We start from the raw sequence: 72,089 nt of genomic DNA, 5'->3' as shown, positions 1-72,089 counted from the left end.
GTAAGCCTATTACCCAAACTGATATGAAATGAAAGATGATACCCAAACCTAAGTCAAGACTTTAAAAATAGACTTGAACCACACGAATATGATAACAATGGAAAAATACAATTAAGATACCAAACAAAATCACCAAAATTTGGTGTCACAGTATAAGAACTACTAATACAACTCAAAATCAAAATATACATAACATGTCCAAAAAAGAACAAATCTATCTCTAAATACAAGAAGGACATAGTTAGATAAGGAAAAGGTAGCAGTCAACACAGGATACATAGATCAAATTCTACCGTGAATAAACTCTAAGTACCACCTGAATAACCTATCGTGTAGTGTACTTGCACATGGATCTGCACCAATAAGGCATAGTAGGGTAAGGACTGTCCATTTTTACTCAATAGGTATCATAGGCCAACTGAGAAAAGTTAAAAATAAAGTATACAAAATACATACTAGGGGAAAATCACCTGTAGTTAAAAAATGTCACAAAAGTAGCCCACACCATCTCAACAGACAGTTCTACCATATTCATATATACCACTCACAAACATGAGAAATCAAATACAAGTATACAAATATAACACCTACAAATATTTTAAGATGTATACATACACAGATATCACATTAAAGATAATAATACTACACAGAATAAGTACTATATACAAATGAAATGCAAAGAAAATAATAATGATGATGACAATGATGATGTAAGATGATACACGAGGTTGTTGCACAACCTCCATATACACATATCGAGCTATGCTCCTAGGTAGGTGATGTACCATGGTTTCATGACACTTTAGATCCTTAAAATAAAAAAATATGTAAGTACTTAGGTTCATTTTGGTATATATGATGTGTTTTTGTTCTTTATTTTGCAGGAAACTAGGTTTAAAGCTTAAAATAAAGAAAATAAGTCAAGATTAAAGGAAAGACAACTTATGATATAACCTACAAGGCATAGGTTGCACTTATATGGCATAAGTAGCCTATCGTAGGCCTTAGATTTTGCAACTTCAGACGACCTGAATGTGAATTATTGATCCCTCTAGTTATGAGGGGTATCTTACAACTCATAGATACCATATATGTCATTGTAATTACCAATTTAAGTTGTAGAAAGTAAAGTTTAGAAAAGTTATAGGTTGATGGTTTCTTGGTACTTATGATGAGGCAACCTATGTGACGTAAGTACCACTTATGCCTTGTAGGTATCAGCGCAAGAGGAACAACTAAAGATTTAAGGAGACTATCACCTACGATGGCCACCTACATGGCATATGTGCTATATATAACACGTAAGTGGGTCAACAAGTGTCCACCGACTTAGTTTCCCTATATATTTGGTTTAGATTTATAGGTTTTTTATGTATTCTATAAATATTGTTTTAATGTATTTAGTCAATTTATGCTCTCATATAATTCATAAGCATATAGTGATTTCAAGATTGACTTTTGATCTTGCAATCTCTTTGCTCTTGGTTCTTGGTTAATTATTAATTTGAGATTTGGATTTTATTCCTCCACTTTTTTAAGATTATTTTTATACTTTATTTATTAACTTCCATGGGTTTTTTTTGCAACTATGAGAAGCTAAATTCTTTAGCTAGGGTTGTAGGAACCCTATCTGAATAACAAAATAGGGGAAGTGGTATATTCTTATAGATCACTATTTATGCATAAATTGTGATATTCTTTGGATTGTTTGCTTCCTTAAATACTGTAGAAGTTAAGGACTTGCCTGTATTCATGACCATCTTCACAGGAAATTTCATGATTGGGAAAAGAAAAGTTTAATCATAATTCAAGATTATAAATCGTCATCTAATTAACATGATATTCATAAGGTGATAGTTTATTGGGACTGAAGACAATGTTTGAAAGGTGACACTTTGAGACTCACAAGGTGAGGATTTAAATTTACCAAGGCATTCACAAGATGGTTGGTGAACCATATATTTTCTGGTTTTGCATGTGTGGCAGTGAGATAGGTGGATTGTACATGATAAATGTACAGTTTTAGGAAGATAGGACAAACACAATCCTAGTATTTATCTCATATTGACTAGAATCAAAAGAAATCAAGACTTATTACTCTTTATTATTTACCACAAACTACGCTCATTTACTTTTCTACAATTTTGGCTAGTTCAACAAGTTTGTGAGATAGATTCAACCTATCACCTGTGGGATCAACCCCAACTTAGTTGGGTTACTATAATTTGACAACAACTATATTACATCTTCTTGGAGGGTCTAATTTGGGTGTTATCAAATATTTTGGCACCATTTTCGGGGAATATAGTTATGGATTAATTGATTAAAGTTATTGAGGTTTTTGGGTTTCACTTTTCTATATTTCTTGGGGTGACACCGGTGTAAGCCCAGTACTAGGATTTAAGGTAGTCCCTTGATTCTATTTGATCTAGATCTCGAAAGAACCTTGTGATAGAATTATAGGATGGTGGAACATGGTTGTGAAGCTCATTGTGAGGATCTTTGAGATGATCTTATTGACTTTCCTCCCCTACCCCCTCTACATGCTTAGGAGATAAATGAGTAAACCACTGCGCGATTCCTAGTAGAGGGTAATGTGAGAAAGGATAATAAGGCTGCACTACATGCAACTTTATAAGTAAGAAAAATATAGAAAGTCGATTAGTGAGAAGGAATCAACTAAGGTAAAAGAGATAGGGTTCTATTACCACCATTATTTAAGTATTTGCCAGTATATAAATATCCAGATGTAGACATAGGTATGTAGAACCTATTGAGATAGAATCCATCATTCCTATTGAGTTTCCTTAGGGAGTGATGGTCTATATTACTAGTTATATGATCCAATTGTTGAATATAAAAGGTGAATTTACTAGCCTACCGGCTGATGACGCAAATATGCACCTCATTAATTTTGTTGGAATTTGTTCTTCATATAATATACCTGGGCTGGATCACGAAACTTTAAGACTCAAGTTATTCCCCTTTTCTCTAACTGGTGAAGTGATATTATGGTTAGGGGAGCTAACTCATGGGTCCATTACTACTTAGAGTAAGTTGAAGAAGTAGTTCTTAGACTATTTTTTCCCTACTTCCAGAATGCTATAACTGAAGGATGGGATTTATAATTTTAGGAAATTACATTCTGAACTAATGTATGATGCATGGTTTTGGTTTAAGAAGAAGTTGATGACGGTTCCTAATCATAGAATTTTAGAGAGAAATCTACTGGAGATTTTCTATTATGCCCTGAATTCATGTCCAAAGCTATGGTGGATACTATTATTGTTGGTGTATTCATGAACTTGCATTGGGATATAGAATCTGAAATATTAGTTTGAATCTCTCTTACCAATCGAGGGTGGCATACTCAGGAGGTAGAGAGAGGTGCTGGCAATTATGCTATTGGTGCTTTTGGTGAGTATAGAGTTGCAGATGATTGTTAGATCAAGAGGTTGAGCAGCTGAGAATGGAGATTAGGTTATAGATGAAGTAGTTTGCAACTATGAATTTTGAGAAGGTGAATTTATGGGTACACCAAGTAAAACTTTGAGGTCATATTATTATGATAAGGATGAACAGGCAAAATATCAAGATAGAGAGTTGGTGGGTTTTCAATCCATGGGCCAATCATCTACTCAAGAAAATTATAACTTGAGGAAAGGGAACCAAGGTTGGTACTATAAGGATAGATATAAATGTTAGAGTAGAGAGAGAGATGGTGATTGGAGATATAAGGATGATTATAAGGAGAAGAGTGTTGTATATGTTCCATCGATTAACTGTGACACTGATTCAAGGATGGAGGTATTGCTCAATAAGCTGGTTAAGGGTTTGGAAAGTCAAGAAAGTTGTCTTAAGGAGATTAAGGCATACATTTTAGATTTTACCCAAAAAATAGAATTGCATGCTTCTACAATAAAGCAACTTGAGCAGCAATTTGGTCAGATGTCAATGTCATTGAATAAGTGTCAGTCAGGCACCCATCTAAGTAATATTGTGTAGAATCCAAAGAATGATAGTCACTATTTTGCCATCGCCACTTGGAGTGGTAGTAAAATTATTGATCCTCCATTCCTACAATTGATAAATCGAGGGATGATGCTGTTGATGTAGATAAGGCACCCGAAGAGAATTTTGAAAAGTCAGTGACTAGTGGTGAGTCATCACAAAAATCAATAGGTGTTGATATAAGTGTTGAGAAGGATAAATGGAAGGGGATGAAAGTCGAGCCTATATTAAAGACCATTCCATAACCATCTCTACCTTTTCCTTAAAGATTGAATGAAAAACAAAAAGAGGGGAAGTATTAAAAGTTCTTATCGATGTTGAGGAAACAAATGTTAATATTTATCTTGTAGAAGCATTAGAGCATATGCCTTTGGTTACTAAGAATAAGACGGTGAGTTCCAAGACAAATGATAATGTTCACCATTATAGTGCAGCTGTTTCCCAATCGTTGGTTGAGAGAAAGAGGACCTTAGAGTATTTACTATTCTATGTACCATTGGGTCCTTCAACTTTTCTTGAGCTTTAAGTGATTTGGGATCTAGTATCAATATTATGCCATAGGTAATGAACTAGTAGTTGGGTTTTGGGGCACCTAAACCTACATCCATGAGATTATTGATGGCTGACCAGATTGTGAAGAAACTAGTTGTATATTGTGTAATATTTTGGTAAAGCTTGCATCCTTCAAATTTTTTATTAACTTTGTGATCTTTGACTGTGAGATGGACTTCGAAGTCCCTGTTATCTTGGGAAAGACATTCATAGCTATGGGTCAGATCTTAGTTGACATGGAGGTGGGGTAGATGAAGTTTAAACTTAATAAATAGCAAGTTACTTTTAATGTGTGTCTGTCTATGTAGCAGTCAAGGATATGATAGTAGTGTATGTGATTGATACTGTTAATGATGATATAGTAACTATGCCCATTGAAAAGAGACATAGGGTCAAGGAATTAGCAGTGGTTATCATAAACTTTGACAATGATGGCATAGATAAGTATGATGAGATGGTGAGTGTATTGTATGGTAGAGGTTCTTATACTTATGCTCGAAAAAAGCTAGATCTTAATCCAAAGAATTGAGCCACTCTTCCAGGTTGACCATCTATTGAGGAGTTACCAGTCATGGAATTGAAAGCCCTCTTATCACACTTGTGTTATGCATTTTTAGGGCCATCAATACCTTGCAGATCATTACTACTACTGATCTATTAGAGACAAAGGTTGAAACATCGATTTCAGTGTTCCAAGAAGGCCATCTGATGGATTATTGCAGACATTATAGAGATTCCACCTGGTATTTTCACTCATAAGATATACCTTGAATCGGATTGTTAACCCAACATCAAGCATTGGTATTAGTTAAATCCTCAAATGTAGGAGGTAGTAAAGAAGGAGATCATTATGTACTTATATTCTGGAGTGGTTTAACCCATTGCAAATAGGAAGTGGTTAGCCTGGTTTAATATGTACCTAAGAAGGGTGGGATCACTGTGGTCCCAAATGATAAGAATGAATTGGCACCCATGAGATTGGTTACTGGATGGATAGTATGTATCTATTATAGAAAGTTGAACACTAAAACTTAAAAGGACAATTTTCCTATGTCGTTCATGGATCAGATAGTAGACAAACTTGAAGGTAGGGGTTGGTACTATTTTATTGACGGGTACTCGGGATATAATCAGATTTCTATTATTCTCAAAAACTAGGAAAAGATACTTTACTTTTCTATATGGTACTTTTGACTTCAAGAGGATGCCATTCAGACTATGCAATGATCCTGCCACCTTTCAACGATGTATGATTTAAAATATTTTTGACATAGTGGAGGACACTATAGAGGTTTTCATGGATAACTTTTCGTAGTTGGGGACTTCTTTGATAATTGTTTAAACCATTTTGGCCAATGCACTCTAAGGATGTGAGTAGTGCAATCTGGTGCTGAATTGGGAGAAGTGTCATTTTATGGTAAAGGAAAGTGTTGTTCTTGGTCATAAAATTTCAAAGTGGGGAATTGAGGTGGAAATAGTGAAGATAGAGGTGAGTTAAAAATTACCTTCTCTAATCTTAGTTAAAGGTAGCTGAAGCTTTTTGGGTCATTTTTGCTTTTTAAGAGGTTCATCAAGGACTTCTCTAAAATTGCTAATCCTCTATGCAAGCTTTTAGAATAGGAGGTGAAATTTGTATTTGATAATGCATGCATCAAGGCCTTAAGTTCCTTAAGGAGAGGTTGATATCGACTCACATTATTGTGTCCCCTGATTAGTCCTTACCATTTGAGGTTATATGCGATTCTAGCAAAGTGGTCTTAGAAGCTGTCATAGGAAAAGATGTGAAAAAAATACTTCACCCGATCTATTATGCTAGTAAGGCATTAATCCCCGCACAGAAGAACTATACATGACTGAGCAGGAGTTCCTTGCAGTGGTTATTTTCTTTTCAAAATTTTGGTCCTATTTGATAAGGACCAAAGTCATAGTTCATACACATCATGTAATATTGATGTATCTTATGTCAAAAAAGCATGCTAAACTAAGATTGATACATTGGGTCCTCTTATTGCCAGAATTTGACTTGATGGTGAAAAATTTGAAGGGCACTGAGAACCATGTTATAGATCACTTATATCGCTTAGATAAGGAGGTAATTCAGAAGTTAGGGGATGAGCATGATATAGATGATAGTTTTCGAATTGAGCGGGTGTTGATAGTATCTTAAAACTTAATCCCCTGGTTTGCTAATTTTTGCAACTATTTTTCAAGTGATCTTATTTTGAAAAAAAATCATTCTAGCACCATAAGCGATTTATGCATAAGATGAGAAATTTTTTCATGGATAAGCTTTATCTCTTTCATATTTTTGGGGATAAGGATTCAGAGATATATACCTGAGGTGGACATAGTGAGCATTCTTGAGTCTTGTCAGTTATCGCCAGCTGGGGGTCATTATGGGGTACCCACACATCCAGCCCACAAAATTCTGTAGTGTGGGTATTATTGGCCAACTATCTACAAAGATGCTCATGATTTTTCTCAAGCCTATGATCTGTGTCTGTGGCAAGGTGATATTACACGGAATCATAAACTTTCTATTCTCAATTTGGCACTCCACGGGTAATTATTAGTGATGGTTAGTCTCACTTCTGCATTCGTGTTTTCAAGGCTCTACTAGAAAAATATGGTGTAAAGTATAAGGTGGAAACACCTTACCATCCCCAGATGGGGGAATAGGTTGAGGTCTCTAATAGAGAGATCAAGTCCATATTGGCAAAGACTATGAATGCCAACAGGATTGATTGGTCAAAGAAGTTAGATGATGCTTTGTGGGCCAACTGGATAGCTTTGAAGACTCCCATAGGTGCTTCTCCATATCAACTTGTGTACGACTGGCATGCCACTTCCTAGTTGAACTTGAGCATAAGGCACTATAGGCATAAAAAAATCTTAATTTTGAGTGGCATAATGCAGCTATATTGAGAATAAGAAAGGTAAATGAGTTGGATGAATTCTGACTCCATGCTTATAAGAGTTTTGCTTTATACAATGAAAAGATAAAGTTTTATCATGACAATAAGATTAAGAACAGAGTGTTTGAGCCTAGTGAAATGGTATTGATATATTCAAGACTTCACATGTTTGATGACAAGTTGAAGTCTAGGTGGTATGGACCATTCACTATGGTTAGGGTATTCCCATATAGTGCTGTTGAGATGAAGAGAGATGGTGAATCCCCATTCAAGGTGAATGGGTAACGTGTCAAGCACTAATTGGGTAATGGAGTTTAAAGTGGTTGTTGATGTAAGCCTTGGGGAAGTCTAAGTAGCCAAGGAAACCGAGTCATGCTGTGATGTTAAATCAGGCACTTTATGGGAGGAAACCCATAGACTTGTTGATGAAGTCTGAGTAACCAAGATAGCCACGTTGTGCCGCGACGTTAAATCAAGTGTTGGGCAGAACGCAACCCACTATTTTTATGGTCATATTGTTTTCTTTGTTGTAGATGTAAGTAACTACCTAGAACATGGTAAAACATTGAGAAATTCATAAAATTCTAGGTAAGGGGACTTGTCGACCCACTTATAGGGGTCATAAGTCCCACTTGAGCCAGTTAAGTGATGCTGTAGATGTCAGAGAGAAAATCTAGAATTTTTGGTCTCTGAACTTTCACTTATGAATCTACTTACTGGGGCCATAAGTACTACTTATGACCTCTAAAGTGGTGTCATATGAATTAGAAACAAAAGTTTGGAGGGGCAGAAATTTCTTTTCCACCTACAATAGGCAACTTACAGACCGTAAGGGGCAAAATATTTTAGGGTTAAATTTTAAAAATCTAGGTCGAGCGGGAGTGACCCAGCCTGAATAGACCCAACCACTCCCCTTATAAACCCAAAACCTAATTCCAATGCCCTACTACTCTCAGATTTCATAATTTTCTCTAAATTTCAAACTCTCCAACTCTCTCTAAACGATGTAAAAGGCAATAAATCTTACCATTCTCAGTATAATTAGTCCATTTTCACACACAAAGAATTCAAGTTAACGTTTCATCAGGCTTCTTTGATCTTCTACTCCATCACTGAAATTAAGGTAAATGTATTGGCTCCTACTAGCATTACATTGTGCTATTAACAAAGACAAGTGAATTGGTATTTGAATATTCTTGAAAATTGTTTAAAACACAAAAATGTTGTTTGTAGAATCCTAGAATAATCTAAAATTTTAAATTAGTCCATTGTTCTTGAATGAAAAACCTGTGATCATGCCCTCAATGGTATTAGATGTCAAAAAGATTGATAAAAATCCAAAACATTGTGTGCAATACTTTTGCTTGGGAACTTAATAAATATTTTTGTATGACATATTATACTAAAATAGGCTAAATATACTGTGTGGTGATTTAAAATTTAGAAAAATTTGAAGTACCCTATGAAAAGTACCTATGATGGTACCCATGAGCCACATAAGTGGCACTTATGGACCATCATGCCTTCGTTGGTATCAGACCTAAAGCCATGAAGATTTTTGTCTTTGTCTACCACTTATGAAGGGTACTTATAGTCGTAAGAGGCACTTACGACCCATAAGTGGCATTGTAAGTACACCCTAGAGATATTTTATTTTTTTTAAGAAAATTTTTATTTTTCTCTTTTGTTTCAAGCACTAACAATTGATTTTTTAGGTACTATGGCATTCAAGGCAACCCCAAATAAAGGAGTGCAATTAAAGTTTCAAGATGAGTCCCCTAAGCGCAGTGGATAAATGAAGGAGTACTCATTGCCCCGAATAGACCTGAGTCCCCACAAACCAGGAGTCAAAGACAAGCTGTAGATATAGCCATTGTTGTAGCCAATTTAGGAATTCAAGAAACCTAGCATTTACCCACATAGACCTATCCAAGAACCCATCCCATATATATACAAGTCAGGTCCCAAATGGCCATATCTAGACCAGTTCCTAGGACGAATATGAAAGTGGACAGGACTTCAACACCACACTCTCCTAGTCTGAGGAGGGATAGTATGTTTTTAATGATGAGTTTAATGAGGAGGAGTTAGGATATGGAGATGAGTTTGAGTCTGAATCTATTTTTAGTTTGGGTGAGCAAGAGGACACTTAGGGCCCCTAGTCTAAGAAGGGGTCATAGGATGAGTATGGTTCTGTGAGTGAGTTAGCAACAGTAGTACCCTAGTATAAGGATAGGGAAGCTCAGGAGCCATAATAGGTTTCATCATCTTTAGCACCAAAAACACAACCACTTGTATCAGATGCTCGACCTTTCATTCTACTTCCTGCTGACTTGACTTCTAACTCTACACGTCTCAACTGTGCCTATAGCTGAGATCAACTTGAGATGGTGTGTAGAAGGGATAAAGCATATTTACTAATAGGATAGCTTTATTACTGAGGTAGTTTAGCCTAAAAGGACTATTTCAATAGAGAGGAGGATTGAGTTGTCAATAATAATAGGGGCACCAACCTACCGGCCTCTTTTGAGCAATACCTATTAGGATGAATGACTAGGCCCTAGGGATCTTACAACCAGGCCTTAGTTAGTGAGTTCTGCGCATCTTATGTTGCCACAGTCTATTTGGTCACAACAAGAAGGGTTAGAGGCATAGAGCATCCCAAGTTAGAGCATACATTGGTGAAAGGAGTTTAGGATGACATTTCAGTGATGACCATCCACTGAGTTCTACTTGGTCCAAAGAATATAGATTTGACATTTATTGCAGAGTGTGACTTCAGGCTGAGATTTGCATAGGATATATGCAATATAAGAGATCGTGTGTATAGATGATAGAGGTTTGATTTAGTATGGTAGATCACCAAACAGATTTCAAATTTGGGAGATGATGCCCCTTGGAATGAGAGAAAGAGGGATATTAACAAGGCGATACTTTATTTTGCTGAAAGTTTTGGTGGAAAGTTGTGTGATCCAGATTATGTCCTACTATGTCAGACAACCTTTTGACATAGAATAGAGCTACACTAGTTTCTAGTTTGTTGGTAGGGTATTAGATCGACTTTGCAGTGCTAAACAGATAAAAGATGCATGGGCGGACATTTGGGGATACAATTGCTCTTTCCTCCCCTTTCCTTATCCAGAGACTATATGATGAGGTATATGTACCAAAGAATCTAGATATTGGTAGTAGGGTAAAGCTGATGAGCATCACACATACTAGTATGATCAAGGATCAAGCAAACTCGATCCTTGTACAATGAGCTCAACCACCTCCGAAAGTGATTCCAACCTATTTTAAGGGGCCATAAATTTTGGCAAATTATGTTTTTAGGTTGGAAATGGATGTTGGTATGGGCGAGCGTAGAAATGCACCTGATGTTTATACAGAGGGGAAGGGCCCTCTAGCTAGTTTTACTTTAGCATCGACCTATACTTCTAAGTTTGTTAGGGTATCTTCTGTGCCCCCTCATCCACTGCCAATACCATAGCTATAGCTATAATTTTTATTACACTATTGTAAAACTTCTTACAGTACCTAGTGTAGAGGCAGGATGAGTCTACCACCCGCTTGACTAATGTAGAGTCTGAGCTTGCTTCATTGTGTGGATAGATCTAACCTTAGGTCTAGACAATTATGAGTGGTGACTTTAACACTCATTCTCACTCATCATTCGTGCACATTACCTTGTTTTGAATGAATAAAAGAGACAAAATTCTGATCAAATACACTAATATCCACACTTTGAAAGTATAGAGTTGATAAGATTCAAAGATATAGATTGGAGCTGAAAATTATCAAAAGGGAGTAAAAAAGAGTAGTTGAAGACTTAGAGCAGGAATTAGCATCAATTATTGTGGTCGTGGTCTAGTAACCACGGTCATGACAGTCAAGTAATCCCAATCATAAAAGATAAATATGGTTGTATAGACGCGGTCGCGGCCCGACCCGCATGATCGTGAGTTAACAGAAGAATGTAGCCCAAGGGAAAATCTGGGAATGGACATGGCTGATCCCAACTTTTGGTAAAAAGACTCAAACCCTAAGTCATTCATAACATAGCATCTTTTCTAATAGTTAGGTTTTGGTTCTTGAGTTCATAGCCTTTATTCTTGGAGAAGACAATATTGTATAAATTTTGTGTAAAGAATACATTGGAGTAGCTTCTAAGTGGAGGAATTCTAACTTCCATTAGATATTTGTAAGAGCCCAAAGTTTGAAGTAACATTCACTTAAGCTACAATAAATCATTTTAGTAGAGATTATTGGTATATATTTTCTTACTTATCTTATGTGTAGCTAGATCTCCCTCTTGGGTTATGTGCGAATAGGGATTAAAGTGTCTATGGTTTTTAATTGCTAGCTTCTATTTGGTAGTTCATATTGATCAGTTTTATCATTACTTAACCAATTTGGTTGGGATTTATGGGTGAAAGTCCCAAAGACTCATATGGGTTTGATGGGTGAAAACTCCAAACTCTAGGAAGTTCAAACCATCTTCCAAAGAAGGGTTTTGGGTGAACTTTAGGAATCTATATCATCCTTGAAAGACAGATGTGGAGACCAAAGCAATGGTAGACAATTATGTAGGTATTTTTTTAATCTATCACTATCCTAGACATAAGGGTGGTTATGAGATTACTAGGACATGGGTATTATCCTAGAAATAGGGATGCCAAAATTGAATGTTGGTTACAAATTGTTGAGCACACCCATTAGTTATTCGAAAGAATCAATGGGTGAAAGTTTGGTGTTTTGTTGAAAGACTAGCATCAAAACCTATAACCAAACCTACCCACACTTGAACTACTAAAAAGAAGTTGATTATTAGAATCCACATATCACTTCCCTTAGTAATACATAATCCCAATATCCATGCTAAATTGATAAACTCTTATTATTCATAACCCCAATTTTATACTAGAAAAACCCAAAAAGAAACATTAGTGTAGATAGCTATCTCCCCTATTTTTATATTTTTGTAACATTGGTTTGAATTTAACTTGTATCTATTATTTAGAATTAACTTGATTGCCACTCACATTGTTCCTCGTGGATTTAACCCCAACTCCAAAGTTAGGTAAATATATTGATGACGACCTCCTTCCACATAAATTAACATGTTAGTTGAGCATTATAAAAAATTGTGCCATTGTCAGGGAACAATTTGGCATATTAAGTTAGTTTGGAATTTTATCTTACTTGCTTGAATTCAAGCTTGTAAATATTTGTTTGTAATTTTCTTTTGCTTCTTGTGTTTGGTAGACTTTTATTTTCTTTTACTTGTATCCATGACATCTTTCGACAAATATGATTTTGTTAGTTGGAAGTCATATCTTGATGACCTATGTCTATATTGTGATGGACCCCACTTTAGTAGATATTTTAACTAGTTTCCCCAGAGAGAGATGGAATCACCATCTCGATCCTATTAGTAGTATGGTTGTTCTTTATGTGGTGGTCGAGATGGACATTGGAGTGATTGCCCAATTGCCCCTCTTTTTTTTTATGCCAACCAAGTTTCTAGTTCGTCTTATGAGTTTTATTGGTCCTATGATGAGGAGAAGGAAGAGCAACATACCAGGTCCACTAGTCTTGAAGCAATGCTTCAAAATATTTTGGATTGGGTAACTACAATGGGGGAGAACGTACAAGACATACATCGATCCTATGATGCATTTGGAAGGGAAATTGTCAAGATAGAGGAAATGGGCAATGAAAAATATCTTGAAAACATCAATACCATGCCCATTTATGAAGAGGAGGTTTATCAAGAAGAGAAACCAAGATATGATGATGAGCTTGGTTGCGAAGACTCCTCAGTGATCTCCCAATCTACTGAATCAAATGTCGAAGAACATGCAAAAATAAAGAAAATGGTACTAGAGTCAAAAGAAGAATCAAGGCAATTCTCTTATGACGACTCTAGTTCATTTTGGGGTGAAAATGCTTTGGAGGAGGCAATCCTAGAGTTAGGGGTTTGACCTCATTCGAACCACTTCTCAACATTATGATTGAATGATGTGATAAGAATCCATAGACCTAGGAAAATGGTGGATTGTGAGGACATATCTTAGAATTTGACACTCCAAAGGAGCACATGGAAGCCCCACCATCAATGGCTAAGAAAATCAAATTTTGATGCACACGAGTGTCCTATTGATGTCCTCACCATTTCCTAAAGAACTAAACTCTAAATTTGATGTAATAATGGGTAAGAGGTTCAAGTTTTCAAAATGGCAAAACCGAAGCTCGCTTGCCATTTTCTCATATCTTCCAAGCCTCATCTTAGAAGATCTGAATCTTCTTTCCCGCTGCTGCTCCTTGCATATTGAATGAAAGTTGGGATGGAGATTCAGCTCTTCTAGTTATAGACACAAAAGGAAGTGAAGGGGGCATCGTGCTAAGACGTTAAACTAAGGGCTCGATGGGAGGCAACCCACCACACCACAAAAAGTATCACATATCCTTTTTATTTATGCATGATAGAGTAGATTTCAGTTGTGTTTTTGTTCATACATAATCCTTGAAATATTGGTACTCAGAGAAATATTGATTGAAAGTGAAAAAGAAATATGTGAAAATGGCATATTGGATTAAACAGTGGAGTGCAGGGGACCTAAAATCTGGTCTTAGTTTCCACAACTACGGTCCATGCTACCACGATCGCGGAGGCTGCATGCTCATGATCGTAGAACTAGGACCACAATATCGATCAATCTAGTTTAAATGACCACCCAAATTCCATTTTCTCTCACGCATCTCTTTCAATTTCTCTAAAAATTCTCTTAAATTTTGGCTTGGTGTTGAGTAGCCATATGTCAAGTCATCCCAATTGCATAATAAAACTTGGTATGTTGTCTCTATTTCCTTGTTCTTAATGTATTTATATGCTTAGAACCTATAGTTAGGGACATGCCTGAAATATCATTTTCAATACTAAATGCACGCTTGATTGTAATTATTACTATAGTTATCTGTTGTAGTTGGAGTACACACTAATGGGGAAGTCTTGAGTACCCAGATTTTTGTTTTAAACGATCGAAATGATTGTGTACACCATGTGTTTGATTTAATGCCCCAATGAGTTCAATTTAAATTCTTTCAACTTTGGGGCTATAATCACATATTCTAGGATTAAATTCTTTGCTTATAATGTTGATATGCCTTGTTGAAACAAAAAAATTGGGGTTAAAAATTCTGTTTTGAGTATTGTGTAGAATCTAACGACTAAGACCTCAGGTACAATGATCACGGTCACTGCTCCGCGATCGCCATACCTGAGGGAAGTGTTTACAGAAACCCAAAATTTTGCACACTCATTGCTACCCCAATGTCTTATATAACACTGCCACATGAGCTTATCTATTTGATTTAGCATGTTTTTTGTATGATAATGCTAATTTTTTCTAAGTTACATTGCTTACAGGTCCTAAGCCTCAAAGATGGGAAATTTTGATGGCACCAGGTTCATGGCTGCACAATGCCAATATCTCTACTATGCAGATTTACACAGGACTAAGTTACTCCTTGAAAGGGGTTTTAGCGTAGACAAGGTGGAGAAGAAGATCCCAGAATTCCATGCTCGACTCATTATGACCTGGTGGATGTGCTTTGTCTCGGACCCCTTCTATGAAAATGAGTATTAGGTATGTGAGTTCTACGCAAACCTCAGTATAATTTCTTTAACAAACCTAGTAATGATAATTTGGGGTAAGCCAGTGAACTTCGGAGTGGAGAAAATCAATGAGGTGTATGGGCTTCCGAATGCGGACATGGAGCAGTTCCAGGTAAGAGCATACGAGCTAGGGACCTAGATGGAAAATATTTTATGTCCTTAAAAAGCAGTTCCCTGGGCCATCACCAAGAGAGATATTTTAATGAATAACTTAACGACAGAGGCCAGGCTTTGGCTGAACATCATATGTAGTCAAGTATCACCAAGTACCTATATGACCATTGTCATAGATTTGTAAGCTCAAATGGTGTCTTGCATTCTTTCTGGCATATCTCTTAATATGGGCAAGCTTATTCTTTCAGAGTGGCGGTACTTCAAAAATCATAGAGGTACACATCTTCTTTTCCCTTTCCTTATCACTGAGCTTTGCAAGAAGGCAGAAGTTGAGGAGTACGCTGTAGATACTTGGGTGCACCCAGGTCCCCGTATCTTCCCACTTAAATTTAGGGGTTAGGGTGCCCCGATCCAGTGCAATAAAAAGAATGCAAACTCCGGCAAATCAACCCAAGAGGACACAAACTCTTGTATACCTTCATCAGTAAACTAACTCAATGAAATATCAGGTTAGATGCGGGTGGTTAGGGAGCTATTGTCGAGATTTCTTCAGGGACCGGGAGAGTCCTCCACTGCCCCTCACTCATATGTAGCCCAATTAGACTAAGAAATACATAGAGAAGTATAAGAAGAATCAAGCTACTATTGCCAAGTTGGAGAGGGCCTACTCAACCTTAGCCAGAGCACACAGGGACCTTAGAGACTCACATAAAAAGATGGTGAAGAGAGAGAAGAAAAGTGATAAGTTCTTCAAGAATCTTTGGAAGGAGTAAAAGGGCATCTTTAAGGTACTCAAGCCCAATCACCGACTACCTTCATCTAGGTTGGACAGTGAAGATGGGGCCCTTATAGATTGGTCTGCTGATGATGCTAATTATGCTGATGGTGATGGTATAGAGTCAGCGGGAGAGAGAAGCTCTTGATGTAGATTTAGAGAGATCCCTCTTACTCTTGCTTTATTGCACATGCAGTAAGGATACTGCCTTCCTTTTTGCTGGGGGTGCCCTCAGATTTGTATTATTTTGGTGATGTGTTGTTGGATAATTTTTTTGTCATTTTGGGGTGATAACTTGGATACTGTTTTTATTTTTTTTTTGAGATGCTATATTTTTGGCACTCCGATCATGTGGTTTTTAGTCTTAGTTTTTCTTTTACTTTAATTGTATTTTGATGTGGTGATACATGACTAGCTTTTCCTAATGATAGATTGAGTGACGACATTCTTAAGTGTAAAGCGTCATATTTGGGTTTTGAAACATAGATGTAGGGGAAGTCTGAGTAACCTTACCATAATGTCATGAATTCAAGGGACATATAAGTACCTGTGGGATTGTACTTTGTATATTTGAGATCACATTATACACCATTGGTGGAGTCTGAGTAGCCATATAGTTGGTTTGCCCAATTTGAGAAAAAATGTGAGACTAAGGCCTTGGTTGTGGCCATAACCTAGCAAATTGAGTGTGGTGCAAATGCCAAATAAATAACCCCCTCCGTCTAAAATTTTTCAAAAATCAAGGGCATGGACCTGAGCAACTTTATATCAAAACTTCTTCTCTTTTTGTGACTCTTTAAGTTTTTGACTTGTAAATAATGATAGATACTTAAATTTTGTCTCTCATGAGAGGAGTAATTGAGCCTCCTTGGTGAGTTTTTACCTACTATTTCTGCTGAACATTTTGCACTCATCTCTTATATACTTGTGTTATCTAGAATATGCCCCGCTAGTCTTTCAAGGCTATTTTTGATTGTGTGTGGTTGGAGAAATGATCTTAGGCCATCCTTGTGATTTTGGAAGCCACCTTATTCTAAAAGGCCTACCCGTGCATGAATATAATCCCTAGTCACCCACTTTAAGCCTTTGGACCTTTCTTTGGCAATTTTATTACAAATCGTGAATAATTCTTTTTATCTCTCTTTTGAACCATGCCCTCCTTGAACTTAAAAATTAAACTTGAGGTTAAAAGCCTAAGTTGGGGTGGTAAAGATTGAAGAAAGTAAGTTTAGGGCCATAAAGTTGTAAATAAAATGCCTATTGTGCCTTAGTATTAAAAGCAAATGAGTAAAAAAAGAGACGATCAAACAAAATAATGAATTGAACTAGAGTGAAAGAAAAAGAAATATAAGAAAATGGGTGAACAAAGAAGGCAAAAGGTAGGCATGATAAATGAGAGAAAACAAAGAAGAGTGTCCCATAGTCAAAAAGGAGGATTGAATAGTGTGATGTAGATGTTCAAGGAAGGGTGTAGCCATGTTGTTCCCAAATGATATCCTACCCTAATCTGAATCTACATTACAAGATTAGAAAGTCCTTTGAGATCTCCAAATATTTACTTTGTTTGTAGTGGCGATTGAAAATAAGGGCATGCCTATGGTATGACACTTGTTACATAGAGATTTCTTTTGTGAGGGAAAGAGTTTTTGCACTTAAAATTCCTTGTTACAAATTTGGTAGCTTGGTATATGGAATTCTCATTCTTGTGAGGTTGGCATATGAAACAAGTTGAGGTGGGTGATTCGTCACCTTCCATGCAATGTGGAAAATAGAGTATAAATTAGTTTTGGTAAAAAAAGTGAGTCACTTTTAGAGCATTAGTTATTGTTGCTTGTTTTTTCTTTAATGTATTGTGTATCCTTTGATAGTGAATCTTATGATGAGGACAGTGGAAAATAGACTAGCCCATGTGCAATGTGCTACTTATGGTAGTGACTAAGATTGAAGTCATTGTGATCTTTAAGGCATGATGTTTGGGCATAAATAATGGTGTCTCATATTAATAGGTAGTATTGCTTGAGGAAAAGCAAGAGCTTTAAGTTGGGGGTGTTGATGTGTGGTGACTGTACCAGTCATTCGTACTCATCATTTGTGCACATTACCTTGTTTTGAATGAATAAAAGAGACAAAATTGTGATTAAATGCACTAATATCAACACTTTGTAGGTATAGAGTTGATAAGATCAAAAGATGTGGATTGGAGCTGAAAATGATCAAAAGGGAGCAAGAAAATATAGTTGAAGCCTTAGAGCAGGAACTAGCATCAGTTACCGCAGTCATGACAGTCACGAAGAAGTTAAGAAACCATGATCACAGAAGATAAATGCATCCGCATAGACGCGGCCGCGACTAGACCCGTGTGATCATGGCTTAGTGAAAGAATGCAACCCAAGGGAAAATCTATAAATTCACATGGTTGATCCCAACTTTTAGCCCAAAGACTCAAACCCTAAGTCATTCACAACATTGCATCTTCCCTAATAGTTAGGTTTTGGTTCTTGAGTTCATAGCCTCCATTCTTGGAGAAGACAATATTGTAAATTTTGGGTGAAGAATACATTGGAGAAGCCTCTAAGTGGAGGAATATCTCACTTTCATATGAGATTTTTGGGAGTCCAAAGTTTTAAGTAACATTCACCTAAACTTCAATAAATCATTTCAATGGAGATTATGGGATATCTTTGCTTATTTATCTTATGTGCAGCTAGATCTCCCTCTTGGGGTTATGTGTAAATAGGGATTAAAGTGTGTGTGGTTTGTTATTTATAACTTCTATTTAGTAGTTCATATTGATGTGTTTTACCATCGCTTGACTAATTTAGTTAGGATTTGTGGGTGAAAGCCCCAAATACATATATGAGTTTGATGGGTGAAAACTTCAAACTCTAGAAAGTTCAAAGCTATCTTCAAAAGAATGGTTTTAGGTGAAATTTAGGAATCCATATCACCCTTGAAAGAGGGATATGGAAACCAAAGTAATGGTCGACAATTATGTGTGTAGTTTGCTAATCTATCACTATCTTAGACATAAGGGTGGTTGTGAAGTTGACTATGACAAGAAAATTATCCTAGAAATAATTATGCCTAAATTGAGGGTTGATTACCAATTGTTTAACACACCCATTAGGTATTCGAAAGAATCAATGGGTGAAAGTTTGGTGTTTGTTTAAATACTAGCATCAAAACCTATAACCAAACCTACCCACACTTTCCCTACTAAAAAAAAGTTGATTATGAGAATCCACATACCACTTCCCTTAGTAATATATAATCCCAAGATCCGTTCCTAATTGCTAAACTCTAATTATTTGTAACCTTAAATTTACACTACAAAAACCCAAAAAGAAACATTAGTGTAGATACCTATCTCCCCTATTTTTATCTTCTTGTAACATTGGTTTGAATTTAACTTGTATCTATTATTTTGAATTAACTTGATTGCCGCTCACATTGTTCCTTGAGGATTAGACCCCGACTCCTAAGTTGGGTAAATATATTGATGATGACCGTCTTGCACTTAGATTGACGTGTAAGTTGAGTTTTATTAGACGACCTTAGAGAATGCTGAGTCTCGGATACAGGATGTGATTCAAGATGAGATATTGGAATTCAGTAGTGAGTTACATGTCCGGATCGATGGTATTGAATGTCGGGTTAGTAAGTGGTTTCGAGATGTATAGGCTCCAGTTTTGTCTGAGAGTAGGGAGGAAATGGCTACACTATAGATAGAGGTACACTTTCTTGATGAGAGACAGGTTCTATTCATCCCTCCCATTGTTTCTTCATTCACTCAACCCATGCCTCTATCCCGCCCTAGGCAATTTTGACCTATTTACTAAGAAGGATATGGTCCTGATGGTTGGGACAAAGAGAGGTAGGGATGAGGATCTATAGAACCCTTTTATTCTATATGATCGGGACTTTAAAAAGGCTACGCTAGATTCTAGGGAGTTCGCCGAGGTGGATGCGGTCAGACATCATGAGATAGCAGTGGGTTCATCTTTTATTCACACCTCGCCACCACCACTGCCTCCACCAGTTGAGATACTAGATGCCCCAGATAGGGGCAAGCATGAGCCGAAAACCTAGAGCATCCCAGGTATGTCTTGATTCTCTTGATTTGTATAGTTATTTCACAATGAGGACAATGCATAGTCTTTTAGTTAGGTGTAGGGCTGTATCACAAGTGCTGAGGGCTTTAGTTATCATGTTTCTTTTCCCATCGATCATGTTATCAAAGCAGAACAGACATGTCTAGAAAATTTTGTATTGTTTTATTTAATAAGGAGAAAAATAAATACATAAGGGCATTTGATGTATTTTATTTTGATTTTGCTTAAATGTGTTGGAAAAATGATACCCCTTCAAAAATTTTTTTTGAATTGTGTTATGTGCTTGTATATGTGATCACTATGGATTTTTTTATGCCAATAACTTTAGGAACATAATAATCAAAGCTAGGATTTGCAGGATAGTCTTTCCTAGGTTGTAGGATAGTCGGTTAGGAAAGGATCATAGGCAATTCTTGAATTAGTCCACTTTCTACCTAAAGGACCTTACAAATATGAATAAGCATCCCTTTATCACTAATTTGAGCCTATATAGTGTATTTTTCTTGTTTTCACCTTTTACCTTCCCAATTTAGTTATAATGAACTTGTTTTGGCCCTGTTCCTTTTTGGATATTATACACCTCAACTCAGGCAAATTACTTACATTGAAGCTGGCTATTATGAGGGTGTGTGATTAGAAGTAGCTATGAAGAAGGGAATAAATAAGAAAAAAAATAAAGTAGGGTCGGGTGTGGTAGAAGATGAAAAAAACAGAAAAATAAAAAGAAACTGCATCCAACCTGAATAAGCAATAAAAAGAAATAAAGATAACTAAGGGTGGAACAAAGGAAAAATTTGGTTGATAAGTGGACCCCTAACGTAATTGTAGTGCCAATGAGGCTTAGTCACTAAATTCCTATATATTCCATACCCACCCCCAAGCCTACGTTACAAGACGAATAAAGTTCTATAATGATCCTAATTCAACTGTCCAAAAAAACTAAGATAAAAAAAATAAGGGCAAACTTATGATATTCTATGCATATTGTTGGAACTTCTTTTGAGAGTGTGAGTGTCTTATTATCATTCCAACATTAACATGCTTTATTCTACTTAGTAAGTGAGACTTCTTTGTTGTAAGGGTGCATGGATTGTGTTGCTAGCTACTTATCTATTCAAGTAGTATGATTTATACATATGCTTGATTATTTATGGATAATGTAATGCCATAGCTTGATTCTCCTGTGTCACATTGCTAGGCTTCATAGATCCGCATAGTTGATTTTGAAAAGTATGTATGAGAGACTGATGTTTTTGAGCTGAAATTAAGATTGACTGCCGTAGGTATCTTATGTTAATCTTGGTTAAGCATAATGTTTTGTTTTGTTGTGTTTTTGTTGCCTGAGGACATGCAAATATTCTAAGTTGAGGGTGTTGATGTTCTATGATTTCATGAAACTTTTGATGCTTAAAAATAGAAAATATGCAAGTACTTAGGTTTGTTTTGGTAGATATGATGTGTTTTTGTGTTTTGTTTTGAAGGAAACTATGTTTTTGAGCTTAAGATGGAGAAAACGAGTTCAGATTGTAGAAAGGCCAACCTATGATGCAACATACATGGAGTAGGTTGCACTTATATGGATTAAGTAGCCTATCGTAGGTCTCATTTTTTGCAATTGTAGAGGACCTGAATGTGAATTATTGATCCTGCCAATTATAAGAGGTAACTTACTGCTCGTAAGTACCACCTATGGTGCCGTAAGAACAAATGCAAGTTTTAGAAAAGTAAAGTTATAAAAAGCTGTAGGTTGATGGTTTCTTGGTACTTATGATGAGGCAACCTATGTAACATAAGTACCACTTACCCCCTATAGGTAGCATATCAACAGGAACTACTGCATATTTAAGGAGACTGTCACCTATGATGGCCACCTACGTGGCATAGGTGCTATTTACGACCCATAAGTGGGTCTGTAAGTCCACTAACTAGTTTTCCCTGTATGTTTGGTTTAGATTTCCAGGGTCTTATATAAGCTATAAATACTCTTACGATGTTTTTAGTTAGCTTATGTACTCATATTATTCAAAGACATATATTGATTTCAAGATTGAGTTTTGATCTTGGAATCTCTTTGTTCTTGGCTATTGGTTAATTATTAATTTGAGACTTTGGGTTTCATTACACCATTATTGCGAAATTGTTTCTATGATTTCTTTATTTACTTCTATAGAGTTTGTTGAAACTATGAGCGGCTAAATCCCATAGCTAGAGTTATGGAACCCTTCTAGAATAACAAAGTAGGAAAAGTGTAAGGTTCTTCTAGATCATATTTATGCATGGATATGAACTTCTTTAGATTATTTGCTTCCTTAACTACTGCAAAATTTAAGGACTTGCCTATATTCGCGACCATTTTCACAAGAAAGGTCAAGATTAGGAAAAGAAGAGTACAACAGTGATTCGAGGCTATCAACCTTCATCTAATTGACTAGATTCTCACAAGGTGATAGTTAAATTGGGATTGAAGACAAGGGTTTCAAAGGTGACATTCTGAGACTCACAAGGTGAAGTGTGAAATTTACCAAGGCATGCACAAGACGGTTGGTCATACCTATCTTGTATAGTTCTGTGGTATTGAGATAGTTAGATTGCAAGAAATAAACCGACGGAGTTACGAAGCCAGGAGGAACACAGTCCTAGTGTTCATCTCAAATTGATTATAACCAAAAACAATCAACACTTGTTACTCTTTACTATTTACTGCAAATTCCCCTCATTTACATTTTTGCACTTTTGGCTACTTAAACAAGTTTGTGAGATAGATTTTGCCTATTCCTTGTGGGATTGACCCCACCTTGTTGGGTTACAATAATTTGACAACAACTGCATTGTATCTTCTTGGAGGGTATAGTTTGGATGAATCAGTAGGACCCATAGGGGGTTCGTCAATCTATATAAAATCTTCTAACCAATACCAATATCCGTGATTCCTCTCTGGTACATCCCTCGAAAAGGGTCTTTAATGATGTCACAAACAAATGTTTCTAGTATTTAGAGTATTTCCTCTGTGGTACAAATGTTTCATGAATGAATATAATATGGGGATTCAATGCTCACAACCAACCAAATGATAATTTCCAATTCAAAATAATATACCAAGTGTGTGAGACAAGAATACATCAATAAACCAGTCCTTCATAGTCCAACATAATCCACATACCAACATAGTAAAATATACCATATTTGAAACCAGACAATTACCAATTTAGATAATTTTCCACCAAGGATAACACTCAATTATTAAAATATCTAGCCAATACAATCATATAAAACCCCACACAGTCTCACATAATAGATAATGTCTCAAAACCACCAAATAACAACATTACATGCCCTCACACGAGTAGAACACAATAACAACATCATTTTCATAATTGGTTCCCATACCCATAGCACGATTTTAAACCAATATTTGCTACTCATATAGTCTGAAGAAAGTTTAGTCATAACCTTCCTCAAATGCCAAAATTTGGTGTAAGAAAGACTTCAACCCTAGCTTACACCTCACAAATAAACTTGCAATCAACTAAAACATAAACATATTGAATCTACATACCACAATAAAACAAAGGGTAGCTATATTGCCCATTCTGGGTTGTGGTCAAAGTGGACCCGCAAAACGAGTTCACAAAAAAGAATGGTAAAATTGAAATTTTTGTCCTAAAATATATTTTTCATTATTAAAGAAACTCAGGGGGAAAACCCAAGAAAAAATAATTTGAAATTTGGGTTTAAATTGAAGAATCATTAATTTAGGCCTTCCAGGTCAAAATACCCAATTTCCATCTATAAATTCATATTTTAACAAGGTTTTAATAATAAAAATCAAAGGAAAATGGTTATAATAGGGATTTGGATCTTATTCAAGTTAAAAAAATGAAAGAAGTAGCTCAAAAACTCAAAACGTCAAGCTCTAATTCTAAAATATAGTGATGAAAATGAGAAAAGAATTTTATATACCCAGGTTCTAGGTGCCGCTAAACAGGTCAAGAGGACACTTTCGCGAAATTGGTAAATAGCTGCTTTAGTGGTCACTGATAAAATTGTCAAGTACCGCATAATGATACCCACCAATGTGGGCTAGTATTTTATAGCGGACAAAGGCAGCTTTAGTGCCCTTCGTTAAAGGGGATGAGGGCTACTAAAACATCCTTGCCCAGTTGGTAACCAGCCATATAATGACCAAGTGGTGCTCTAGCGCCTACGGCTAAAGCATCCAAAGTGTTTCTTCGGCGGCTGCACTAGCTGAGTGGTGCAAAAGTTGTGGAGACATAGAAATTCCAAGTCTCCATGAACCCCTAAGAATTCTTTCAAAATCTCGAGAATGCAATAAAACTATTCTACCCTATCGAATTTGGTGCTCTAAACACAATGGCGACATCAAATTTTTGAAAAAATATTGTTTTCATAAAATTGTCCCTGGAAGCCTATTTGTATAACTTTCGAATAAAGGGTCAAAATGAGATACAAAAGCCATAAAAAAACAACCACCATGTTACTAACCCAAAATTAATGTTTTGGATCTGCTAGAATAGTCTATTATGGAATTCGATGCATAGATCAAAAGATGTTGACCAAAGGTAAATAATAAACCTTTAAAACCATGAAAGTCACGATCTCACACATACAACACCAAAATAAATTAAAACTATACCAATCATCCTCACACTATAGAAATACCAAAATGCAACCACGAGGAGGGTAAAATGGTCAAACCACACACAAATAAATATTTCAAACAGATCACTAAAAATCAGGTCATTACATATTAGTTTTGAGTATTAATATTTCTTTACTTATTGTTTTAGTATCAAATAAATCTTGATGTATGCAATTTATTTTATCATTTAAATTTTTATAGTATATATGATTATTAATTTTAATACAATATATTACATAGAAAATATTTATTAAGTTATTTCGGCAAAAGTGCATACTCATACTTCACAAACACAGTCTTTTTATTATTATTATTATTATTATTATTACTATTCTTATTATTCATGTTATTATTAAAATTGTAGAATTTCATAGATTTTCATTCATAATTTACAGGTGGCTAATTTATTTCAATTAATTATTATCGTAGAATTTAAATAATATATTATGTACATTAATTTTGCTTACATACTTTATTCATAATTAATACGAGAATAATGATTTCTATGATGTTGGTTAATTATATTATTATTATTAATATTTGTTACTATATTTATCAAATAGTAGCCTTCAACTAAATTTACCTAATTTAATTAATTCGTAGCCTAATTCTATCTAATTTACACCAATTTTGGCCAAAATTGAATTAAGTTGGCTCAAATTTAAATCGCAGTCATTTTCAGTTGGTCCCAAATTAAACCCAATTCTAATTGACCCATAATTTGACCCATGACAAAATCCATCTTGCAAATTTTAATCCCAATCATTGATCAAGATTGATCCAATGACAGAGATTAATGCCTTTTTAATTTTCCTTTAAATCAACCTCTTCCTAAACCTAAATCATTTCTACTCTCTATCCACCCACAACTCATACCACTCTTTCTTATACTTCATATTGAAAACCACTATTCTATCACTCTATCAAATACCGGTAAGCTTCAGCCATCACAAAACACCACTATGCAACCATTCGTTATCCCTCTCTGCCTTATTTTGTTACCACCACTGCACTGCAATAATCTAGTTGACAAATCTTATCATCCCCATCTCCCATTGTCTACTGAAGGTAATAACCAATGAGCCACTATGAAGTAAAATCCAATTCTTAACTTTCTCAATTGCTATTAAAAAATATTAAAATTTCACCTTGGAAAATTCTTAAGCCTTGATCTCACTAAGCTATTGACGACTCATTATATGAGTTGTATAGTATGGGTATGGGTCAGGTGACCCTAGTCAATAGATGTCCAGTGGGTGGTGATTGGGTTTTTAGTCTAGGTAACGACTTGGTGGTACGAGTCATTCTGGGTACTGACGAGTTGTTCGGACAATCCTTAATCAAATTAGTAACTTAGTGGCTTGGCTTAGCTCTGAGTAGAAATGTCTCACTATGAGCCATGATGATAGGTTACGACTGGTAGGGTTGAGTCGTATGATGTCCAGTATCCAATCCCTTGGGTTCTTTATTTGATATGACTGGACCATACGAGTCATATAGTAAAGTCACTCGTGGAATCATGGAGTCGTATGATGGATAGTAAATGGATGTCTAATTCACTATCTTGGTGATAACTCAAGGGTACAAGTCATATGTTGTGGTCACTAGTGAAGGGGCCGATGAAACCATATGCGACCCTTTTACAACTTTTAAGTTGGGGGTATTCTGGACATTTTCCACTTTAAGTACCTTTGATACCACAGCTTAAAACTTCCTTTGGGACTTCATTAGCACATTATTCTGTATAAAACACTCTCAAATTCTCTCTCAAAATCTCTATTCATGCAAAATTTAGGATTTCATCAAGCTATTCAATCAAGGCTTTCAAGGGCAATTTATCTCCATACTTCTTGGTGTCTAAGACATGTTACTCCTCCCTTATTGTTATTTTACTCAAGACATATGTTTTAATGCATGGTTTTTATGGTATTGTTATTATTTTGAAATAACGGTTAGGGATTTTGGTTGTTCTTGAATGAATATTGTTTCTCATGGTTTAATTATGGTTTTTGTTGTTTTAATTATGGTTTAGAACATGAGGTTGCATGGGATGGTCGTTGAACTTGATAATGGTAATTTGCTTTAAACTTGTGACTCTTTAAGTAGTTATAACCCTAACCTTGTTTTGTAAAACTTATTAGTAGTTATGAAAAAGGTGGGAATTTGAACTAGGTGTACAATGGAATCCCCAAAGTGTTTGGTTTGACTATTTGTTGAAACTAATTCATGGGAAAAAAAGATTGTTAAATGGTTAAGGATGGTTTTGAAAACATAGTGAGGTACGAAGTAATCCCCCCAAGCAATTTTAATAATGGAGTCTGCGAGGTATGAAAGACTCCCCTAACTATTGGCTGGTGACGTTTCTTGTAAGATATAGTTGGTATGATGATACCACTTTATAATGCCTAACAATTGAATCCTGGAATTGGTGGTTTGGTTCTATGGTAAAGGTTTTAATTAGGAAATAATGGGGGTTATGATAACTAGCCGTGAAGGTATAAGTTTGAAGGACAAATACTAGAAACTCGAGATTGCCATCATGAGGTTTGATCTTGATAAAATCTATGCATGGTTCACACTATTGATATGGTTGTATCTTTATTTGACATGGGGTCGGGTCATTCCCTTGTCTTCTTTGATACTATTGGTTTGTGCGTCTAACACATACCGGGGTTATTTCAGTAGAAAGAGATGAACCCATATAGCCTTCGATGGATTTTTAAGATGGTTAAGCTACAGAATCTAGGTTAAGATTTTAAATGCATGCTAAACCATATTTCTTATCCCGGCATGATATATATATACATGTATATATGTGATTGCATATGGTTATTTGATTTAGTTCTGAATAATGGTATTATTTTATCTTTATTCCTGACTTACATGTTAGCGTTCACTATGCTAATTATCTTCGAGCGTTTTATCCCCATGCGATGCAGGTATCAACCATACTACCATTACTCTTACTCAGTGACTTGGATTCAGGGACAACTTTGAGTCAAATTAAAGCTGTGAGCTTCTATACTCCAAAAGACTCTATTTCATGCTATGGACTTCTTTTTATTATTTTTATTTATTTGGTTATGGTTTTGGATATGCTCAGGGGCATGTCTCGACAGGATATTCTTTGATTCTAGTTAGAGGCTTTGTTAGACTACTATGGGTATGAATGGTGTCAATATTAGTGTTAGCATTGGTATTGATATTGGCATTAAGATTGTTATTGGTTTGATATATTGTTGTTGCTGTTTGGGTATGGTTATATGCTTACTTTATTATCTTTGGATTATTATTGTTTTATTTTGCTATATGTTTGGAATTTATCCGACATGGGGTGTAGGGTCATTAATGGTAGGGTATTGGGGGTTGTCTCCTGCCCTGATTGCACTTGAGATACCTGACATGACTAGGCCCTAGTTCGAATCGTGTCAAATATAATTTGCCAATGTAGAAGAAACCCGCATAAGACATTTATAGTTTGACTAATCTACTAGGCTTTCCTTTTAATTTTGTGATGAATCAACCTCTAGTACGTTCGTTCCAATATCTATGTTTATTGTTTGGACTCTTTAAGCTCTTCTTGTTTATTTTTTATGAACCACATTCTTGGAGTTAAAATTCAGAATGTCTGGCTTTGAATTTTGAGTTTATTCTATCAAATTAATGCCCATTCCCTTAGATTGACATATGTTAAATTCTCTAATTTCTGCTAACCATGGGCTAACCCTAATTTTGAATTGGTTACTGATTTTTTTTATATCTCTATGATTTTTTATTGATTTATTTTCATGAAGAAGTTTACTATGAGTTTAATGATTCAAAATGATTGGGGTTTTTACAATAAACCCTATTAGCAAATTAGCTGATAGTTGTTTAGGATAAATCTCAGCTAATTTAATCTAGTATATTCAAACCCTTTATATTTTCAGTCCCCTTATTTAAATCTAAAATTACAGGATGATTGAGTAATTTTTGGCGAGTTTTGCTCAAGTTATTTTCTCCCTTTATTTGATGGTTTTGGTACTAGACGGGATATGATGATTCATTGTACCTTTGATGTTAACTCTTCACCTTTTTAAGTTTCTTTCATTTTCTAGTACTCATTTGAATTAACACTAAAGGTAACATTAGGTTTCATGTTTATGAAAATATATTTTCATTAATTGATTAACTTGAATATTTTTCTTTTTCTTTCATTATGTTAGTTGAGTCCTATTTACCTAATTACGGTAACCAAGCGTGATTCCTACCTAATTATGAAAACCAAGCATGATTCCTACCCTTAATTAATTCTTGGAAATATGTCTTCTCCTCTTTAATACCATGTATTTATTTTTTGAACATTTTCCTCCCTTTATACGATTCTAGGTTTATATAAAAAATCTTTATTCTCTCATATGGGACACTTTTTAAACGACTCTTCTCCACATTAAAAAATGCTTGTCTGCTTCTTCTATTTTTTGGTACTATTTCTGCTACTAATTATCATCATTGGCCTTTTAAAGTGATTTGTTAATGTTTTCCCCTTTATTATTCTTGTTGTGAAACTGGTCAGTCTCTATCAGAGAACCTTGTTTATTTTATTTCATGCTAGTTTTGTGTAAATAAACTTCCTACATTATTCTAAATAATAATGTATGAATATGAAATTCTTTATTTGGCATCCGTGACATTGTTCATTGTTTATTTGTTTTCATAAAGATCTGCTGATTCGAAGTTCATATTTTTTATGTATATCATGTTTAGATATTTCTATGATATAGAATACTTGCTTTGTTCTCTCTTTGTGGGAATCAAACAACATCCTTTGTGCATCTTATGACCCCATTGGCGTGAGCCTGCCTTGGATCCTTGAGATCCTTAGGATCTCGATAGTGCCAAAGGTCAGTTATGGGCTGCCAAATGCATGTTTTTAGATTCTGGGTATGGTTTGGCATCTTTGTTTGTCTAACAGGTTAATAATGAACATTTAGATGAGATGGAGAGTTTTCAAGGATTTAGGAGTAGTTAAGGGTTGTCCAACCTAGCCCTTTTTTATCTTCTTTTATTTCTTTATTCATTTGATCTGATAATCTATTATATAAATGCTACTATGTATAATGAAAATTATGAGAAATGTTTATGGGGTGAAGATTCTATGCATGGGATGTTTTAATAGCATCAATTATCTGATCACTTAGATACCATGTTTACAGGATTACTTAACTAATTTCAAGTTTTTGTATAAATTATTTTATCACTTAGGCAACATGCTTTAGGATAGTTAATTAATTTTAGTATATTAGTTAATTGGTTATCACTGAGAAATCATGCTTTAAGATTATTAATTAATTTCCTGCATAGTTAAGTAAATTTTCTTCATATTTAAGCTAATTTTCTGCAAAATTTAAACTAATTTCCATCATGGTTAAATTAATTTTTTTCATGCTTAAAATAATTTCCACCATGGTTTGATTAATTTTTTGCATTTCAAACTAATTTCCTACATAGTTAAATTAATTTATACATATTTAAACTAATTTCCTGTATATTTTAATTAATTTCTTGCACACTTTAATCGATTTCCTGCATTCTTTAAATCAAATTTCTAGCATATAATAATTGAATTTTCAAAATTTAAATTAAACTTCTAGTATTTAAATCTAATTTCCAGCAGTTAAACCAAATTTCCAGCACAATTAAATAATTTCCAACATGTCTTAGATCAATTCTCAGCATGTATTGTAATAGTTTCACCTTAGATATCATACTTCAAGACGTCATTGATAGTTTTTAGCCTAGATTAAGTATTCCGAGCAAATAAAGCATGCTATTTGAAGTTGGTTAATAATTTCAGCACATTGAATATTGCTAATCATGCAGCCTATCACTTAGAAGGCATGTCTATAGGATTTATCACATAAGTCTGCTAATTATTTGAAGTGTGTTAATCACCTAAACACCTTTAGTTAATTAAGAGTCTTATTTGAAAACTGCAACATGCTATATACTTAGTCTTATTTGTTTGGTATGATGCTAATCCCGAGTCTAATTAGACATCCTAAGCTTTGTTTTTCTATACCTAAATCCTAAATAGCAAGTCTAATGCCTCTTGGACATTAAGTTGGGATGGGTAGGTATCTTAGGGAACATTAGTTTTATTATTTTGTTAGTGGGTTTCTAGGCTTAATAACAACTTAATAACAAAACTAGTTAGGTAGATAGACAGAAATGATGGAAGCTGACCCTGGCAAATTATGAAAATACAACATACGATATTGTTATCTGTCAATAAGCCGACGCTGATCCAAAAATGATAAAATTAACCCTTGTCCAAATCTCTTTGGTCTTCAACCATTTCTTTTAAAAAAAATTCTTACATATTCTTTTTGTGGTAGTTTAAAAATTGTTAAACATTTTGGTTAGACTATTGTGTCCTTTCTATTTTCTCACTTATTTGATATCTTTATTCATATTTTCCTTTTTATATATGTTTTATTAATGAATATTGTCTTCTTCTTAATCCTTTATCATAGGTCTATATTAATTAGATACATAATTATTTTTCATGTCTAATCACTTAGTTATTAACTAAGATAATAAAAGATAATCAACCTTTTGTTTATCACATAAAATCCCCCATGTAACATATAGATTCGGTTAGAACTCATATATGTGGACCTCGAAAGGCGCTTAATATCTTTCTTTTGAGGTAACTTGAACCCTTATTTGATTTCTAGTGATGTAGACAAAATAATAATAAAACAAGTTTGTAATTAGTTTAGAATGGTTCCCTAATGCACCTTAATTTATTAGGTGACGAATCTTCTCTTTAAACTATGTAAAAAGAGTTGTCATATCAAATTTTGCTTTTTGAGAGAAAAAGGGGGTGCATCGTTATTTACTTGAAATGATTGGCTCGAGTTGACCAAGAGTTTGGGTGATTGTCTACTGTTGAAATGAATACTTAAGGAAGGTAATTTTTAAATGATATTCTAAGTTCAAACACATTCAGTGAAGTTATATCTAAAGCTCGCGGTTCTTACAACTGTTGGTTGTTATCATTATTTTTGTGATTTCTGTAATATTATGTTGGTTATTTGTGGAATATACCGGTATTTGAACAGCTTCACAAAAATTTAGTAGAATAAGGTTGGCAGACACTTGATATCTGGGTTTTGGTACATGGATAGAGCTTGTCCTCTATAGGTCATAACTAGTGGGCGCACCCATAAGACCCTTAGCATATATGTTTAGGGTACATATGAATGTGATGGTTTCTTGAGTAGACCTGGTATATGATCATTATTATTGTTGCCTTTTATATTGGTTACATGAGTGGACAAAGTTATATTATATTTGTTGTTGTGGGTTCTTTTAGTTAACCGAATTATGATGTTGCTTGATATATTTGGGATTCTTGTATCATCTAGTTACTTGACATATATTTTGGGATTCTTATTGTCGGAGTTAGGGTTGTTGACTTGGTCATGATTTGACTTGACTTTTTGTCTCTTGACTTATACTTGACTGAAGTTTTAGAGTTATTTGAAAATGGTTGAGTATCACAAAACTTGAGGTGCTTATCATAATGCACGTTCATGGATGTATTTGTTACAAGGTAATGGTTATTGGTTTTCATTTATCATTGAGCCTAATTGAGGAGTAAGTGAAAAAGATTGACTTAATAACTATTGAGGTTAAACAGTTTAGAGTTAGGATTGATAAACTTGATGTGCAAGTGATGAATGATCAACAAAAATAAGAATAGAATACTCTTTGTAAAAATAAGGCATAAAGATAACATAAATGGATGAAAGTGTTACAAATTGAATTTTAATATAAGTTGTCATATTTTCTATTTTGTGATTTCTATATTGTGTTTACGTGATCTAATCTTGGTAGACCGATAATAGGTACTGGTACAAGTTATTTAAATTGATACTACTCTTTCTATTTATTCTTTTTTTGGGATATAGTCTTGTTCTATTCCTCTCTTTCAAGGCTGAAGCTATCTCTTATTTTGTCCTTCATTATGCTGGAAGCTCTTGTACCTGTTTAGACTAGGGTCTTAGATAGTTTTTATTTTCTGCATATGTAGTTGTAATTTTTTTTGTAATAAGGATTTGGTTTTATGTTACTTAATTTAAGACTTTTGCATTTATTGTTAAAAGGATGGTAAGGGGTTTTCCTATTTATGTGGATTAGAGTTGGTGCTCCCTCGATCTAGTAAGTTGGGTCATGAAAATTTATTATCAGAGCCAGGTTACATATCTCCCAATACAAGATAAAATGTCGAGTAGAGTCCCGTGGATTGGTGTGTTGACATCCACATCTAATCTTTGGGAAGCTATCAGGCATTCCAGTAAATTATTATACTCTTTTCTTTCCTCTCGTGCAGTTTGGATAGTTGCTTGTATGAGTTGAATCCAATTGGTATCTCTACAATCATAATTAAAATCTAGCTGATTCTAACTGGTATCTTGAGGAGTTTTCCATTAGAACCTAGTTTTTTCCCAATTGGTATTTGTCTATAAGAATTGTAACTTATGATTTTCATATGAATTATGATGAAATTGATTGGTTGCAACTTTGTTGGTGTAATATAAGATGTGTTTGTGATCATTAGTTAATTGATTAACTCTGAATTAGTGATAGATAAATGTTGCAAGTTGCTATGTGTGGTGGGTATGTTATAGAATTTGATTAGGTATGTTACTTATTTTGTTGGTAGTAACGTAAAAATTTAAATTGGTGCACAAGGTTAATGCCTTGGCACTTATGTAAATTGTAGTTAGTTGAATTATTGTAAATTCCATAAATTGTGAAAGGTCATAACTTGACTATGTGTTAATGGCAAAAGGAAACTGTTATTATGTGATTTAAATGGAAAATTGTATGCTAAATACTGGAAATAGCTTATCATTGATAAAATGGTAAGGGAGAAATAGTATAGAATTATGGAAACTCTCATTTCAATTAGTTGGTAAATAAGTACCATAGAAAATGGGCTATTATTGCTTGATAATGGAAATTGCAATAAGATGATTGTAACTTAAGAAAAATTTGTTTTGGTATTGTATTTTGTGATAATATGGATATTTAATTGATGATTGAATTTTAGGTTAAGGTAATAAAAGGGTAGATATAGTAGACCTTGGCATGAAAGATAAATGTTTGATGAAAGTGGTGTTTCCTGTTTTAAGTAACATATATATTTTCATATCATACTTTATTAGGGTTGGTTATTTTTACTGTTGATTGAGTAACTACTTGCATTGTGATGATAATGTGTAGTTGATAAGGAAATCATGGGATTATGATGTGACCAAGTGCCCTTGTAGTTGTGAAAGAGTAATTATGGCTGTCTATTAGTTGAAATAGTCGCCCATGTGTTTATTAATAAAATAAATTTTCATTGGCTTATTTTGTTTTACATTTCTCATATATTTAATATTTGACAATAATTATCGATTATTAGTATCCCTTGAGAATGACATAATTGAATTGCAAGGGTCCTTGCAATGACATGGCTTGATTATGATCAATGATTTTTAGTTGTACGATCGGGTGAGGGAGTGGGGTTATTAGATTTACTCTTTAATATTTTTGTCTCTTTAGTTGATCATGATAATACTTGATTATTATTTTTCCTTGAGTGATTGAGGTGTGTTGAGTTGATAATTTGACTAACCTTAGGCTAGTTTTGGGGTAAAGGAGTATAGTTGTCCTTGTGTGATAATAGATAAGTCTAGCATACAAAAATTTGGGTTATAATTTTCCTGGAGTTAGGAGTTGCAATTTTCAAGCTAGGCTAGTCTTGGATGAAATTTGAGTGAAGTATGTTCTAGGGTAATCCGAGAATGCATTAGGTAGATATAATAAAGTTTAACTTGATTTAATGTTAGCTAGGACAATAAGGAGCCCATAGTACTTTTCACAATTGATTTTGGGAGAGTAGAACCCCTGGTATCGATCTTGTCATAAAAGGGTTAGTTTAAAATGTCTTGGATTTATGGTGTGTTATGGAAATGGGTAGTTTGGAAGAAAACCAGATATTCTACCTTGCCTATATTGCTATAGTGATGTGCGTGTCACTCATAGCGATATACTCTAAAGCAGAAAAAGTCCTGCTATAGCATGATCAATGTTGCTATAGCAGGGAAAATCATCATTATATTAGAATTTTCCCCAAAATGTTTCATTATTTCAAAAACCCATTTTGAAGAAGGGCAAGGATGATATAGGGCAGTTTAGTTGATAAACAATAGTGAGTGGGTAAGAAGGTTGTTGCATAAGCATCTTTAAAAATAGTGCCTTTCTAATTTCTGACCTCGTGCTTCTCTTAACCAATGCCAATTTGGGGTTGAACGGATGGTAAATTAGTATTTGTTATAATTACTCGCTTTGTCGCTACTAAAAATATCTGTAGTAAAGGTATGTGCTTCACATTTGTCATAAGTGTTGGGAGTAATTTTGTAAGTATGGGAATGCATTTAATATGTATTAAGGTCATATAATACCCTAGCACAAGGTTAAGTTGAAAGTATCCTTGACTATTTAGTTTTGGGTAAAGTTAAACTAGGGTCAACTTAGCCCACTACACTGGTAGCAGGCTATGTGCCAGTTGAGGGTGTAATGACCCGATAGGTTATTTTCTGTATTTCCTTTTATTTTTGCATTTTATGATTTCTTATAGCTACACAAGTGATTTATGACTTACTAGAATTAATAGTTTGGTTATTGGCAGTTCATTTTATTTTTAGAGCCAATTCTCTATTTTGAAGCCTTCACTAGTTCAAATTGGCTATCGGGCAAAAATTTTAGCCAAATGACCTTGTATGCTAATTCTAACTATTCCAGTAGCTCCATAACGTTGATTTTAGATTATAAGGATCCTTGTTCGGGGTCCCAAGGTTCCAGGGCTCATTTTACGCTATTGTCCAGAAGTTAATAAAAATGGCACATGGGTGTGGGATCCATTTTTCATTAAAACAACCTCGGATAGAAATTTCAACTACATTATTGAGTTTGAAATGTCGAATTTTATAGGGTAGCGTTGTTCGTCTATGGGACTGTAGATGAATTCGAAAGGCTTGGTAGAGACTTTAAAAAAATTTCAAGTTTTATCTTATGCTGGTGCATCACTTAAGCTCCACCTGGGTTGTTTAACAAAATGCCGCCTAAGCAACATGCCAATCACTTAAGAGACCTGGCTAAGCCTACCAGGTATCGCTTAAGCGATGCCTTTGGCACTTGATAGATGGTCTCTTAAGCGGATGAAGTTCGCTAAAGTTATAGTTGGCATTAAATACCAATATCACATAAGAGATAATAGGTCGCTTAAGTAACTCGGTGACTACTTAAACAACACCTGAACACCTAGGAAGGTTATAAATAACCCATTTAGCTCGATTTTCACCATTTTTCATTCATTCTCTAGATTTGTGAACCCTAAAAGTGTGGAAAACTTGGGAGAATCATTTATGGGTAATTTTGGATCTTGGGTAAAGTTAATTTATGCATTTCTTCTTCAAATTTGTGGTAAGCTTCCATAGTTTTCATGGTTAATTTCTCCATCTTTTTCTAAAATCCGTAAAAGGTTGGTGGCTTGATTGTGGCACCATTATACCTCGAAATTTACCCATTTTTGAGGGTAAATGTTCTTTGATCATTAAGGGACGTTGGGTTTTTTTATGAAAATATGATTCCATAAATAAGCCCCACTTTAAGTTTTTATGTAATTTTGGACCGAAAGCACAATAGTTCTATATGGGTATCATTATTCTCTTTTTATAAGTAAATTGGGATTTTGATGGCGTGGCACCACACGGAAGCTTCTTGAAAAGGGAAATCAGTGGTTTAGTGGATTTTAGGCATTTCTTTGACGTCCAGGTACGCTAGGTTTACCCTCTTCATAGATTGAGCTATTTAATCATATGGTTATAATATTATGCTAGAGATGGGATGGCATTTAGGTGTTGGTGAGATGTGATGTGCCATAGTTTCATAGCACTTTTGATGCTTAGAACTATGAAAATATGCAAGAACTTAGGTCATTTTGATAGAGATAATGGGTGTTTTTGTTTATGTTGCAGGAAAATAGGGTTGGAAGGGATTAGAACAAGATTAGAAAAAAGCTTCAAAAAGTGGTCACAGCCTGGACTAAAAGTCATTGGGTGACTAAATAACTCATTTCCCAAGTCTTTAGGAGAATAGTGAGAAGTTCTGAGAGGAGGAATAAAGCTAAAGTTGGCTACGACTCATAAGGATTGGCTATAAGTCATAGGGAGAAATCATTCTGAGAACACATAGTAAAACATCCTGAGAGATTACAAGTTGGACCCTAGTGGATATGAGATTGATGACAAGTCATAGTATTAGGCTACGATTTATAGTGTTTGTCGTTATGAGCATAAAAATAAAGGATCCAAAAAAAGAAATTTCACCATAGAGATGACGACTATAGCCAACGACTCATAGGGAGACATGATGAGTAGTTATTATTGAAGAAAAAAACAAGAAACGAAGCTGACAATGAGTTGTTATCAGTTTAGATAACTCATTGCTTGAGGCCTAGCCACTCCCAATCTTATTTTCCTATTTTGTTTTGGTTAGGTTTTCTAAATTATTTTATTAAACTATAAATACTCCTTTGATGTTTTTGTATTTGTATACACTCTTTACATTCACAACTCTATATTGATTCTAATATTTGACTTTTGATCTTGGAGTCCATTATTCTTGGTTTTTACGATTAATTATTAATTTGAGATTATGGGTTTTGTTCTATAGTTATTGCTAGCTTATTTGTATGCTTTCTTTGATAAATTCTATGGATATTCTTGCAAACATGAGTAGCTAAATCACCTAAATAGGGTTGTGGGAACCTTGGTAGAATAATGAAGTATAGGAAGTGCGAGGTCTTTGTTTATGCATATATGTGATAATCTTTGGTTTGATTGCTTTCTTAACTTCCACAGAAGTTAAGAACTTGCCTGTATTCGAGATCATTTTTCTAAGAGAGGTTAATATTAAGAAAAAAATCACAATAGTAATTCGAGGCTACCAACCCTCCTCTAATTTACCTGATACCAAAAAGGAGATAGTTAAACTGGGATCAAAGACAATGGTTAGTAAGGCAACACTTTGAGACTTACAAGGTGAAAAGTGAAATTTACCAAAGGCTTTCACAAGATGGTTGGTGATACATATCTTATTAGATTTAGTATACAAGGCAGTGAGTTAGTTTGATGAAGCATGATAAGTCTATAGAGTTAAGAAGTTAGGGAAACATAGGCCTAGTATTCATCTCAGATTGATTTCAACCCGAATGCAACCAAGATTTGTTACTCTTGATATTTTTCTCACTAAATTCCTCTATTTACTTTTTTCATTTTTCTGGCTACTTTAACAAATTTGTGAGAGATATTCAGCCTATTCCTTGTGGGTTTGACCCCAGCCTATGCTGGATTACTATATTTCACAGTGACCACGTTGTGATTTGCTTATAGGTATAACTTGGGAGAAACCATATTTTGGAGCCTTTGTTGGGAAATACAATTACAGATTAATTGACTAAGTTTGTTGACATTATTGGGTTTTACTTTCTATTTTTCTTGGGTTGTATGCTGGTGTATGCCCAGTACTAGGAGTCAAGGTAATCCCTTGATCCCACTTGATATAGATCTTGAAATAACCCTATCGCAGAATTGTACAATGTCGGAACACAATTATGAATCTCATTATGAGCTTCCTTAAGATGATCCACTTGAGTTGTATCCTCTACCTCCACTTGGTGCTTAGGAGATAGCTGTACAAACCACTGTACAATTACTAAATGAAAAAAATATGAGAAAGGATGATACTTCCCATTATTCAACTCAAGAGAAAAGACAGAGGCAGAAAGTAGAGCATCAAGGAAAACTCGACAGAGGTAGACGATATAGTTTCCAAATACCCCCAGCCTTTTGGTACTTGCTAGCATATGATGATCTAGAGAATGATTTGTGGTATGTTGAGCCTATAAATATAGGATCCATTATTCCTTCTGAATTACTCCAAGGATAATGGTTTGATAGTACAAGCATTTGATTTGGTTGATAAATCTTAAGGGTGTATTTACTGGTTTTCCGACTGATGATGTAAACATGTGCATCATGAATTTTGTGGGATTATGTACTTCATATAATTTACATGGGGTTAGTTAGGAATATTTGAGACTCGGGTGGTTACCATTCTCTCTAATGGGTGAAAAATATTATTGCTAGGGGAACTACCTCGTAGGTCCCCCACTAATTGGAATGAGTTGCAGAAGTAGTTCTTGGACTAATATTTCCCGCCCTCTAGAATTCTAAAATTGAAGGACGATACCAATAATTTTAAGTAATTGCATTCTCAACCACTATACGTGGTATAGTTAAGGTTCGAGAAGAAGTTGTTGATGGTACCTAATCACAGGATTTCAAGGAGGAATTTGCTTGAAATATTTTATGGAGCCCTGGAATGCCAATACCAAACCTATTGTAGATACAATTACTGGTGAAGCTTTTATAAGCCTACATTGTGAGTTAGCTTTTTAAATTTTAGACAAGGTATGGATGACCAATTGAGGGTGGCATACCTGGAAGGCCAAAAGAAGATCCAATACTTATGATATTGGTGCTTCCAACAAGTAGAGAAATGTAAATAATATAGTGGCTCGAGATATTGCAAAACTAAGATAGAGATTGGGTTATTCATTAAGCAATTCATAACTTTGAGTTCAGAAAAGGTGAATGTTGTGGAACACAAGGTAAAGATCTTAAGCTATATGATTCAGATATTGAGAAAGAGGTAGAGTACCTGGATAGAGAGGTGGCAAATTTCCTAGCCAAGGGCCAAGGTTCTAATCAAGACAAGTTTAAACCAAGGCAAGAGAATCAAGGTCAGAACTATTATAGGGATAGATATAGGGATCAAAGCAGAGAGAGATAGTGATTGTAGGCGCAAGGATGACTATAAGGAGAAGGAAAGTGCATATATTCCTCTAAGGAACTGTGATACTGATTCAAGGATGTAAGAATTACTAACTAAGCTAGTTAAGGGGCCAGAGAATCAAGAGAGTCTCCTTAAGGAGATTAAGGTAAATATTTTGGGACTGAGTAGGAATGTTGAATTGTATGCCACTACAAAGTAGCTTGAGAAGTAGTTTGGTCAAATGTCAGCTACTTTGAATCTGCGTCAACCAGGAACTCTTTCGAGAAATACTGTGTAGAATTTGAAGAACTACAGTCACTACCTATCCGTCACCACTTGAACTGGTAAGAATACTAATAATCCTCCTATTCCTATAGTTGATGAGGTTCATGATGACGTTTTTGATATTGATAATGCACCCAAAGTAGATCTAAAAAGTTGGTGACTAGTGGCAAGTCATCACATAAATTGTTGGGTGTTGATAAATGAGTTTATAAGGATAACGAAAAAGGAAAGGAATTCAAGCCTATACTTAAGACCATTCCATGACCTCCTCCACCTTTTCCTTAAAAATTAAAGAAGAATAAAGAGGTAGGGAAGTATTAGAAGGTTATTTTAATATGGAAGGACCTCTTTTTAAATATTCCTTTTGTGAAAGCATTTAAGTAGAAACATGGCTATGAAAAGTTCCTGGAAGATCTGGTTACTAAGAAGCAGATAATGAGTTTTGAGCTCGCTAATAATATGCACCATTGTAGTGCTATTTCTTCTCGTTCTTTAGTTAAGAATAAATAGGACCCTAGAACTTTCACTATTCCTTGTACTATTGGGTCTCTAAAATTTTCACGAGCATTGTGTGACTTGGGAGCTAGCATAAATCTGATGCCACTAGTGTTGTACAAGTAGTTGGGGTTGGGAGTACCTACTTGTACAGGAGGTATACTTTGTTATGTTTGTTAAAGGTAGTTTCCTTCATCTTCCCATCTGATTTTGTGATCCTTAGTTGTGAGGTGTATTTCAATGTTACTATTATCCTAGGAAGGCTCTTCCTAGCCGTGGGTAGGGTATTGGTTGACATAGAGATGGGACATATGAAATTCAGGCTCAATGACAAATAAGTTACTTTTAATAGTGGTTAGTGAATGTAGCAGTTAAAAGATGTGAAAGTGGTGTCTATGATAGACACTGTTGAGGATGATGCAGTGAGTGAGCTCATTAAGAAGAGACTTGATGTTGAGGCACTAGAGGCAATGATCATTAACTTTGATAATGATGGCATTAATTAATATGATGAGATAGTGAGCACACTCTATGGTAGTGGTTCTTATTCATATGCACCAAAAAGGTAGATTAACTTGAAGAATAGGGTAACTCTGCCAACTCGACTATCTATTGAGGAGTCACCGGTCTTCGAATTGAAGGCCCTCTCTTCTCACTAGAAATATGTATTCTTGGGGGACCAATAATACCTTGTCGTTTACAATTGTAGCTGATTTGGTGGACAGACAAGTTGCGACATTGATTTCAGTATTGTAGAGATTTAAAAGAGCCATCGGATGGACTATTATTTATATTGTAGGGATTCGACTTGAGATTTTTCTCATAAAATTTATCTTGAATATATGTGCCTAATAACTAGAACTAGCATCATTTGAAGTCACCAATAAAAGAGGTGGTGTAGAAAGAAATTATAAAGTGGATAGATACAGGCGTGGTTTATCCTATTACAGACAATAAGTGGTGAACCTGGTTTAATGTGTTCCTAAGAAGGGTGAGATCACTGTGGTCCTAAATGAGAAGAATGAGTTAGTTCCTATGATATAGATTACTAGATGGAGTGTATGCATGAATTACAAAAAGTTGAACACTTGGACACAAAAGTTATTTTCCTATGTCATTTATGGATTAAATTCTAGACAGCCTTGCATGCATAGATTGGTACTATTTTCTTAATGGTTATTCAAGATATAATCATATTTCCATTTCCAAGAAAGACCAAGAGAAGACTACTTTTATGTGCCTATATGGTACTTTTGCAGTCAAGAGGATGATACTCAGACTTCGCAACGGTCCAACCACCTTTTACTATTGTATGATGCCGACATTTTTTGATATGGTAGAGGAAACTTTGAGGTCTTCAAGGATGACTGTTTGGTATTTGGGGAATCATTTGATGATTTCCTGGCCAATTTATCTAATGCACTTTAGAGATGTGAGGAGTACAACTTGGTTTTGAATTAGTAAAAGTGCCATTTTATGGTAGAAAAAAGGATTTTTCTTGGACATAAGATTTCAAAGAGGAGTATTGAGGTTGACAGGGAAAAGATAGAGGTTATTCAGAAATTACCCCCGCTAGTCTCAGTTAATGGTATCAAAAGTTTCTTAGGCTATGCTTAATTCTATAGGAGGTTCATCAAGGACTTCTCTAAAATTTCTAATCCATTATTTAAAATTTTAGAGAAAGAGGTAAAGTTCATATTTGATGATTCTTGTCTCAAGGTCTTTGAGTGCCTTAAGGAGCAGTTGATCTCAGCTCCTATTACTATGTCTCCGAATGGGTTCTTACCTTCTGAGATGATGTATGATATGATTTGCATAGATTTGGAGCTGTCCTAGGACAATGACGTGAGAAGATTCTTCACCCCATCTATTATGTCAAGCAAAGCATCAAACCCTGAGCAAAAAAATTATATAGTACTTAGTAGGAGTTATTCGCCGTGGTTGTTGCTTCTAAAAATTTTTGGTCCTATTTGATAGGGACCAAAGTCATTATTCATATTGATCATGCAACATTGAGGTATCTTATGTCAAAAAAGATGCGAAGCTGAGTTTGATTCGTTAGGTACTCTTATTTTAAGAATTTGACTTAGAGGTAAAAAACTGGATAGTCACTGAAAACTAGGTTGTAGACCTCTTATCCCGCCTTGAAGAGAAGGAAATATTAAAATTAGGGGATGATTTTGCAATAGATGATACTTTTCTATATGAGTGGGTCTTAGCAGCATCTCAAGACTTAATCCCCTGGTTTTCTATTTGTCCAACTATTTGGCAAGTAACCTTGTTTCGAAAGACTTGTCATTTTCAACAATGCAAATGATTCATGCATAGATATGCACATTTTCCTGGGATAAGCCTTATATTTTTATGTATGTACAGATTGAGTTATTCGGAGGTACATTCCTGACGTAGAGATGATGAGAATCTTTGAGGCTTGTCATTCTTCGCCTGTTGGGGGTCATTATGGTTGTACCCATATAGCCCATAAAATTCTGCAATGTGGGAACTATTTGCTGACTATCTACAAAGATGCTTATGATTTTGCCTGAGCCTATGATCAGTGTTAGCGTCAAGGTAACATTTTGATGAAACATGAACTCCCCATGATGCCTACTTTGGAGTTAAATTATTTTTGATGTATGTGGTATTGATGTCATAGGTCCATTCGTGAGTTTTTATGGGATGAAATATTTACTAGTGGCAGTCGACTATGTAAGAAGTGGGAGGAGGCAATTGAACTTTCCCAACAATGTGGGTCGAAGTGCCACCGCATTCTTGATGAAGGAAATATTTTCACAATTTGGCACTCCACATACTATTATTAGTGATGATGGGCCTCACTTTTGTAAACATCTATTTAATTCCCTACTCAAAAATATGGTGTGAAACATAAGGTGACAACACCTTAATATCCTCAGATGAGTGGCCAGGTTGAGGTATCCAATCATGATCATGTCCATATTGGCGAAGACTGTGAATGTTAGTAGGAATAATTTGTCAAGAAAGCTTGATGATGCACTTTGGACCTACCAGACAACTTTTAAGACCCCCATAGGTTCGTACCATATACACTTGAGTATGTAAAGGCATTCCACTTGCCAATGAACTTGAGCACACGGTGTTATAGGCATTGAAAAATTTGAATTTTTAGTGGAGTGATGAAACAAATTTAAGGATGAGTTAGATAAATTATGGCTCCAAGATTATGATAGTTCAACTTTGTACATGAAAAAGATGAAGCTATATCATGACAAAATTTCAAGAAAAAGGCGTTCGAGCCTGGTGATATAGTCCTATTTTATAATTCGATACTTTAATTTTTTCTAGGAAAGCTAAAGTCTAGGTGGTATGGATTATTCATTGTGGGTAGAGTGTTCCGGCATTGTGCTATTGAGTTGAAGTGAGATGGAGATTCCCCATTCAAGGTGAATGGGCAGCGGGTGAAGCACTATGTGGGAAACATAAAGAAAGTAAAAGTATGTGTTGATATAATCCTTGGTGAAGTATGATTGGCCATGAAAACTATGTCATGCCATGACGTTAAATCAGGTGTTGCATGGGAGAAAACCTATAGGCGTGTTGGTGAAGTTTGAGTATCCAGCATAGCAATGTCGTGCCGCGATATTAAGTCAAGCGTCGCATAAGTGGCAACCCCTGTTTTGTACTCATTACATTATGTGGTAACTTGTGTGTATAGTGTGAAGGGCTAGAAATTGTAGAAAAGACCAAAAAATTTTTTGGTGCCAAGGTCTCTACGAGTCGTAGGGACTCCCTATGACTAGTTTCCAGAATTGTCAAGAGTAATAAATGTGAAATCTCTAAGGTAAGTGGTCTTTGGAGTCATGGCGACTCATGACTCGTCACCTCGAGTCATCATGATTGGAGACCTATGTAACATTATAGCTCTTAACGAAAGGAGTTTATCACTTGTAACCATTGTCTATGATTCATTATAATGAGTCATCATCAGGCTCAACATCACGGACCCAACAGATTGACCTGACCCTGTTCACAGGTAATAAAAGGGATTTAAATCCCAAAACTGTTTACCCTTTAATTTTTAACATGCATGGCTCCCTCCAATCTCATAATCTCTCTAAATACCTTAAATAAAACCTTAGTCATTCCTCAAAACCCTCAAAATCAAGATATAAATACTCCATAAGTTGCTTTCTCAAGAACAAGGCCACAAAACTCTAAGGTATCCAAGCATATCTTCCCCCACTTTTAAAGTAAATGTTTTTAATTCGATGTTGTACATTCAAAATTCATGGTTAAATAATAGTGAAAAATGTTTTTGATTCCATTGTTGATTAAATACCTAGGGCTAAACAAAATTATTCTAAGTTCTTCAGAATCTTCTAAATAATAATGAAATAGAATTGATCTTGAGATGGGGATAAATTTAAGGTTAAATTTGTTGTTGAAATTGCTGGGGAAATCTAAGTACCCTATGGTAAATGGGAATGCAAAACAAACCTTCTTAACAATCCATGTTATAAACGTTACAAGACTCAGAACTACTCGTAGGGTAACCTAACGAGTCCTTACATAACTCGCAACCACTGGTAACATGGGTGGGTAGAGATGAGTGTGTTTTTGTAACACTACCACATACACTATGAGTTGTTGTCTCACCATATGACACGTAGCGTGGACTCGTAGTGACATGATCGGAATAATAACTAAGTAATGAGTTCTAATTAGGCTATGAGTCACTTGATGAGTCTTCTGGTGACATAATGACTCGTTGGGTATACTACAGTCAGGCCTTCATATTCCATATAACATTACAAGTGTCAGGATGAGTCATTGCCTCTGACAATGAGTTGTAGCGTGACCCGTAGGGTACTTGACTGTTGTTCACACTTGTTGTTTTTGCTTGTTTTTCTTTTCTTTTCTAAGGAGTAAATAATGTGTTTGTTTCCATATATACAAATAACATAAAAAACCGACTCTACCAAGCCAATACCTAAGAGTCAGGCTCATCCTTCCACTCGATATCTAAGAGATAAAGCCACAGATGATGAGTTAAGTAGCTCTATAAAAGAGTATCTATAGGTAGAGGTGTTGGAACCAAGAGCTAGCTTACCTTGGGGAACTAATCATTCACATGTCGCCTCCACATACTAGGCTATAAATAAAGAACCCCAGTTAGTCACCACCAAACTCCCACCCTAGTCTAAAGAGGGAGGAGAGTTAGAATCAAACCTCGAGGGTGAGAATGAAGAAGATAATGATGTGTCAGGAAGTGGGTCCAAAAATAAAGGATTTGAGAATAATGGGTTAGAGGATGATGATGAGAATAATATGTTAGAGATATATCCTATTCCACCGACTCAACCCCTACAGATTGAGACTATCCTGGCGCCCATCATTAACAAGTGGGGGTACCCCGAGATTTAGGACTTATATAACTGATATAGTTCCATCATCCCTACCATCTAGAGGCAAAAGAGAGAGTTCAACCTTGTGAACAAAGTGAGTATAATTGGCATGTTGAAATGTCAGGGTTTTGAGGCCAAATTCAAGCAGTATCATTCTGAGTAGATGATGAGGGCCCTAGGTAGATACAACCTAATATTGGTGTAGGAATTTTATATAGATTATCAGATGGAGCTGAAGATGGTTTTTCCATAAGGGATGTTGCAGAAGGGTGGTGACCATCTATGTTCAGTACTGATCCATAGTGGTTGGGTCAACATCTAGACACAGACCATATCCCAATTCCATCACAGACAAGATTTCCAGCTTCCTACAGATACGTCAGAGATTGATCACCTCATGGATGAAATGCCAAAAGGAAAGACTAGAAATATTGGGTTAGATGACAAATTTGTGCTATTTAGGTAGATTGTTAGAATTATAGCTATGGTGAAAGAGGAAGAACCTTGGATTATGGGCCGTTCAACATAGATTATGAAGGGCACTTCGAGCAATGTTACTAAGGCATAGTTAACAGTGGTCCGCTATTAACTGAGTTCCATAAAATTAGACAAAATGTTGAGTCTCGAAGAGCTACACTGGTTGAGAGTATTATGGAGGGATACGAAATTGATGTAGCCAAGATCATAGCAAGAAAGATTTGTGACTGGGATGTGAGTACAAATACCATACATGCTTTTCCATGTTTATTGATGCAGATTTGTCTGAAGGAGGTGTTACCAAAGATAGCAGGTGTTGACTATTTTAAGATGGTCCATAAACCACAGATTTGGGTTTGATTTGAAATTTTGAAAAAACAATCTTGAAGGCTAATATGGATGCTCCACTTCTTCAAGAATCTTTTCAATCTATCAAGAAAATGAATGTTAACTCTTTGGTGTTTTCCAATCTTGGTGACGCCCTTGTAGAGACTACCCGTTTGACCCTCAGCCTTTCATTGATACTATAAGTTCCTTACTAGCCCCAATTCCACCTCCAACTATGAGACTTCAATATCTAGGCCACTTCTCAATGGTAATGCTTTAGTCCTATATGAGTTCTTGATTAATGTAGTGAAGCAACAAGGCACACTGGAGTGACGAGTGACAAACATTGAGCAGGGGGTGCATCGTTGGCTGAAGAATGAGATCAGTACTGAGATTTAGGGTTTGCAGACCCGATTTGACAGATTTGAGCGGCAGATTTGCCAGAAGCTGGCTGATATTTAGTCCCTAGATCAGGCAAGTATGCATGAGATACTATTAAGGATATGCATGTGTAGCCATTCCCTACATTCCCAATCATTGAGAAGATCTGGGTTTATAATGTGCCACATATTTAGGGCATTAAAGGAACAAAAATGTTGATGAATAGAAAGGTGGAGAGAGAAAGAAGAGAATAAAAAGGAAAAGTGACAAGGATGATTTATAGGTGGTAAAGTTGTCTAGCCTGCATATTTCATAGTATCATCTGGCTAGGTTTCATGAGATGGGGGCGGGAGTTGGTACCTCCCAAATTGTTAACACTAAGGATGTAGTAGATTTGAGTGGGGTCATAGTCCTTCCTCTTGAGAGTCAGATCCCATTGAGCGCACTGACCACCACTAGTGCCAATATTATTGAGAGCATCCCGATCACCTTTAGTACCATGATTGATGAGAATGGGGAATATTATAAGGCCCCACATGAAGAGATGTCATGATTGGATGCCTTAAGAATCCAAGTTTTTCTTCATTCCTTTATTTATAATGTATTTATGAATTTAGGACAATGCATACTCTTTAGTTGGGGGTGGGTTGTACCACAACCGAGAGTTTTTCTTGCCAGGTTTCTATTCCCGTCGGCTGTATTATAATAGTAGAATTGGCATGATTAGGTGGTATCATGTTTTTTGTGTGTCTTTTTTATATTTAATTAGGAGAAAAATAAGTAACGTAAAGGTATTTGACATATTTTGTTTGTTAATGTGTTTTGAGGAAAAATGATATCTCTCCAAAATGTTAAGGTTTGTGAACTCTATGTGTGATGTAAATATGTGTGACTATTGTGAATCTTGTTATGACATTAATATTAGGGACAATAATCATAGCTTAGCATTGTGTTACGCCAAAATTACACCTCTGTTACGAGAGAGTAAGCGGTCACTGTCAAATATAAAACCCAACTAGGTTGGGTGTCGAATCCCACAGAGAATACCGTGTTTACTAAGTCTTGTGATTATTATCAGACTGTTGATCAAAGGTTCCTAAATAAAAGGAGTTCTGATTTATGGATTCTATTATAAGTAATTGCGACAGATTTGTTCCATCTAATGATTCTTGTTGCAAGTAGTAATTCAATGATATTAAACAAAATAGCGTTATGGTTATCATGATGCTTCAACAAGTAGATTTGTGAATCACTTTAGAGTTCCAATGAACAACTACAATTGCAAAAGTAGTTGAATCTTATTGTTTACCCATTAGTTTCTTAACCTAAATGGATAGTTTATCCTTTAATTCTCTCAAACTTAAAGAATGCACTGATTATTCAACTACTTTCTCATGTAGGTCAATCTTGTTAAGGCATTTGCCATTAATCCAAAGATAAGCCTCTAGATTCCATGTAAACCCTTTCTTTTTCCAACAAACACTTTTCTATTCAAACTAGTGATGTTCTTGGGCTTACCTTTCAAGTTTCCAACCAAGAAAAATCATTAAGATGAAGAAGGGTTTATGCAATGTCAATTACCCATGGAACTCAATTAGAATCACAACCCAAATTAGTTTTACACATTAAGGCTCCAATAACCCTAGCTATGGGATCTTAGCCACACATCTCCATAGAAGAAAGAGAAAAAGTCTTTGTGTTATTCATAAATAAATTCAAAATTCACTTACAAAAGTTACAAGGAGTAGTTCTTGAATCTTTAATAGCAATGGAATGATTGGATCTACAAGGTTTGCTTGATTCATAGAATACTACATTATAGGGTTTCAAAGATGGAAAACTAAAGTAACAATATCCAAGATAAAAGAAATAAGCCCTTACTGAGTATTTATATGCTCCCAGATATAAAAGATTTAAAATTTAAACTCAGAAAAAGTTGCGTCAAAGTTGACGGCCTGACTAACAGCCCATAGGAGGCCTGATGGTCCATTGCACGGGCCATCATTTGATGTCCAAAAATACCAGGTTTTGTTTAGGTCTGACGCTCTATCGCCTTGGCCATCACTGGGTCTCTTGAAATCCTGAATTCTAGTTAGGCCTGACGGCCAAGTTGGCGGTCCATCAAAAGTCTGGTGGTCTACGACTTGGACTGCCGCAGAGGTCACTCAGTTCCACCTTTCTATTTTGTGTTGACGGTCACCCCGAAGGTCCATCGCATGACTGACGGTCCGCCAGTTTTCCCATCAGAGGTATTTTTATGCTAATTTTTCCATGTTTCTTCTGTGGTTTAATCCTTAACTGGAAAACACTCCAATCTAGTGTCAAATACAACTTTAGTTGCTTGAAAAATCATTATTTTCCAAAGAAAAAGATGCAAAATGTTCCGTAAAAAGCCAGAACATCAACACCCTCAACTTAAGATAATTGCTTCTCCTGAAGCAACTCAGCACCACATTGCAAACATGAACAATACAATGACAAGAAATCAACTACTGAACTAGACTTAGTACAGCCATTCACTTATCATTTGACACATATGTGCTCAAAACATCAGGATCTACAACTGGAATTGATTCAATATAAACATACACAAAATCATGGACATTATTTCCTACAGAGGCTAGCAAGACTAAGCAAAACTCAAGTTGCCGTCACAGTAAAGAAGTCCACCACTCATTATCTTTGCGGACACAGTCTAAACTCTCATACTCAACAAAGAAGTTACATGCATAATCTACATACCCGTAGGCTTGCCCTTACCATCTAACGCTCCCTTATAGTTGATTTGCCAAGATCAAGTAGGTCTTTTTTTTAACTTTTTAGGCTTGTAATAAAGCTTCGGGGTTAGATGAGGATAACTTTTAGTAAAAGTAACTTAATATTCAGACATAACCTTCTTTTTCCTTACATCTTTACTCACCCAAGCTACTATTTTACCAGCTCATTTACAACTTCTATTATTCAACCTCACTTTGACACAACCTTATTTATTTTTACAAGCATCAGCCACCCTTAACTTAAGCTGATGCAATTAGTTAAGGAACACATTATCTTTAATAGGTTAGGGCCAAATTCTTTTAACTACACTCTAAACTAACTTTCCATTAAAAGCTTAACAAATTGACAATAGCCACCCTCAACTTAGGTGTTTTGCCTGAGTTAAGGTGCACAATGTTCAATATTTGACGAGGGCCAGAGTTAGGTTCTAACACCCTAAAGAGAGTTAATTGGAGTTATTGGTGATGAAGAAAACTACTACAATCTCAAAAATGGTTCAAAGATGGAAAAAAAAATTTGGTGGGGTTAATTAACCTACCCTATTGAATCAACTACAAGACAACCTCAATGAAATGGGCAATTTCTAGGTACTATACTATGCAAGAACAAACATAAATCCTCGCACGCACAGAGGCAACTGAGTTAAACTTATTCTACTGCTCTAAGGATTTCTATCACATAATGTATGCATATCTCACATATTAATGCCAGTTACAAAATCACTGAAGGTTGCTCACATATGTCAAATGACTAGAGCAAGTAATCACACATACATGCTTATAGCCTTATACGGACATCTTTCATCATTCATATATACAACAAGATGTAGAAATAAAAGACACATTTATTTTATAAATAGTCATAACTAAGGGAACTTAGTAAAAGAAAAATGCAATCCTAAACATAATCCTAAATATGGCGATTATACTAAATAGCACATTGGAGGAAAATACATCAGCAACACAACCCCCCATGGTACAAGTACATCCCCACCATGGAATAATACATGCTTTGTCCTCAAATGCATAAAATTTTAAGTATAGGGAAGGGGAAATACTTGTAATGCCTCTTGTTCATCTGAGATATCTGTGAAATATGGTGAGGCTCCAGTGTCCTCACCTATTGCAATGTTGACCACCATGGTGGTGGGGGTACTCAAACTCTTTCTTTGGAATCAGAGGTACCACATCCTAGTCTAGGTCTGAAGTCGGGCCCCTAACTGGGGCAGAACTGGTAGACACTCCAGCCGCTTCATCTTCTACTTTCTTCCTTCTTCTCTCTTGATCTCTTCTAGATTTTTGTGTCTTTCTTCAGATCATAATGTTTTGCTCCTCTAACGTCCCTCTTTCTTCTCTTTTTAGCTTTCTTTTTGGCATATTCATCTACCTATTACTTTTCCCTGTCTTTCAGTGATCTTCCCATCAGATCAACAATGCCTGCCTCTTCATCACTCATTACCAAGGCCAAAAAAAAATAGGTTGTTGTAGCTGCCTGCTCTTCAATTCTTCGATGTCAGCTCACTATTTCTTAAATTTTGACATGAGCTTAGCCAAGTCTTGTATGGACATTAAATCCAACCTTTTATTGATTCACTCCTCCATGTGATCCATCCTCATCTGAATGTAGTGGAATGGACGGATTGCCTTAACTATAAGTGTATCAATAAAAGGCTTGAATTCTATATCCCAAGTGTCTAGCTGCTTTTTGAATTTTTTTTGCAATTTTACAGACTTGGCAAAGTTTTTCTGCGTCAACCTATATTTTGTAAATTATGTTCCACCCATTGGTGGTTCGGATTCTAACCCTGCAGATGCACTTGATAGCACATAATTAGGTGGTACGTAAGTGGTAATCGGTAATGGATACCTATTGGAATTTTTGAGGTATCTGGGCCTTGTGCTGACTGAATCGGATAGGCTAGAGGTTTGGTGAACCTTATTTAAAACATTGACTTATCCTTGGACTTATAAATATCCTTCTTATATATTACTCGAACATTATTATCCACCCAACAAATCAGAGGCACACTTGCCTGGTTGCATACTACTACAAAAGAGATAATCCACTTCAGATAACCACGTCTCTGCTAGGCACTAGAATAGGCTGATTGATCCAGGTAACGAGAGGAGTGAAGTGAGTTTGAAATCGACTTCTTTATTCAAAGAAATATCCTTCCCTGCGCTCACTCATGATTAATTTGTATGGGTCTCTCTTCACTAGAATTAATTTCTAATTAATTGATATGAATCAACATACATATTCTTTTAGAGTCTAGATTAGAATAATAGCTTTATCCAGTTTGGCGAGATATACCCCATACTATGTTCTATATGGGTAGAGTTTCTTAGATAAAGTATCGAAAAGAATTGGATTCTATCTCCTCTTTTTTTTCTCCTCTCGTTCAAACGAATTTGAATACTTAATACATATTCGAAAGGTAAAATTGGTTAATTGTTGAAAGGCTCAAAAGTCGAATCCAGGGGGGTTGTCCGTGATTAAACATCGGAACGGTAGTGCGCTGGCCACCTTATGTGCTCTCATGAATATCTCATCAACAATTATCTAACCAAAATCAATCTTTTGTCCTGAAAGTAAACTAGCAACAAGAACAACTCGGTGACTTTCCAGATTAGCATCACCTCCAATAAACATAAGTCTCAATTAAACTACAGCCCACCAAAACTTAGCTCTGAAGCTGAGGAAAGACTTCGCTATACGCTCACATGGGTTTGTTTCCCAGGAAAGATTATAATTATTAGTCAACAACCCAGCTAACCAAGGTCTTTGGGTGGATGAAGAATGTAGAAGGTACTGGAGTTCAAGAATAGCAGGCGGGGATTTATAATATAGCCCAAAGAACATCCTATTGATTGCTCGGGTTGATATGTCAATATTAACTCCCTGAACAAGAACTGACTCCCTGTTTGGCAGATCTGAAATCTTTGAGCCCTTTGGAACATCCTTTTCTACCAAAATCAAATAGTTAGCAAAGAATTCCCTTACCAAATTTGGGTAATATAAACTAGGTGGCTTGATCATCCAAGCCAAATCATACTCATTGAATCGACACTCTAATTCGAGATACTCGTGTAACTCAGATGTCACTATTTGGTAATCCTTAAAGAATGGTCTTTTGATTGCCCTATTTACCATCAGTGCTAGTACATCATAGAACTTATCCCTTTCTTTATCGAGTTGCCATCTGATAGCCTCCCTTATTTGAGAGTCCTTAGGTCTGATTAAGTTGGCATCCTCAGGATCAGTCTTCACATCATCCACTTCATTTAGTGCTTCTACATTGGTAGCCTCAGTTTTGTCCTCAACTAGATTGGGATGAGATATGACCACCACCTCTGGTCAATGGGAGTTTTTGTACCATAATGCCTTTAAAAGATACGAGGATTCAGTTGGCACGTTTAAAATTATGGCTTGACAGTCCACCTGATGACCCATGGATGATGCGATGGTCCGTCGGGTTGATCGTTAGCCTAAATCAGTGAGTGTTGATCTGCCGGGGCCTTGCGACGGTCAGACTGGCGGTCCATTAGGTTAATGACGGTCTGTCGAGTTATCCATCATGGCTATTGAGTAAATATTATTTTTAGGACCCTTCTAATGGTTCACCTGACGGTCTGTTGCAGGTCCGGCGGTCTGCCAAGGTGACTGTCATTGTCAATTTTCAATTTCAAACTTCATTTTGGCATTTTGTTGAATACCTGGTATACATCCTACGATTTACAAAATTATCATAAAATCAATTTAACACTTCAATGCAAATTTGTGTATTTTAAACACTTGGGTTACTCAGACTTCACCCAAAATACAGTATACTAGGTTTCAACACTCAGAACATCAACAACAGGGCAGGAGAAGAAAGCAATATGAAATTTTCTTTTTAGAAAAACACATTGTAATCTTTCAATAACTAAAATCATCAGTGAAACAAAAGAGAGTGATTATGATCATACCTTTCTTTTGCAGTGAAACAAACTTGCAACTTTAGAGAATAAAACTAACTTAAGATTTTTTTAATTAGTATTTTCCACTTTGATTATGATAAAGAGAGAGAGGGATGTTATTATTTAAATAGGACAGAAAAATAAGAGGGAGAGTCCTTAGAATAATCGATTCTTTGAATCCCGAGGGAGTTGAATAGATTTAGAATTTAAAAAGATGGCAACATATATAACCATTAGTTTTAAGTTTTAAAAGATGTTTGGTTAGTTTCTTGTGTATAAATAGTATTTCAGCATAGACCGGCCTGACCCAAAGTTAGGGTTTATTAACGGCTGACCTGATGGCCTATCAAGTTTGCGACGGTCCGCTAGGTTGGTTGTCGTATCTTAACAGAGACTGGGAAACTCTTCTTCAATGTGATGGTTGATTTGATGGTCCGCCGAGTATCTAATAGTCCGTAGATCTGTCCGTCAAATCATTCTAGTGTCTCAGAATTTTGACTTCATTTTGACGGTAGGTATGATAGTCTCGCCTGTCAAAAGTCAAGAAGAATGTTCATTTTTTTCCCATTGCTTTGATGGTATAAGTGGAGGTCCATCAAGACTGTGACGGTCCATCAATCTTTCCGTCGACCTCCTTTCTATCTGTGAACTCCTTTCTTTCTGTATTTTCAGTCCTGCACACTTCACAAACAAATAAAAAATGCATAAAAATACCAAATAAGATCTAGGTATGCTTACAACAACACCTTGTGGGTTTTCTCCCAGTAGCGGCTGATTTAATGTCGCGGCACGACTCAGTTGTGTCGATTACTTAGACTTCATTGAGATAGATAGTAGCTATGCACTTTATCGAGTCCACTGGATCGATATACAACTTCAGTCGTTTCCCATTCACTTTGAATATACTTCTATTTCTATTAGCAAGTTTAACTACTCCAAACGAGTAGACTTGATTAACTTTGAATGGACCCGACCATTTTGATTTAAGCTTACCCGTAAACAGCTTTAGTTTAGAGTTGAAGAAATGCACCCAATCACCCATTTGAAAATCTCTTTTTACAATCCTTCAGTCATGGTACTTCTTTATCTTCTCCTTGTAAAGATATGCCCTTTCGTATACACCGAGATGGAGCCCATCCATCTCATTCAGTTGTCCCAACCTCAACTGAACTTCCTCACTCCAATTCAAATTCAGCCTCCTAAGTGCTCACATGACTTTATGCTCCAATTTAATTGGAAAATGACATGCCTTTACATAAATTAGTTGGTATGGTGACATGCCAATAGGTGTCTTAAATGCTGTTCTGTATGCCCATAAGGCATCATCCAGCTTTCTAGACCAGTTTTGTTTGCTAGCATTCACTGTTTTAGCAAGGATGGCTTTGATCTCTCTATTTGAAATTTGTACTTGCCCACTAGTTTGTAGGTGGTATGGGGTTGCTACCTTGTGTTGCTTAACACCATACTTTGCTATGGCAGCTAAAAATACTCGATTACAAAAGTGAGATACGCCGTCACTTATAATGGTGTGTGGCACCCCAAATCGAGAGAAAATGTTCGTTTTAAGAAATGCAACCACTCTCTTCTCTTTGTTGTTAGCCAAAACAATGACTTTACTACATATAGATGCATAATCAATATCAACTAGAATGTATTTCATCCCATATGAGCTCAAAAAAGGCCCCATGAAGTCGATGCCCCAAACGTCAAATAATTCCACTTCCCTTATTTTTGTCAAAGGCATTTCATGGCGCTTGGAGATTGACCCCTGCCTCTGACATTGGTCACATATTCTCATGAACTCATAAGCATCATTGAATAAAGTTGGCCAATAGTAGCTGCTTTGCAGCACCTTTCCAGCGATACGGTTACCTGCATGGTGACCTCCAACCGGGGAAGCATGACATGCTTCCAATATACTTAACATATCTACTTCTAGAACACACCTTCTTATGATATTATCAACACATCATCGGAACAGATACAGCTCATCCCAGAAGTAATGTGTCACATCATAGAAAAATTTCTTTCTTTGGTGAAAAAAAGATTCTCCAAAATCACCTCACTCACCACATAATTCATGAAATCTGCATACGAAGGTATCTTTTCCAGAACAACAACCAAGATTTACTCCTTTGGAAATGCATCACTAATATTTAATTTATCTCTAACTACTTGCTCCCTTTCCAGCCAGACAGATGGTCCGTAACCTAGTTTTTGCAACCTTTTTAATCTTTGACTTCGAAGTCAAATTCTTGAAGTAGCAACACCTATCTAATCAACCTTAGTTTTGCATCCCTTTTCACCATCAAATACCTCAAGGCTGCATCATCAGTGTGTACCACCACCTTGGTTCCTAGAAAATAAGCCCAGGACTTCTTAAAAGTATAGACCACTGCAAGAAGTTCCTACTCAGTGACAGTGTAGTCCTTTTGGGCTCCATTCAGTGCTTTACTTGCATAGTAGATAAGGTGAAATAATTTATCCCTTTTTTGGCCAAGTACAGCCCCAAGTTCAACACTGCTTGCATCATACATAATCTTAAATGGTCTTGACCTATTTGGTACAACAATAATAGGGGCGTCAACTAACTTCTCTTTAAGGTATTCAAATGACTTCAAGCAATCATAATCAAAGTTGAACTTAGCCTCCTTCTCCAAAATCTTGCAAAGTGGATTTGCAATTTTTGAGAAATCCTTTATAAATCTCCGATAGAAGCCCATGTGACCAAGGAAACTACGCACCCCTTTTATTCAAATGGGATGCGGTAGCTTTTGAATGACCTCAACCTTAGCTCAGTCGACCTCAATCCCCTTGGCTGAAATTTTGTGGCAAAGAACAATTCCCTCCTTCACCATGAAGTGGTATTTCCCCCAATTAAGAACAAGATTAAATTCTTCACACCTATATAAGGTTCTACTAAGATTCACCAAACAAAGCTCAAAAGAATCACCTACCAAAAAAAAGTAATACACGAACACCTCCAAGGTGTCTTCAACCATATTTGAGAAAATAGAAATCATGCACCATTCAAAGGAAGTGGGTACATTACACAATCCAAACAGCATCTGCTTAAATGTAAAAGTACCATATGGGCAGGTGAATGTCATTTTATCCTGATCTTCTAGGGCTATAGAAATTTGATTATAACCAAAATACCCATTTAGAATATAGTACCAAAATATTCCCACCAACCGATCAAGCACTTGATCCATAAAAGGCATTGGGAAGTAGTCGTTCAATGTCCATGAGTTGAGTTTTTGATAATCCATGCAAACTCTCCACCCAGTGACAGGTCTGAGTGGTATCAACTGATTCTTCTCATTCACTACAATAGTCATGCGCCCTTTCTTGGGCACACATTATACAAGGCTCACCCACTTACTATCAAAATTGGGATATACAACTCCTGCATCAAGCCATTTAATGATCTTCTTCTTAACCACCTCTTGCATAGGTAGGTTAAGATGGCGTTGGTGCTCAATGGTCTGGGTGCAATCTTCCCTAACTGAATTTTATAGGTGCAAATACCTAGATGGATGCCAATGATATCCATGATAGTCTATTCTATCGCCTGTTTGTATTGCCGAAGCACAGAAATAAGTGCCTCCACTTGCTGCTCACCCAAATCTACTACAATAATCACATGTAGTATGTTTCCACTTCCTAGAAACACATACCAAAGTTGACCTAGCAATTCCTTCAACACCAACACTAGTGGCTCCTTAATAAATGGCTTAGCCGGTGGTGTTAGGTGATTTTTAAGATTCAGATCCTACTTCTTGGAAGAATAAGAGAATGATCCCATCCCTATCAAAGAACAAATAGTCTCCTCATAGTCTTCTATGCCCTAACCATTGAAATTCATTAGGATTGCAGCTAAGGGATCAATGGCAAATTTCTATTCAATCATAACCTCCTACTCATCCTCATAGTAGGAATCAACAATAAAGAAAATACTCATTTCCTTGTGATGCTTCATATATTGGCACACATCCAACAAAACCACATCATTATTAAGCCTTAGTAAGAGCTCATTAGCTTGCAAATCAATAATCACGCTTTCAATTATGAGGAAAGGTCAATCCAAGTTTATGGGCACCTTGAAATCCACTTTGCAATTCAAAATAATGAATCATGCAGGAAATATAAAGATAGCTACCTTCACTAGAACATCTTACAAAATACCAACTAGTCACTTTACTGGGCTATCCCAAACTTAACTTCTTATAAACAGGTAGCGGCATCAGATTGATGCTCTCTCCCAGATCACATAAGGCCTTAGCAAAATCAAGAGACCCAATAGTACAAGGGATGGTGAATGCTCCTTGGTCTACCTTATTCTGCACCAAGGATCTTGTAGAAATAACACTATAATTATGGAGATTATCCACCGATTCATAGCTTTTGACTCTCTTCTTTGTCATAAGATCCTTCATAAATTTAACATATCCTGGAATTTGCTCAAATGCCTCCACCAAAGGCACATTCATTGTCAGCTATTTTAATATTATGATAAATTTACTAAACTTTGTATCGTCAGCCTTTTTTTTCAATCTAGAAAGAAAGGGAGATGGTGGTTTTGGGAGAGTAGTCAACACTGCTTTCTTTTCCTTATTTTCCCCTTTTTCTAACTCATTAAGCTGCTAATGATTGGAAGGAATGTCAATGCCATCCAGTTTCTCAAACTCTACTGGATAACTTTCTTCATGCTCAACATACTCTTCAATCATATTTTCAGTTAAAGCTTTGCCCATCGAAGGGCCTGGTAATACCTTACCACTCTATGTGATAACTACCATGCAAAAGCCATCATAATGTGGGTTCTGAACTATATCACTAGGTAATATTCTGCACTTCCTCTAATTTAATGCTATTGATAGTTGTCTCATTTGTTGCTCCAACTATTTGATACAAGTCGAGTGTGAATTTACCAACTGACTCATGAAGGACAAATAACTCTTCATAGTAGGCACCCCAGAGTTGGTAGCCTCAAATCCCTTTAATGTCTTCTACATTATGTCCTTCATGGACATTTTTCTAGAGCTTGATGTAGCATTATCTTGAATTCTAAGAGGTACATATAGTTTACTCTTATTATTTTTGTTCTTCCAATTTCCTTGATCTCTATCCTTGTAGCCAGCCTTGTCATAATTGTTCTGACCTTGATTTCCTTGGCTATTGCCTTGGAACCCCTTGATTATTTAGATAGTTTGCCTCTTCTTCAAAATCATAGTCAGCTCTACCTTGGGATGCTAAGAGTTTCACTTTCTTTATTTTTTCAGATAATAAATATTTAGTCAGGAAATCCATCCGCGTCTTGAAACATTCCATATCTTGATCATGTTCCTCATCTTTCTTGCATTGTTCTATATTCATACCAATAGACATATTTGGGCTTGCTACAAGAGAATCCTTGGTATGCCAAGCTCTACTTTGTTTGGTCATCCTATCGAGCTTTTCTGAGGCTTCCAGAAAAGTAAGATCCATAAATGATTATTCTGCAGCATTATCCACAACTGGCTTCGTAATAGAGTTTAAGGCTTTATAGAGACTTTCTATCAAATGAATATCCATCATACTATAGGTTGGGTATTGTATTAGCTTCTTCTTAATCCTCTCTCATGTCTTGTAAAGAGCTTCAATTGGAAGCTGCCAAAAGTTATTAATATCATCCCTCAACTGTATCCTCCTGGAAGATGGAAAGAACCTTTTTAGGAAAGCCTCTTTCAACTGGCTCTAGTTGGTTATAGAATCGGGAGTCAGTCTACTAAGCCATAATATTTCTTCTCCAGACAGAGACAACAGAAACAAATGCAAGAGGATAGTATTCTGACCCACTCCTGGGTTATCAAAAGACTTGTAAATGGTGACAAATTTCACCAAATACATGTTAGGATCATCTCCCAGAAGACCACCGAATAACCCCTTAAGATGAATGAATTAAATCATCGTACTGGTAATATTAAATTTAGCTCCAGGTGCTAGAGGTGGAAGAATAATAGCTCCAGTTTCACCTGCTCTATCCATTCCATCCTTATTATCTTGAAGATCAAATTGTATCGGTTGTTGATCCTGCCTCGCTTTGAAGGGATAATTCCTGTTCATATTTTTATTCACTGGTTCAACCACATTCTCTGCATGCAGGCTTAATAGGATATAACTAATTATCATCCCTTAAATCATCATCATTAGGATTAGGATGACGCACTGGTTGGGCATCATTCTACTGATTAAGTTGAGCTCTAGCCAGAACGGCTAGTCTTTCAGCATCTTGGGGGTCTGCCATTCTGCCAATCAACTATGGTTCTGGATGTACTAGTAATTACGGTGCACCCAATCTTCATGTGCTTGGTATACACAATAACCACCCTACACAAAATAAAAATAACAAACAAAGGTAAAATTTAGAAAACTTAACCAAAGGTCAATCAACAAACACAAACTTAATTGATAACTGTATTCCCCGGCAACGATGCCAAAATTTGATACACCTAAATTATATCTCTCTTATAAGAGAGTAAGCGATCACTGTCAAATATAGAACCCAACTAGGTTGGGTGTCGAATCCCACAGGGAATACTGTATTCACTAAGTGTTGTGATTGTTATTAGATATTTTATCAAAGGTTCCTAAATAAAAGGTGTTTTGATTTATAGATTATATTATAAATAATTACAACAGAGTTTTTCCAGCTAATGATTCTTTTTGCAGGTAGTAATTAAATGATATTAAGCAAACTAGAGTTATGGTTACCAAGATGCTTCAAAAACTAGGGTTGTGAATCACTTTAGAGTTCCAATTAACAACTTCAATTGCAAGAGTAGTTGAATCCTATAGTTTACCCATTAGTTTCTCAACCTAAAGGATAGTTTATCGATTAATTCTCTCAAAATTAAAGAATGCATTGATTATTCAACTACTTTCTCATGTAGGTCAATCTTGTTAAGGCATTTTCCATTAATCCAAAGATTAAAGACTCTAGATTCCATGTAAACCCTTTCTTTTCCCAGCAAACACTTTTCTATTCAAACAAGTGATGTTCTTAGGCTCACCTTCAAGTTTACAAACAAAAAAAGTCATTAAAATAAAGAAGGTTTTATACAATATCAATTACCCATGAAACTCAATTAAAATCACAACTCAAATCAGTTTTTCACATTAAGGCTCCCATAACCCTAGTTATGGGAGCTTAGCCATACATCTCTATAGAATAAAGAGAAAAAGTCTTTGTGTTATTCATAAATAAATTCAAAATTCACTTACAAAAGTTACAAGGATTACTTCTTAAATCTTTAATAGAAATAAAATGATTGGATCCACAAGTTTTGCTTAATTTACAGAATACTAGGTTATCAGGTTTCAAAGATGGAAAACCAAGGTAACAATATCCAAGATAAAAGAAATAAAACCCTAACTAGGTATTTATATGCTCCCAGGTACAGAAGATTTAAAATTTAAACTTAAAAAAAGTCATGTCCAAGTTGACGGTCTGACTAACGGCCCGTTGGAGGCCTGACGGTCTGCCGCACGGGACGTCATTTGATTCTACAATTAGTAGGTTTGTTTAGATTTGACGGTTACGTTGGCGGACTTTCGCTGGACTGACGGTCTGTTGCCTTGACCGTCGCTGGGTCTTCTGAAATCTTGAATTCTGGTAACGCCTGACAGCCGAGTTGGTGGTCCATCGAAAGTCTGATGGTCCACCACTTGGACCATTGCAGAGGTCACTCAGTTTCACCTTTCTGTTTTGTGTTGAAGGTCACCCTAGCGGTCCATTACATGACTGACGGTCTGCCAATTTGCCCATCAGAGTTCCTTTAATGCTAATTTTTTCCAAGTTTTTTTTGTGGTTTACTCCTTAACCTAAAAACACTCAAATGCAATGTTAAATACAACTTTAGTTGCTTGAAAACACACAATTTTCCCAAGAAAAAGATGCAAAATATTTTGTCAAAAGCTGAAACATGTTGCATAATCAAATAGGTAGTAGTTGTTGATAAAACCTCATGCCAGGAGTGTGTAAGATAGTTATCGAGTTTCCTTTTTGTATTTAATCAATTACTTGTCCGGCTAATCTTTCCTAGGTTGTAGAATAGTTGGTTAGGACATGATCATAGGCCATTTTTTAGTTTAGTCCACTTTTAGACTAAATGACCATCCAAATATGAGTAAGTATCCCTTGATCTTTGAATTTGAGCCTATATTGACCCATTTTCTTATTTTCACCTTTCACCTTCCTAGCTTAATTATAATAAACCTGTTTTGGCCCTGGTCCTTCCTTTAGACATTGTGCACCTCGACTCAGGAAAATCACCTAATTTGATGGTGGCTATTATAGGGGTGTTAGTTAATAATTTGATATGAAGAAGTGTTTGAATAAGAGAAAATAAAGTATGGTCGGGTGTGGTAAAAGAAAAAAGAAAAAATCAAAAAAGAGAAAAGTTAAAAGAAAGAAGATTGAAAAAAAAAAAAGAAACCATACCCAACCTGAATAAGTAATTAAAGAGAAACAAGGGAGAAATAAAAAAAGTTGGTTGAGAAGTGGACCCTAAAAGTAATTGTAGTATGAAGGTGGGTGACTCACTAGTTCCCAAATGTATCATACCAGCCAGCAAGCCTACATTAGAAGATGAATAAAGTCCTATAGTGATTATAGTCTGAGTGTCCTAAAAACCCAAGGTAAAAAAAAATAAGGGAAAGCCTATGGTATTCTAAGCACATTTATTAAAATATGTTTTGTTAGAGTAAGTGTATTGATATCGTTGCTGCATTGACATACATAATTATACTATGAGAGATGGGACTTTTTTATGTGAGGGTACATGGGTTGTGTTGCTAGCTGCTTATCTATTCAGGATATGGATCCTGTATATTTTCTTGACTGGTTGTTGCTAATGTAATGCCATAGCTTGATTCCTTTGTACCACATTGTTGATCTACATAGATCGACACAATTGGTTTTGAAAAGTTTAAAATAGAAGGAGGTAATGTTTTTAAGATGAAATTGAGTTGATTGCTATAGGTACCTTAGGTTTCTCCTAGTTAAGCATCATGTTGTTTTGTTATGTATTTTATTGCCCGAGGACATGCAAACATTATAAGTTGAGGATGTTTATATGCCATAGTTTTATGGCATTTTTGATGCTTAAAACTACAAAAATATACATGAATTTAGGTCAGTTTGTTAGATATGATGGGTGTTTGTGTTTATGTTGTAGGGAAATAAGGTTGGAAGGGACTAAAACAAGCTGAGAAGAAAAAGCACTAAAAGGTAATGTCACAAACCAGACTACAAGTCGTTAGGTGACTATATAACTCACAACCCAAGTCGTCAGGAGAACCATAAGATATTCTCAAAAGAAGAATAAAATTAAAGCTGACTATGACTCATAGGGATTAAGTATGAGTTGTAGGGAGGAATCATTTTGAGCACACATGGTGAAAGATCCTAAGAGATTACAATTTGGATCCTAGTGGAGATGAGATTGAAAACTAGTCATAGTGTTAGGCTATGACTCATTGTGCTTGTCATACTGATCATAAAAATAAAGAAGCCTAAAGAAGGAATTTCAATAAAAAGATGAAAACTCTAGATAATGACTCATAGAGAGACATGTAGATTCATTAAACCTAAAGACAAATGACAGGAAATAGAGATGACAATGAGTCATCGTTAGTCCATAGAATTCGTTGCCTGAGGTGTAGTCACTAGCAACCTTATTTTCTTATTTTATTTTGGTTAGCTTTTCTAGGTTATTTTTTGAAACTATAAGTACTCCTTTGATGTTTTTGTATTAGTCGACTAATGTGCTATAGAAATATAGCACTTACAATGCTTAAAACTATGAAAATATGCAAGTTTCTTACGTTGTTTTGTTATATATAATGCATTTTGGGTATGTTTTGTAGGAAACTAGATTTTGGATTCTAAGTTCCAGAAAAAGAGGAAAATATGGTGTTTTTTGATACTTATGTGAGCAATCTTTGGTATTCATGACATTTTTCAAATTGTACGTTGCCAAAGCATGTGATGAAAGTTGAAGATTTGAGCTTGGTGGCAAGTGTTGGAAGGCCTTGCACTTATCTATGTATTCATGTGGATCACATGTAGAACATGTGGTCTGTATGAGATTAAGGTAAGTTCTGGAATTGAAGATCCACAGAGTGAAGGGGATGAAAAAAACTTCCTACAACTACTTATGTCAACTTGCAAACCACATATAGCACATGTGGACCGCATTGTGGGCAAAGCATATGTCAGAAGTCCAAAATCTCAAGAGCATAGCTCAAGATTTTTTGTCTGAGCACATGCAATTGCCACATGGGCCTAGCCTCAAGCTGCAGTGCCACATGCACCCAAGGCCAGCCGGCATGTGTACACCACATGTGGTCACCGAACCTTTTTTGTCCTTTTCTGTCCGTACTTTGATTTTACGGTTTCCTCATGTACTATAAATTTTCCTTTTGTGTTTTTTAGTAAAAGTTATGCACTCTTGATACTTACAAGCATATTTTGATTCTGAATTTTGATTTTGGTCTTGGAATTATCTTATACTATTATTTTTTATTAATTCAGTTATGGTTTTGGGTTTTTACTTGTGATTCTTGTGATTTCATCATATGCTTTTAATCATGATTGTTGTTGATTACTTCATAAGAATGAGTGACTAAAAAACCCTTAGCGAGGGCTGTGGAAATCCTTGTAGATTAGTGATGTAGGGGAAGTGCTATTGTTGTTCTGAACTGATACCCATGAATGCATTGTATTATCTTCACTTTAACATATATCTTAGTAGTTGTAAACATTAGGATCCTTCCTAGACTATTGCTACATACTCTAAAAGAGGAGTAGTGACTAGGAAAAGATAATTACTGTAGTAATTTAAAGTTTAGCTGTCAATCCATGCTACTAGGTATTATCTTGATAAGATGGTTAGATTTTATCTAATAAATAAAGACTCAAAAGGTAATAGTTAACTGGGATCAAGATAAAGGTTAGTACGGAGACATCCTAAGACTTAAAAGGTAAAAGGTGGAATCTGTCTGCTCATCCAAAAAACTATAGATGGTACATAACTTATCAAATTCTGCATAAAAGTATCAAATTAGTTCGATAATGAACGATAAGCCTACGGAGTTTAGAAGCCAGGAGGAATACAATCCTAGTTTTCACCTATGACTGATTACAATATTAGTAGATATTTGCCACTTGTTTAATGTTGCTACTTAAAACACCCCATTTACTTTTCCAGTTATGCCTATCGATTACAATAGTTGATAGCCATGTTTCCATATATTCCCTTAGAATTTGACCCCAACCTTTCTTGGCTTACTATATTTTGTACTGACCGTATAATCATATACAGTGTAGGTGTAGCTTGGGCGTTACCAAATTTTGGAGCCGTTATCAGGAAATACAATGTTGATTTATGAATTTAGGTTATTGCAGTTTATAGGTTTTTTGGTTTTTCATATTTGTTAGTTATAAATCGGTGTATGATTAACACACAAAGTAGAGGCAATCCCCTACTCCCAGTGAATCCGAATCCAGAGAGGATTCTACAAACACCTAGTAGGATGATGGAACAAAAATAGATGATATTCCTAAAGAAGGTCATGATGATGTGCCTCCCTCTTCTTTCGAAAGAGTTCATGATATTTTTAATTAGCAGACAGGTGTGATTTTAGAACAAGATGCGAATGCGAGAAGGGCAACGTAAAAAGCTCAGCAAACAACTAAAGCGATATAGATAGATGAGCAGAGACAAGCTGCAGACCGCTGAGCAGTACTTAGTGAAAATTGGAACCGAGCCAGAGGAGGCTATCCTCAAGTAATCCTAGAAAATTACTATGTGCAGCCATATATAGATGATGAGGAAGACCTAGTATACATTGAGCTAGAAAAGACAAGAGCTATTGTTCCTCCTATCTTTCCTCCCAAATGCCACGTTTAATATCTCTAGTGCAATGATCTAACAATTATACTTGAAGGGTGTGTTTGCGGGGTTGCCTGTAGGTGGCATAAACATGTATCTGGCAAATTTTATGGCGATCTGCACTACATATACCATACTTGGGGTAGGCCAGGAGTAACTTAGATTGAAGTTGTTGCCCTTCTTGCTTACTGGAGAAGCATATTTATGGCTGGGGAACTTCCAAGAGCATCTATCACTATATGGAATGATTTACGTAGAAAATTCTTGAACAAGTTCTTTCCTCCATCCAGGGTGTTGTAGCTAAAAGATGAGATTTAAAATTTCAGGCAGCTGCCATTAGAATCTATATATGATGCATGGTTTCAGGATAAAGAAAAATATCAGCATAGTGTCCAACCATTGAATTTTAGGGACAAGCTTATTCGAGATTTTCTATAGATCTCTAACTATCAGTTCTAGAGTCATAGTAGACACTATCTCCCGAGGAGCCTTTATGAGATTATAATGGGAGATAGATTCGAGTATTATTAACTAGAGCTTGTTAACTAACTATGAGTGGCAAACTCGAGAGGTTGAGAAAGGTTCTGATATTTATGCCATTGGAGATTCTGGTGAGTGGAGAGCAATGGAGGATATTGTAGCTCAGGAGATTTCACTATTAAGGAATGATATTAGAGAGTTGGTCAAACAATTTGCAATGATGAATTCTGCAAAGGTTAATGCCATAGAGGCATATTGTACAGCCTCGAGGGTTTATGAGTATGAGTTAGTAGAGGAGGAAAGTATTTGGATCATTAGTTGGTAGGTTTTTGAGCCAAAGGGCAAGGAAATCAAGGTCAAAACTATTATGATGATAAATACAAATATAGTCCACCTAACATACGAGATACAAAACAAAGAATAGAAAAGATGTTGACTAAGCTGATAAAGGGTCAAGAAAACCAAGAAATTTCCTTAAAGAACTCAAGGCTGATATTTCAAGATTAACATAAAATTTTGAGTCATATGAAACTGCTATCAAGTAGTTGAAGCAGTACTTTGGGTAAATCTCTGCCACTTTAGCTGAAAGACAGTCAGGTGCCCTTCCTAGTAAAACTATACAGAATCCTCCAACACTTATTCTTTGTCTTGATATTAACACTAGGAGTGGATCCCCACCTAATGGGCATTTTTTGCCCACTACTAATGAGCTGAATAAGGATAATATTATTGCTGATGAGCCACCTAAAGTTGAGTTTGAGAAGATAACTTTTAGTGATTATGATTTTAAGAGTTATTATGGTGATGATTGGGTTGTAGATGAGCCCATATATAAAGTGTAACATTTTAGCATGATTTCTCATGCACTAATAGTAGAAAAGAAGAGAGACCCAGGTGTAGTCACCATCCCCTTTTCTATTGGGCCTTTTGATATTTATCAGGCTCTACATGATACAATATTAGGAATAAAAATAATAACGTATGTGATATACATGGTGTTGGGGTTAGGAGAACTCAATATTACATCTCTAAGGCCGTTGATGACTGATTCATCTATAAAAGAGACAATGAGTATTTTCTACAATTTAGATGTAAAGGTGGCATTATTCATCTATCTGGCGGATTTCATGATTTTAGACTATAGAGTGGATCCCCAATATTCGATTAACTTGGGTAGACCCTTTTTGTCCATTGGTTAGGAGTTGATTGATATGGACTTAGAGAAGATCACTTCCAAATAGAATAATAAAAATACTGTTTAATGTATGCATGACAGTACATCAACTAGACGATATGAGAGTGGTGGCAGTGATACATGCTATGAATGATGACATAGTTGTAGTGGATATGCCTATTGATAAAAGATTTGGGGTAGAAGCATTAGCAGCAGTGATTATAAATTTTAAGAGTTATGGGATAGATGACTATGATGAGCTCGTTAATGTATTACATGACATAGGTTCTTACAAATATGCCCTTAAGAAGCTGGATCTTGACTTAAAAAATAGAACCACACCTCCTACAAAACCATCCATTGAGGAGCCATTGGTATTGGAATTAAAGTCCCTTTCGTTTTATTTACAATATTATAAAAATTTGAGAGAGCTCTTGGATGGACCATTGTAGATATTATGGGGATTCCGCCAGGTATATATACACATAAGATATAACTTAAGAATGACAATATTCTCAGTATTGAGAATCAGAGATGACTGAACCCTCCTATACAAGAGGTGGTTAAAATAGAGATAATCAAATGGTTAGATGCTGGGGTGATTTTTCCTATTATAGATATCTATTAGGTAAGCCCTATTCAACGTATGCCCGAAAAAGAAGGAATCATAGTGGTTCCAAATAAGAAGAATGAATTAGTACCCATGTGGCAGTGACTGGTTGGAGAGTAAGCATGGATTACAAAAAACTAAACAAGTGGAAACAAAAGGTCCATTTTCTTATTTCATCATGGATCAGATATTGGACAGATTAACAGGCTAGGACTGGTATTTTTTTCTTAATAGGTACTTGGGTTAAAATCAAATCAAGATTGGTCTTGAAAACCAAGAAAAGACTACTTTCACTTGCCCCTATGGGACCTTTGAATACAAAAGGATGTCATTTAGATTATGCAATGTGCCTGCCATTTTTCAGATATGTATGATGTCCATAGTCTTTGATATGGTGGAAGACATAAACAAAGTAGTCATGGATGACTTTTTAGTGGTTGGGGACAAATTTGTTGGTTGTTTGTCCTATTTAGCTATTGTATTACAGAGACGTGAAGAGTGCAATTTGGTGCTGAACTGGGAAAAATACCATTTTATGGTGAAAGAAGGTATAGTTCTAGGGCGCATGATATCCAAAAATAGTATCGAGGTGGATAAAGCAAAGATTGTGGTAATTGAAAAACTGCCATCACCAATGTCCATTAGAGTCATACAAAGTTTTTTGGGTCATGCAGATGTTATAGGAGTTTTATCAAGGAATTCTCTAGAATTGCAAATCGTCTATACAAGCTTTTAGAGAAAAAGGTAAAATTTATGTTTGATGATGGATGTCTTAAGGCTTTCATATGATTGAAAAAGAGGTTGATTTTTGTGCCTATTATTGTGTCTCCTGACCGGTCTGCATCTTTTGAGGTTATATGTGATGCGGGCAGAGTGGCCTTGGGGGCTGTCTTAGGTTAAAGGAGAGAAAAGATCTTGCATCCCATCTACTATGCTAGCAAGGCATTAAATCCCATAGAGAAGAATTATACAGTTACAGATCAAGAGTTGCTTACGATGCTTTTTGCCTTTAAAAAAATCCATTCTTATTGCTTGAGACTAATGTCATAGTTTACACTGACCCTGCAAATTTGAGATACTTGACATCAAAAATAGATGCTAATGATGAATGATTCATTGGGTGCACTTGCTGCAAGAGTTTGATACTTTTCCAGATAAGTAGGTCTTGGAGGTATCTTAAGGCCTAATACCATGGTTTGCTGATTTTGCCAATAATTTGGCAAGTGGTTTGGTTTTAGAAGATCTATCCTTCTAGTAGTGAAGAAGATTTATGAATTAGGTGAGGATGTTCTTTTGGGATGAGCCATATCTATTTTGGATTAATGCTGGTCGTATGATTCAGAGATGCATCCTATAAGTGGAGATAATGAGCATTCTAGAAGATTGTCATTCATCATCAGTTAAGGGTCACCATAGTGGCATATGCACCACCCATAAAATTCTATAGTGTGGGTTTTACTGGCTTACAAATTATAGGGATGATTAGGATTTTTCCCAAGCATATGACCAATGTTAGCGTCAAGGCAATATTTCACGACTCCATGAACTCCCCATGACACCTATTCTAGAGTTTGAGTTATTTGATGTGTGGGTGGTCAATTTCATGGGCCTATTCATGAGCTTCTATGGTATGATATATATTTTGGTATTATTTTAATATGTGTCAAAATGGGTGGAGGCAGTTGTACTTCTAGATAATGAAAGAAGAAGTGTCACCACCTTTTTGAATAAAATTATCTTTTCTCAATTTGACACTCCACGTGTAATTATCAGTGACAGTGGGTTTCATATCTGCAACTAACTATTCAAAGCCCTGCCTTATAGATGTGGTGTAAGGCATAAGCTGGAAACACCTTACCATCCTCAGATAAGTAGGAAAGTGGAAGGTCTCCAATAGAGAGATAAAGTTTATCTTGGCGAAAACTATAAATGCCAACATGACTGACTGGTCTAAAAAACTAGGTGATGTATTATGGGGCTATCGAACAGCCTATAAGGCCCCCATAGGTGCCTCCCCATATCAGCTTATATATGGAGAGGCATGCCATTTACCGATTGAGATTGATCATAAGGCACTATGGGCATTAAAAAGACTAAATTTTGAGTGGTATAATGCAGAAAACTTGACACTGAGCAAGGTGAATGAGTTAGATGAAATCCAACTCTATGATAATGAGAGCTCCGCCCATATACAAAGAAATAATGAAGTTGTATCAAGATAAAAAATTGAGAAAAGAGTATTTGACCCTAGTGATTTAGCCTTGTTGTAATTCAGGACTTCACTTGTTTCCTGGTAAGCTGAAATCTAGGTGGACTAGATCATTCACTGTAGTTAAGGTATTCCTACATGGTGCTATAGAAAATAAATATGATGATGACATCCCATTCAAGGTAAACGAGCTATGAGTGAAGCACTACATGGGAAACCTCGAGGAAGTAAAAGTTTTATGTTCAGAAAGACCTTGGCAAAGTCTAAGTATCCAAGGGCATTAAGTCATTCAACGATAATAAATCAGGCATTGCTTGAGAGAACACCCAAGGTAAACTAATTCTTAGTGCGTCCCATGTATTTCCTCATTTTTTATATTTTATATTATTTTATCATATTAGGGACAATGTACAGTTTTTAGTTAGGGGGTATTGTATACCATTAAAATGCCCAGATTTTGGTCCTTGAAAATTCTTGAGCTTTGGGCTCACTACCTTGTTCATGACTCATGGTGATGAGTTCTGAGATGTGGTTATAAGTTGTAGGACCCTGGTCATGACCAAATAAAAAATTAGTGGCAGGTTCTTCTCTGAGTACGAGCGGCACACTATGATCCATGATTATATGTTTCAAGTCATAGGTTCAAATCGTAGGATGTCACGTGTTCAACTTATTTGGGTTCTGTGTTGCTCATGACTAAAACTTATGATTCGTAAGATCTCATTAGGAGTTGGTTGGTGGAGTCATAAGGTGCGCATTGTATGGGGGACTTTGTCAATGTCTTGGTTATGACTGGTGGTCACAATTCGTAAGGTGTGGGTATAGTCAAGGGGTTGACTCGTATTTTTTCCAACTTTAAGTTGAGGGCATTCTGGATATTTTCTATCTTTTCCAACTTAAAACCCCCATCTTATGACTTTTATAGGGCATCATTAGCTATCATTGGTACATCTAATAATCTCTCAGACCACTTCCAAATTCTCAAGGTCAGTAACACTTAGGCTTTTAAAAAGGCTGGTCAATTAGGGCCTTTAAGGGTGATTTCTCTCTATACTTCTCGGTGCTTAAGACATGTTTCTCTTCCCTCATTGTTCATTTTTTAAAAACATATAATTTAAAGTACTTTTCATGAAATTATTATGATGGTTTTGAAACATGTGTTGGGGGTGTTGAATATTATGAATTGAATAATGTTTCTAAAGGTTTATATATATGATTTTCAAGCATTTAATATGATTTTGAACTTGTGGATGCATGGGTATGGTAAATGATCTATGGAATTGTGACTTTTCCAAACTTGTGACTTTTGAAGTGGTTTTGACCCCAAACCCATAATGCAAAATTGGTTTTGATTATTAGAATTGTGGAATTTTCTAAAAATTCAATGAATCTTGAACTATTGCATGATATAAAGAAGTATTTGTAATATAATGGTATGATTTAATGAAAAAAGGGAGTCGGTGTTTTCTTAATATGTATTAATGAACAAGTGGAGTTGTTCTCCCCAAGTTAATGGAAATTGTTTTGGCATGATGTGTTACCTTCCAAGTAATATTGGTATGAGGATACCAATAATGTATGACTAAATGTGTATCATTGTTTATTGAATGAGAATATGTGATAATTATTATAACTGGGCTCTAATAAGGGTTATGTAGCTGAATCATGTAAGTATAGGTTCGAATGACCAATACTAGAAATTACATTTGTAGACGTAGGGGTCAAAGAGACCAAAGAGGTTTGAGTCCCCCTTATTATTATTTCATGATTAAGGAGGTTCGAGTCCCTCATAAATAATTATATGATCGGGTGCTTAAGTCACCTTGGTATATATTGG

This window comes from Capsicum annuum, chromosome 4 (assembly GCF_002878395.1).
Source record: "Capsicum annuum cultivar UCD-10X-F1 chromosome 4, UCD10Xv1.1, whole genome shotgun sequence".
Classification (NCBI taxonomy): Eukaryota; Viridiplantae; Streptophyta; class Magnoliopsida; order Solanales; family Solanaceae; genus Capsicum; species Capsicum annuum.
The sequence above is the reverse complement of the archived record's forward strand: the minus strand, read 5'-3'. Positions refer to the sequence as shown.